Source organism: Elephas maximus, chromosome 4 (genome assembly GCF_024166365.1).
Source record: "Elephas maximus indicus isolate mEleMax1 chromosome 4, mEleMax1 primary haplotype, whole genome shotgun sequence".
NCBI lineage: Eukaryota > Metazoa > Chordata > Mammalia > Proboscidea > Elephantidae > Elephas > Elephas maximus.
In genome coordinates, this window is record NC_064822.1 from 117,984,935 (window position 1) to 118,057,023 (window position 72,089).

Sequence of the window (72,089 nt, forward strand, 5' to 3'; positions counted from 1 at the left end):
CTGTTTATCTGGAAATGCCCTAAGTTTGCCATGATATTTGAGAGACTGCTTTGCCGGATATATGACTGGCAATTTTTTTCCTTTAGGACTTTATATACGTCATCCCATTGCATTCTTGCCTGCATTATTTCTGCTGAGTAGTTAGAGTTTAGTCTTATTGACTATCCTTTGTAGGCAACTTTTTGTTTATCCTTAGCTGCTCTCAAGAGTCCATCTTTACCTTTGGTTTTGGCATGTTTGATTATAGTATGTCTTGGTGACTTTCTTTTGGGAGCTACCCTGTGTAGGGTTCTTTGAGCTTCTTGGATATATAGCTTCTTACCTTCATGATATCAAAGAAGTTTTCGGCCAACAAATCTGCAACAATTCTGTGTTTTCTGTTACTCCCCTCCCCCTGTTCTTGTACTCCAATCAATCGTAGGTTATTCCTCTTGATAGTGTCCCACATAATTCTTACAGTTTCTTCATTTTTTAAAATTCTTTTATCTGATTTTTCCTCAAATAAATTGGTGTCAAGGGATTTATCTTCAGTCTCACTAATTCTGATTTCCATTGCCTCAGTTCTGCTCCTATGACTTTCTATTGAGTTGTCTAATTCTGAAATTTTATTGTTAATCTTTTGGATTTCTAATTGCTGTCTCTCTATGGTTCCTAGCAGCCTGTTACATTTGTCATTAGGTTCTTGTACTGTTTTCCTGAATTCCTCTCTTGCTTTGTGTGTTCCTTGGCTAGGTCTGAGTTTTGCCTAATCTCCTTCCTGATCTCTTGAAGAACTCTGTATATTAATCTTTTGAATTCTAACTCTGGTTATTCAGAGAATTTATCTTCCTCCGGAAAGTTTCCTGGCTTTTTGTTTTGGTCTCTTGCTGGGATTATCTTGACCTGCTTCTTAATGTGATTTGATATTGACTGTCATCTCTGAGCCATCGATAAGTTATTATATGTATTCATTGTTTGTTTGCTTACTGTGTCCTAGCTTTTTGTTTTGTTTTGATATGTCCAAGTAGGCTGGTATGTGAGCTGCTTTGGTTATTGGCATCTTTGAAGCTTTCATGTCCTATCACCAGGTGGTTAGAGAAGCTACTAGATATGTGAACCCAGGAGTCTATTTGGTTTTCTTGTGCGAATTCAGCTCAGGTGTCCAGGTCATCTGTTACTGAGTGTGTGGTGCAAATTCTCACCTATAGTCCTAGACAGGCAGGGCTGCATAGGGATTTTTGGAGAGGCGCAGGTATCTGGTTACAGTAGAGGGCTATGTGCTGAACATGGCAAGGGGCTGACGGCTGCCCCTGAGTGCCTGGGTAGAAGGGGTGTCCCTGTCTCCTAGAGCATGTAGGTGGGTGGATTTTGCAGCTGGACTTTTGGCACCCAATGCTGTTTGCTGTAAGGACTGGGAGACACAACTTATTCTTGGACCTCTGTCATGGGTGGCTAGATGGAATGGGTGATACTGCCAGCTCTCAGGACCCTGCTTAATGGGCAAGGTGATGTCAAATGTCAGAAATCTGCAACTTCCCCTTGGCTGCTGCAGTTGAAAATAGGCTTCAGATATATGCCCTGTTGTTCTGGGCTAACTAGGGCCTACACTGTTGAATCATCCCACACAGGCGTAAGCCGGGGTGAAGGGTGCTAAAAGTCCATAGTTCATTTATGCCAGTGCCTGGGCAAAGAGGCAGTGCCTGCCCTGAGTTCCTGGTTTAGGGACGTGGTGATTTTTTAAAGCCAAGAGATTGGTGTGGCTGTGGATAGTTCTGAGTTCCCAGCTGAGGGTCTTGGCATTAATGAGGACTTGCGGTGTTGAATCAGGCAGCACAGGTTTAGGCAGGGGTGAAGGGTGTTACAAGTCCATAGATCCCTTACTTATGCCAGTGCCTAGGCAAAGGGGCAGTTCCTGCCCTGAGTTCCCAGCTTAGGGTCTTGGCAGTTTTTTTTTTTTTAAGCCACAAGACTAGTTTGGGCTTGGGTAGCCTTTAGTTCCGGCTTAGGGGGCCTGGCATTTGTTGAATACTGCCAGACTGGTGTCAGAGCAGAGTGGGGAGGAGGTGGATGAGAGGAAAGAGGCACTTCTCGGCTGTGAAAGCCCTGGAGGGGGAGTGGTTATTTTGACCCCACACGGTAGGTTAGACACTTGGACTTCCACAGGTCTGGCTCCACTCCTCCCACCCCCTCCACCCCTACTTCCCCCACCCCCCCTCTCTGGAGGCTTGTGTAGACTCTCCACCTCCTGGTTTTTCATGACATGGTAAAATGCGCCCCGAGTGCTACTGCTCACCTCAGCCTGAGTGTGTTGGCTGACCCAGCCTGCAGAGTGCTGGCTACCTCGGTTCACTGCTCCTGAACTGTCTCTCCTTCCCCCTGATGCTCAATCCAGCTCCTCAACTTTGTCTTTGATAATCAGGGCTCCTAGATTGTCATATATAATTGATGCGCTCGTCTTTTCAGGTCTGTGTTGTAAAAGCGGCCACAAAAAGGGTCTGACTATTCTGCCATTTTGGCTCCACCTCCCTCTGATTTTATTTTAATAGAAGTAAAATATCTTTTTCTGAATTAATTATATTACTCTGCCTTTCAAGTCACGCAAGCAAAACTCTGAAATCCTTACGGCTTCAAAAATACTGCTAGCAGGTTTATTTATTTGTTTTAAAAATCTGCTCTTCTTATCAGAGGCACCTAGACATATGTTGTCAATTATATTTTCCAAAGATGGCAGCAACAATCTCTCCTATCTCACATGCTCTTACAATGTGACCATGACATTCATCTCATCAAGTTGTGGGGTCTATGTTCTCTCTTCTTGAACCTGGGTGGAACTTTGTGACTACCTCCACTAATAGAGTTTGGTGGAAGTGACACTATGTAACTTCTGAAGCTGAATCATAAAAATGCCACACACTTCCTCTTCTGTTGGGAAATTTGTTCTTGGAACCCAGCTACCATGCCATGAGGAAGCTCAAATTAGCCCACATAGAGAGGCCAAATGAAAAAACCATGTAAAGGTGTTCTAGATAACAGATCTCAGCTGACAGCATCAATTGTCAGACATGTGAGTAGAGATACCGCCAGATGATTCTACTCCTCAGCTGTTGAGTAACCCTCAGTCTTCGAGTTTTCCCATTTGAGTACTCACACATCAAAGAGCAAAGAGATGCCCTCCCTGCTCTGCTCTGTTTACATTTCCTGACCCACAGAATCCATGACTATAATAAAATGGCTGTTTTATGCCATTAAGTTTTGGGACATTTGCTATGCATTAAGAGTAACTGGAACGGCATATAAGATCTATTTCCGGTTTATTGACAATTTTGTGAGTTTTGATAATCCCAAAATGTTTTATAAGTGAGTTGATCTGAAGACATTTTCTTTAGCTTATACTGTTGAGATCTTAATTTGAGAACCATCTCTTTGAAACACTTTACTTGCCTTCTGAGAAAGACCACTGAGCCGTTGGAGAACTCAACCTGACCAAAGAGAGTCTTTGCTCAGGAACTCGGTGAAACCACGGCTAGAGGACTTGGTCAATTTTGAGTATAGTTCAGTATCATCACTTGGCTTGCCTTCCAGCCCAGCTACCATGAACCCAAGCCTGAGTCCCAGAGAGAAGGGAGCTGCAATAAGAGTGAGTAAAAGGAAAGGAGCAGCTTCAGTTTTTTTCGAGTTTTGAGAACACAAGTCAACATGCTTAGCAGCACTGGTGCCAGCTGCCTTGGCCACATAAGGAGATTTCCAACCTTGTATGTTGGGCATTGGGTGCCCCATTGTTGACTTTTGTGGACTTGACAGAAAGCCAGAGAAGATGCTATGTGGAAGCTGGAAGACCATATTCATTTATTCACCTGTGGTGAGGACTGTTAACTGTCTATAAAATCTGTTTTCCCCTTCTTCTACAGTAACAGAAATGTAGTTGGGAACATGGTTACTAAGCTGCCCTACATTTATCAGCTTTCCTTGCAGTCAGGCATTGCTGTGTGGAATGGGAAAAGTGATGTGTGCACTTGCAGCTGTGGAATTTTAGACAACTAGATTTTCCTTCTCAAACATTTCTTTTTCCTTCCTACTGGCCCATCAACTCAGCCTCAATACACAGATAAGGACAATATTCTGGATCTCTGATTGTTTGTGTGGAGCAGAGTCATCCACTGACCAGGAATGCTCACCACTAATTTTTTTTTAAATAATTTTTATTGTGCTTTAAGTGAAAGTTTATAAATCAAGTCAGTCTCTCACACAAAAACCCATATACACCTTGCTACACCCTCCCAATGAGACAGCCTGCTGTCTCCCTCCACTCTTTTCGTGTCCTTTTCGCCAGCTTCTAACCCCCTCCACCCTCTCACCTCCCCTCCAGGCAGGAGATGCCAACATAGACTCAAGTGTCCACCTGATCCAAGAAGCTCACTCCTCACCGGCATCCCTCTCCAACCCATTGTCCAGTCCAATCCATGTCTGAAGAGTTGGCTTTGGGAATGGTTCCTGTCCTGGGCCAACAGAAGGCCTGGGGGCCATGACCACCGGGGTCCTTCCAGTCCATTAAGTCTGGCCTTATGAGAATTTGATCACCATGAATTTTTAGGTGGAAAAAAACTTCTATCTTTTTTTAATCATTAAATTATTCTTGAGTCTCTCTGTTTTAGCTCTTTAGCCTTACCACGATCAATATATTAATCCATCCAACAAATATTTATTCAGTTATATGTCGGGTTCTGTGTAAGATGGTGGGGATACAACGGTGATCTTAAAACTCAGTGGGGGATGTAGACAAATAAATATGTAATTACAATGGTGATACATGCTAAGGGCTTTGAGGAGAAGCACATGATACAATTACAGTATATAATCAGGGGGATTGCTCTAGTAGTACAGGCCCGTTTGAAGAAAAAAAAAAAAAAGATTAAGTTGTAGTCTTCAGGAAGCATGGGAATTAATCTGGGGGTGGGAGTTAATCAGTAGAGATCATTCTAAGCAGAAGAGAACATGTGCAAAGACCCTGAGGTGAGAGTTTGCGTGGTGCATTTGAGGACTGAAAGGAGGTTGGGAGGAAGAGAAGGAGCATGGTGCAAGGCTTGGCTACAGACGTAAGGTGAAGTCATGTCATATGGGGCCAGGATCTTGGTCTTTATCATAAGAGCAAAGGGATTATCATCAGCTGAACAATGACTAAAGTCACTGAAGAATTAAACCAGAGGGGTGACATCAGAGTTGTATTTTGGAAAGATTCCTTAGGCAGCTGTGTGGGAACAAGAAGGGTTGGAAAGAGGCTAGTGAGGAGGCTATTGTGGTGGTCCAGTTACTTGAGAACAGATGTAAATGAATAATTTCTTTTATAAGGATCAGCACCAAGCTGGTTCCTATGAGTTAGAGGTTAAAGATGTCCCAAATGCCCAACTTTCCAAGCTGCTGTACCGCTCCATTATCTCTAACATCAACTACTCCCTCTCCCCTCAGCAGTCTCCCTTCTGTCTTTGGGTTCCCTAATTTGCTGCAACGTCTCACAGAACTCTTGAACCATATAAAGGAAATGGCTCATGCAGTTGTGGAGGCTGGCAAGTCCCAAATTTGTGGGTTAGGCGTAGGTTTCTTCTGACCCACTTGGCTGCAGTAGCTGATGAACCCAAACTGGCAGTTCAGACCACAGGCTGCTGGCTCGCAAGGCTGCAGAAGCTGGCAAATCAGTTTATGTGATAGGCAGCTGGCCCAAGGGGCTTCGGAGACCTGTGAATCCCAGAATTGGCAGGTCAGACAGCAGGTCTCTGGGGGAGGTCAGTTGATCCAGAGGCAGAGAGAGCAAGCCGGCCAGGACACACACATATATCTTAGATGTAGGCCACACACTAGGGAAAGGCATAACTTTAGTAAGGGTGGGGTGTGAGTTGCTTTGTCCTGCAAGGCTGCAACCCAAGACACACCTTATACTAATCTTGCCTCATCAACATGTTGAGGTCAGGATCCACAACACATAAAATGAAGGACAACCACACAATACTGAGAATCATGGCTTAGCCAAGTTGACACATAACCCCAACCAACACAGGTTCCATATCTACTCAATCGTGGTATGTGAGTCACAAAGATCATGGTTAGAAGGGCCATATTAAGTAATTCATTGCACTGCAGGCCACCCCATGGCTCTTCTAGCCATTGACCCTTTCATACTTGAAGGGTTAACTTCCTCCTCCCAATTATTTTACCAGCCCCAAACGGTCATTAACAATTAATCCTTCAATAGGACAAAAGAGTCCTAAGGGTGAAGTTACTCAGATAATAGCCATTCAGGTCTGCTGCAGGTGTCCATCTGGTTTGGTCAGGCTCTCCAACAGTTCGTCTCATCTTCACTCTTTCTGGCTCTGACAAGATTCAACTGAGAGAAGATTATTCCCTCACTGAGTCTCTGTCAAGGTACCAGCATTTATCATTTATTTTTACCCAAAGTTTTCCACCTTGGGAAGGAACATCAAGTTCAGCTGCTGCGCTAGTCCAGATTGCTGGTAGCAAGACCAGTCTATCAAGTGCTTCCCCCTCAACATGTGATAGGCCCTCTGGACTCCCACGAATAGTTGGGGAGTGATCTTGGGTTGGGGCTAGAATTCCCAAAGTGGTGGGTAGGCTTGAGCCCTCCCCCACCCCCACATACTATTTTGTGTTTGCAACTGTAGTTTTGTATGCAGGCTGGTAGGCCAGGGAAGCTCAGGCCAGGAAAGTGTAACGACATTTCTATTTTGTGAATCCCAAATTGGGGGTCCTGGTCTGACAATGGGACAAATCATTGAAGTTCTAGGATGATCTTTGGAAAGTCTGGATTGTAATATTGACAGATTAACCTGAGTCATCTTTGGTGGCTCATGTCCTCTTAGTCTGGGTGGGGTAGAAGCAACTTTAGGTTATGCTCATACAAGCCTTGGATGAAGCATGAACATTTTGATGGAGGGTGAACACTTAATGCAATAAAAAAAAAAAATTTTTTATATCGAGGTCTATATTTGCATAATGCCAAAGTGCTGATGAGAATCAGGGTATTTGATGCTCAGGAGATTCTTTCATTCTTCATTTTTGTATTATTGTCACTGGTCGAGCTAGATTGCTCTAAGGACCCCATGCAGTTTAAAGTAAAGGCCTTGTGACCTCAGTCCTTTGAGACTTTAAGATATAAAGTAGTCTGTTGAACCACCGTTAGAGGTTTTATTCCTAGGTGGCAGTGCATGATGGGATCTGTCTTCTGCTGTGGCTGTTACATTAGCCCTTTAATTATAGCTTCTCTTAAATTTTTTCCTTTTGGGCAAGCTCACTGATGAAAGCGTAACACTGACAATTTAAATTTCAACTAGAGATGCACTCCTCACAGCGATGTAGAAATAAAAAAAAAAACTATTTTCAACTCAGTCAATTAGGCACAGTTGTGAGGATCATATGATGGTGACAAATCCTATGATGGATGACATGAGATTAGTACGTTAATGATTTTAAAAAAAAAATCTCTATTATGGTTCATATGAAGCCCTGGTGTCACAGTGGTTAATAGCTGGGCTGCTAACCAAAAGGTCGGCAGTTCAAATCTACCAGCTGCTCCTTGGAAATCCTCCGGGGCAGTTCTACTCTGTCCTATAGGGTCGTTATGAATTGGAACTGACTTGATGGCACATAAGAACAACAACAATTATGGTTCTTAGTTTACCTTCCCTAAAGTTATTTCTATTAGTCACAACTGATGCAATTTGTGTGAAATAGTGTACATGAGAATAAATACTGGAGTTGTTTGCTTTCCATTACCCCTAATATGTAAGGATACATAAGGTATTATTTGGCTGTTATGCTTTAAAGGACCATCTTTCAATAAAATTCTCATTTAAAAAATTACTTCTTTGATGGTAAGACTCGTAACTTATGGTTTTTAAAATTTTGCATTTTTTGGTTTATGAGTGACTTAATGTCTATCGCCAAGTCCTGTTGATTTCATTTCTAACTACCTTTTGGACTAGCCTACTTCTGGTCTCTGACTCCATAATTTTTTGCCTGGACTGCTGAAACAACCTCCCAACTTGTCTACCTACAGCTCACATCCACCCTGGCTTCTCTCCAACCACTGTTTACCTGGCACCCTGGAAGGTAGTTCTAAGGGGAGTGGAAAAAACATTACTAAGAACTGAAATCTTGGGACCCCAAGCTTGTGGGCCAAACCTGAGGTTAGCACATTTAAAGAGTGTCCCTCCTTGGAGAAGCATGGCTGCCTGTGTAGAAACCTGCCTTTCCAAAGATTTCACTGTAGCAGTGAGCCAGCACAAATGGTGAAACATTCAGCTACTAACTGAAAGGTTAGAGGTTTGAATTTACCCAGATGAGCCTCAGAAGAAAGGCCTGGCAATCTACATCTGAAAGATCATGTTGTTGTTGTTGTTAGGTGCCATCGAGTTGGTTCCGACTCATAGCGACCCTATGCACGACAGAACAAAACACTGCCTGGTCCTGAGCCATCCTCACAATCATTGTTATGCTTGAGCTAACAATGTGCAGCCACTGTGTCAATCCACCTCGTCGAGGGTCTTCCTCTTTTCCGCTGACTCTGTACTCTGCCAAGCATGATGTTCTTCTCCAGGGACTGATCCCTCCTGACAACATGTCCAAAGTATGTGAGATGCAGTCTCGCTATCCTTGCTTCCAAGGAGCATTCTGGTTGTACTTCTTCCAAGGCAGATTTGTTCGTTCTTTTGGCAGTCCATGGTATATTCAATATTCGGCGTTGGCAAAAAAAAAATTTTTTTTTTTTTTTTTTCTTGCCAACACCACAATTCAAAGGAGTCAATTCTTCTTTGGTCTTCCTTATTCATTGTCCAGCTTTCATATGCATATGATGTGATTGAAAATACCATGGCTCCGGTCAGGCGCACCTTAGTCTTCAAGTTGACGTCTTCACTCTTCAACACTTTAAAGAGGTCCTTTGCAGCAGATTTACCCAGTGCAATGCGTCTTTTGATTTCTTGACTGCTGCTTCCATGGCTGTTGATTGTGGATCCAAGTAAAATGAAATCCTTGACAACTTTTTCTCCGTTTATCATGATATTGGTCATTGGTCCACTTGTGAGGATTTTTGTTTCCACTACCAGGGTCATCCATGGAGGACAGATTTCAGCTGAGCCTCCAGACTAAGACAGACTAGGAAGAAGGACCCGGCAGTCTACTTCTGAAAAGCATTAGCCAGTGAAAACCTTAAGAATAGCAGCGGAACATTGTCTGATATAGTGCTGGAAGATGAGCCCCCCCAGTTTGGAATGCACTCAAAAGATGACTGGGGAAGAACTGCCTCCTCAAAGTAGAGTCGACCTTAATGACGTGGATGGAGTAAAGCTTTTGGGACCTTCATTTGCTGATGTGGCACGACTCAAAATGAGAAGAAACAGCTGTAAACATCCATTGATAATCGGAACTTGGAATGTACAAAGTATGAAAGATCACAGCCATCGAAAATCCTGTGGAGTGCAGTTGTACTCTGACACACATGGGGTTGCTGCGAATCAGAATCGGCTTGACAGCAGCTGGTATGGTTTTTTTTTTTTTTTTTAATAACTTTTATTAAGCTTCAAGTGAACGTTTACAAATCCAATCAGTCTGTCACATATAAGTTTACATACATCTCACTCCCTACTCCCACTTGCTCTCCCCCTCTTGAGTCAGCCCTTTCAGTCTCTCCTTTCTTGACAATTTTGCCGGCTTCCCTCTCTCTCTATCCTCCCATCCCCCCTCCAGACAAGAGTTGCCAACACAATCTCAAGTGTCCACCTGATATAATTAGCTCACTCTTCATCAGCATCTCTCTCCCACCCGCTGACCAGTCCCTTTCATTTCTGATGAGTTGTCTTCGGGGATGGTTCCTGTCCTGTGTCAACTGAAGGTCTGGGGAGCATGGCCGCTGGGATTCCTCCAGTCTTAGTCAGACCATTAAGTTTGGTCTTTTTATGAGAATTTGGGGTCTGCATCCCACTGATCTCCTGTTCCCTCAGGGGTCCTCTGCTGTGCTCCCTGTCAGGGCAGCCATCGATTGTGGCCGGGCACCAACTAGTTCTTCTGGTCTCAGGATGATGTAGGTCTCTGGTTCATGTGGCCCTTTCTGTCTCTTGGGCTCTTAGTTGTCGTGTGGCCTTGGTGTTCTTCATTTTCCTTTGCTCCAGGTGGGTTGAGACCAATTGATGCATCTTAGATGGCCGCTTGTTAGCATTTAAGACCCCAGACGCCACATTTCAAAGTGGGATGCAGAATGATTTCATAATAGAATTATTTTGCCAATTGATTTAGAAGTCCCCTCAAACCATGTTCCCCAGACCCCCGCACTTGCTCCGCTGACCTTTGAAGCATTCATTTTATCCCGGAAACTTCTTTGCTTTTGGTCCAGTCCAATTGAGCTGACCTTCCATGTATTGAGTGTTGTCTTTCCCTTCACCTAAAGCAGTTCTTATCTACTGATTAATCAATAAAAAACCCTCTCCCACCCTCCCTCCCTCCTCCCCTCGTAACCACAAAAGTATGTGTTCTTCTCAGGTTTACTATTTCTCAAGATCTTATAATAGTGGTCTTATACAATATTTGTCCTTTTGCCTCTGACTAATTTCGCTCAGCATAATGCCTTCCAGGTTCCTCCATGTTATGAAATGTTTCAGAGATTCGTCACTGTTCTTTATCAATGCGTAGTATTCCATTTTGTGAATATACCACAATTTATTTACCCATTCATCCGTTGATGGACACCTTGGTTGCTTCCAACTTTTTGCTATTGTAAACAGAGCTGCAATAAACATGGGTGTGCATGTATCTGTTTGTATGAAGGCTCTTGTATCTCTAGGGTATATTCCTAGGAGTGGGATTTCTGGGTTGTATGGTAGTTCTATTTCTAACTGTTTAAGATAACGCCAGATAGATTTCCAAAGTGGTTGTACCATTTTACATTCCCACCAGCAGTGTATGAGAGTTCCAATCTCTCCGCAGCCTCTCCAACATTTATTATTTTGTGTTTTTTGGGTTAATGCCAGCCTTGCTGGTGTGAGATGGAATCTCATCGTAGTTTTAATTTGCATTTCTCTAATGGCTAATGATCGAGAGCATTTTCTCATGTATCTGTTGGCTGCCTGAATATCTTCTTTAGTGAAATGTGTGTTCATATCCTTTGCCCACTTCTTGATTGGGTTGTTTGTCTTTTTGTGGTTGAGTTTTGACAGAATCATGTAGATTTTAGAGATCAGGCGCTGGTCGGAGATGTCATAGCTGAAAATTCTTTCCCAGTCTGTAGGTGGTCTTTTTACTCTTTTGGAGAAGTCTTTAGATGAGCATAGGTGTTTGATTTTTAGGAGCTCCCAGTTATCGGGTTTCTCTTCATCATTTTTGGTAATGTTTTGTATTCTGTTTATGCCTTGTATTAGGGCTCCTAGGGTTGTCCCAATTTTTTCTTCCATGATCTTTATCCTTTTAGTCTTTATGTTTAGGTCTTTGATCCACTTGGAGTTAGTTTTTGTGCATGGTGTGAGGTATGGGTCCTGTTTCATTTTTTTGCAAATGGATATCCAGTTATGCCAGCACCATTTGTTAAAAAGGCTATCTTTTCCCCAGTTAATTGACACTGGTCCTTTGTCAAATATCAGCTGCTCATACGTGGATGGATCTATGTCTGGGTTCTCAATTCTGTTCCATTGGTCTATGTGTCTGTTGTTGTACCAATACCAGGCTGTTTTGACTACTGTGGCTGTATAGTAGGTTCTGAAGTCAGGTAAGGTGAGGCCTCCCACTTTCTTCTTCTTTTTCAGTAGTGCTTTGCTTATCCGGGGCTTCTTTCCCTTCCATATGAAATTGGTGATTTGTTTCTCTATCCCCTTAAAATATGACATTGGAATTTGGATCGGAAGTGCGTTAAATGTATAGATGGCTTTTGGTAGAATAGACATTTTTACTATGTTAAGTCTTCCTATCCATGAGCAGGGTATGTTTTTCCACTTAAGTATGTCCTTTTGAATTTCTTGTAGGAGAGCTTTGTAGTTTTCTTTGTATAGGTCTTTTACATCCTTGGTAAGATTTATTCCTAAGTATCTTATCTTCTTGGGGGCTACTGTGAATGGTATTGATTTGGTGATTTCCTCTTCAGTGTTCTTTTTGTTGATGTAGAGGAGTCCAAGTGATTTTTGTATGTTTATTTTATAACCTGAGACTCTGCCAAACTCTTCTATTAGTTTCAGTAGTTTTCTGGAGGATTCCTTAGGGTTTTCTGTGTATATAATCATGTCATCTGCAAATAGTGATAACTTTACTTCTTCCTTGCCAATCCGGATACCTTTTATTTCTTTGTCTAGCCTAATTGCCCTGGCTAAGACTTCCAACACGATGTTGAATAAGAACGGTGATAAAGGGCATCCTTGTCTGGTTCCCGTTCTCAAGGGAAATGCTTTCAGGTTCTCTCCATTTAGAGTGATATTGGCTGTTGGCTTTGCATAGATGCCCTTTATTATGTTGAGGAATTTTCCTTCAATTCCTATTTTGGTAAGAGTTTTTATCATGAGTGGGTGTTGGACTTTGTCAAATGCCTTTTCTGCATCAATTGATAAGATCATGTGGTTTTTGTCTTTTGTTTTATTTATGTGATGGATTACATTAATGGTTTTTGTGATATTAAACCAGCCTTGCATACCTGGTATAAATCCCACTTGATCAGGGTGAATTCTTTTTTTGATGTGTTGTTGGATTCTATTGGCTAGAATTTTGTTGAGGATTTTTGCATCTATGTTCATGAGGGATATAGGTCTATAATTTTCTTTTTTTGTAATGTCTTTACCTGGTTTTGGTATCAGGGAGATGGTGGCTTCATAGAATGAGTTGGGTAGTATTCCGTCATTTTCTATGCTTTGGAATACCTTTAGTAGTAGTGGTGTTAACTCTTCTCTGAAAGTTTGGTAGAACTCTGCAGTGAAGCCGTCCGGGCCAGGGCTTTGTTTTGTTGGGAGTTTTTTGATTACCGTTTCAATCTCTTTTTTTGTTATGGGTCTATTTAGTTGTTCTACTTCTGAATGTGTTAGTTTAGGTAGGTAGTGTTTTTCCAGGAATTCATCCGTTTCTTCTAGGTTTTCAAATTTGTTAGAGTACAGTTTTTCATAATAATCTGAAATGATTCTTTTAATTTCATTTGGTTCTGTTGTGATGTGGTCCTTCTCATTTCTTATTCGGGTTATTTGTTTCCTTTCCTGTATTTCTTTAGTCAGTCTAGCCAATGGTTTATCAATTTTGTTAATTTTTTCAAAGAACCAGCTTTTGGCTTTGTTAATTCTTTCAATTGTTTTTCTGTTCTCTAATTCATTTAGTTCAGCTCTAATTTTTATTATTTGTTTTCTTCTGGTGCCTGATGGATTCTTTTGTTGCTCACTTTCTATTTGTTCAAGTTGTAGGGACAGTTCTCTGATTTTGGCTCTTTCTTCTTTTTGTATGTGTGCATTTATTGATATAAATTGGCCTCTGAGCACTGCTTTTGCTGTGTCCCAGAGGTTTTGATAGGAAGTATTTTCATTCTCGTTGCTTTCTAAGAATTTCCTTATTCCCTCCTTGATGTCTTCTATAACTCAGTCTTTTTTCAGGAGGGTATTGTTCATTTTCCAAGTATTTGATTTCTTTTCCCTAGTTTTTCTGTTATTGATCTCTAGTTTTATTGCCTTGTGGTCTGAGAAGATGCTTTGTAATATTTCGATGTTTTGGACTCTGCAAAGGTTTGTTTTATGACCTAATATGTGGTCTATTCTAGAGAATGTTCCATGTGCGCTAGGAAAAAAAGTATATTTTGCAGCACTTGGGTGGAGAGTTCTGTATAAGTCAATGAGGTCAAGCTGGTTGATTGTTGTAATTAGATCTTCCATGTCTCTGTTGAGCTTCTTACTGGATGTCCTGTCCTTCTCCAAAAGTGGTGTGTTGAAGTCTCCTACTATAATTGTGGAGGTATCTATCTCGCTTTTCAGTTCTGTTAAAATTTATGTATCTTGCAGCCCTGTCATTGGGTGCATAAATATTTAATATGGTTATGTCTTCCTGATCAATTGTCCCTTTTATCATTATATAGTGTCCTTCTTTATCCTTTGTGGTGGATTTAAGTCTAAAGTCTATTTTGTCAGAAATTAATATTGCTACTCCTCTTTTTTTTTGCTTATTGTTTGCTTGATATACTTTTTTCCATCCTTTGAGTTTTAGTTTGTTTGTGTCTCTAAGTCTAAGGTGTGTCTCTTGTAGGCAGCATATAGATGGATCGTGTTTCTTTATCCAGTCTGTGACTCTCTGTCTCTTTATTGGTGCATTTAGTCCATTTACATTCAGGGTAATTATAGATAAATAAGGTTTTAGTGCTGTCATTTTGATGCCTTTTTATGTGTGTTGTTGACAATTTCATTTTTCCACATACTTTTTTGTGCTGAGGCGTTTTTCTTAGTAAATTGTGAGATCCTCATTTTCATAGTGCTTGACTTTATGTTTGTTGAGTCGTTACGTTTTTCTTGGTTTTTATCTTGAGTTATAGAGTTGTTATACCTTTTTGTGGTTACCTTATTATTTACCCCCATTTTTCTAAGTAAAAACCTAACTTGTATTGTTCTATATCGCCTTGTATCACTCTCCATATGGCAGTTCAATGCCTCCTGTATTTAGTCCCTCTTTTTGATTATTGTGATCTTTTACCTACTGACTTCCATGATTCCCTGTTATGTGTATTTATTTTTTTTTTAATTAATCTTAATTTGTTTGTTTTTGTGATTTCCCTATTTGAGTTGATATCAGGACGTTCTGTTTTGTGACTTTGTGTTGTGCTGATATCTGATATTATTGGTTCTCTGACCAAACAATATCCTTTAGTATTTCTTGTAGCTTTGGTTTGGTTTTTGCTAATTCTCTAAACTTGTGTTTGTCTGTAAATATCTTAATTTCGCCTTCATATTTCAGAGAGAGTTTTGCTGGATATATGATCCTTGGCTGGCAGTTTTTCTCCTTCAGTGTTCTGTATATGTCGTCCCATTCCCTTCTTGCCTGGATGGTTTCTGCTGAGTAGTCAGAACATATTCTTATTGATTCTCCCTTGAAGGAAACCTTTCTTTTCTCCCTGGCTGCTTTTAAAATTTTCTGTTTATCCTTGGTTTTGGTGAGTTTGATGATAATATGTCTTGGTGTTTTTCTTTTTGGATCAATCTTAAATGGGGTTCGATGAGCATCTTGGATAGATATCCTTTCGTCTTTCATGATGTCAGGGAAGTTTTGTGTCAGGAGTTCTTCAACTATTTTCTCTGTGTTTTCTGTCCCCCTTCCCTGTTCTGGGACTCCAATCACCCGCAGGTTATCCTTCTTGATAGAGTCCCACATAATTCTTAGGGTTTCTTCATTTTTTTAAATTCTTTTATCTGATTTTTTTTCAGCTATGTTGGTGTTGATTCCCTGGTCCTCCAGATGTCCCAATCTGCATTCTAATTGCTCGAGTCTGCTCCTCTGACTTCCTATTGCGTTGTCTAATTCTGTAATTTTATTGTTAATCTTTTGGATTTCTACATGTTGTCTCTCTATGGATTCTTGCAACTTATTAATTTTTCCACTATGTTCTTGAATAATCTTTTTGAGTTCTTCAACAGTTTTATCAGTGTGTTCCTTGGCTTTTTCTTCAGTTATCCTAATTTCATTTTTGATATCATTAAAAAAAAAAAAGCATTCTGTAAATTAGTTTTTTATATTCTGTATCTGATAATTCCAAGATTGTATCTTCATTTGGGGAAGATTTTGATTCTTTTGTTTGGGGGGTTGGAGAAGCTGTCATGGTCTGCTTCTTTAAGTGGTTTGATATGGATTGTTGTCTCCGAGCCATCACTGGGAAACTAGTTTTTCCAGAAAATCCGCTAAAAAAAAAATGCAGTCAGATCCCTATCAGAGTTCTCCCTCTGGCTCAGGCTATTCAGATGTTAATGAAGCCGCCTTGGGAGGGTGGGGGAGGGAACAGAGAGATAGGAGAGTAGCACCTCAGAATATAGCCAGAGTTGCTTGTCTTGCTTGTAATGACTATTATATCTGAGATTTCCGCGGGCGCCTGGCCTATGTGTGCTGGCTGTGTGGAGATTGCCCCTGGGGGGTCTGGCCCGCTGGAGTCACGGTCAGATCCTCTGCTTCCAGCCCCACGCCCAGTGTCAAGGCTCCCCTACTGGGACGGTGCGCTCTCGACTCCAAAATCAGTCGCTGCCTCCCGGGGACTTCTCATCCCTCCAGCCACGTGGCCGTGCCGCCTCCGAGAACCAGTTGGGCCTCCTCCCGGGGTTAGTTCAGATGGGTGGAGCAGCTCCCCATGCTTGTGCCGTGACCGAGTGTCCTGGCTGGCACGCTGTTCTCCCCGCTCCAATACCAGTCGCTGCCTCCCGGGGACTTCTCCTACCGGCTGCGTCCCACGCCGCCCGCGCAATCCGGCTGGGCCCCTTCCCAGGGTTAGTTCAGGGGGGTGGAGCAACTCTCCGTGTTTATGCCGTACCTGCGTCCAGTCCAAATCCCTGCAGGACGGTTCCCCGGCTCGGACGCTGCTCTTTCTGCTCCAAGACCAGTCACTGCCTCCCGGGGACTTCTCCTACCGGCTGCGTCCCACGCCGCCCGTGGAACTGGCTGGTCCCCCTCCCGGTGTTAGTTCAGGGGGGTGGAGCAGCTCTCTGTGCTTGTGCCGTACCTGACTGGTACGCTGGCTCCAGGCTCTGGAAGCAATCGCTGCTTCCCCGTATTAGTTCGTTCTCCGTCTCTAAATCTGTGTTTGTTGTTCAGGGTTCGTAGATTGTTATGTATGTGATCGAGTCACTTGTTTTTCCGAGTCTTTGTTGTAAGAGGGATCCGAGGTAGCGTCTGCCTAGTCCGCCATCTTGGCTTCGCCTCCTTTTTTTTTTTTTTTAAATTAGGTTCTGAGGAATCCCTTGGTGGGGCAAAAGGTTAACACACTTGGCTGCTGATGAAAAGTTTGGAGGTTTGAGTTCACTCAGCGGTGCCTGGGAAGAAAGGCCTGGCAATTTACTTCTGCAAAGTCAGCTATTGAAAACCTTATGGAGCAGAATTCTACTCTGACACACATGCAGTCACCTTGAGTCAGAGTTGACTTGACAGCAACTGATCTGTTATTAGGTTCTAAAGATACAAAGATCAATAAGATGAAGGCTTTGCTCTTGCGGAATGGACATTCCTGGAATTTATTATAAACGGGGTGGTGGAGTCTTCCTTTCAGTCACAGAGATTCAACTACAGACTTTCAGTTAAAGAGAATATGACTTTTCCTTAACTTATTTTTTGATTCTGTGAGAGAATCTGGATGTACCTTTGCATATACTGCGTATAATTCTGGAATTTTAGCTCTAGAAGAGCTTTGAGAGCATCCAGTTCAAGTCCTTCTTTTCTTCTTTTGAGACCTTTTTAAGATGAGAAAATAGAACCCCAGATTGGTGAAGTCACTGGTTGCCAAGGTCATGTGGTTTCTAATGCCTGGTTCAGTCATCCATCCTCAGTATTGGCAGGGACCTGCCAAATTCTCTCTGAAGAATGAATACAGAACACCTTCCTGGCTCCTTACACACATAGACAAATGCGTGAGTGTGGTGTGTGCAAACCATGTAAACAGAGGAATCCAGGAATACCATAGTCTGTTAATAAGAAAGATTTGTGTACAAATGGCAATTTGATCCTGGCATAGAATGCTTTGACATTTGTCCCCATTTTTTCTTCTCTGCCTCCTTTCTTATTCCTACAAATCTTCTGATTGGATCATAGTGTGAGCCTTTAACGCTGTCGATTCTGCTGGCCTCTAAGGAAGCGTTTTTATTTTTAAAAAAAGGTGGGCTGAGAGCAGCTGTGGGTCTCTCTTGGTGGCAACTGAAAGAAACTGAACTTAAACTAGTTTAAGCAGAAAATAGGATTTATTGGTCAGTGTAACTGCGTGAAGGGGAGCGGTGGAGTTGGGATTAAGGACAGCTGGAAACAGGGACTTGAACATTGTGGGAACTTCCACTCCTCATCGCTTGTCTTGGCTTCTCTGAGCATCAGCTTATTGTCTCACACTGGCATTTCATGTGACTGAGGCCATGGTTACCTCAGATTCAGTTTCACATATTTACAACTCCAAGACTGCAGAGGAAAGGTTCTCTTTCCTCGGCTCCAGTTTGAAAAAAAGCTCAGGCTAGAATTTTGATTGGCTGGGCTTGGGTCACATGTCTTTTCCTGGCCAATCTCAGTGACTCAGGGATGAGCCTTTATGACTGGTCAATCTTAGATCATTGCCCACCTCTCAGCACATGACTGGAAAACAGATACCCACTAGAACCACATGATTTAAAAAACCATCTGCTTGAAGATGCTGTTATGGGTATCTGTTTTAATGCTTTTCTTTGAAGTTCTTCTTCCCTCGGTTTCCATTTATCTATCTATCCATCCATCCACCTACCCATCTAAGGAGAGAGCCTCTATTAGGTCCTAACCTCTCTTTACGACGTTGTAGCATCTGAATGTCCTCAACACAGGAAAGTTGCTAAGGTCTTTTTATCAAGGAGGAAGGTATGCTCAGGGGCTGAAGCTACAGGAGCCAGGAGGCTGGGTGGCATCTGGGAGCAGGACCATTGACTCTGTGATGGGTGGCAGTACACACAGTAAATGGGTATAGGGGAAATCCTGAATCTGTGATTCTGGAGGGGTTTCTGTATTCCTGGCTGCTGAAAGATAAGAGCCAGGAATTTCTGTGTGCTGAAAACTAGCACACAGAAAGCTTGGTGCTTGTATGAGGGGAGAGAGAGTAAAACTGTGCCTATCCTGTTTCTGACTAGTGCCCACAGCCTTCCTCTATTTGGGGCATGTCCTTCAACTCAGAGCTTGCTTAGGAACTTCCCCAGTCGGTTGGATGCTCCACAAGTCAGGAAAAAGTGCTTGTTAAATTTTTGGTCTCATTTTTAATAGGCTTGGAAATTTGTGTCTAAATTTCTAGGTCAAGTATGTATAATTGTTAAAAAAAAAAAAAATCTGTTAATTAGCTATCCACAAGCTTGCTTCCTCAAGGTAGGTTTAAACCCTGAGGAGAAGATGACATCCAGCTCTGTTCCAGACATACCTCCAGGTATGGAAACCATCACCTGGGATTAAATTATCAGTGAAGGTACCGTGTTAGAGAGATTTAGATTTTAGAGAAGAAAGGGGGTTTAGAGAAGAAAGAGAGCTCATTATTGGATTACTAGCCTGGTAAGAATTATAAAGAGCTCCTTTTTGTCTTTTGTTGTGTATGTGCATTGCATTTATTTTTCTGGTGTGACAACAGTGCCCATAAAGGGCCGCGCATTCACTCTACTAACAACAGTCACACTCGACACATCTAGTCATGTGAGAAACAAGGGTGCCTAATTTCCGGAGATGCCAGAGATGTGGTAACAATCAGCCCACTCTTTGGGGAGCTAAGCACTCAAAGTGGACAGAAGCTCAATTTAGCTCAGAAGTACATTTCAAATACGCACTAGAGATGACTTGTGTTTCATACTTAGCTTCCCTATGTGCCCACAGTCCTGCCCACTCCTTTGCTTCCTCTAACCCCACCAGAATTCAATCATGGTGGCCTCTTGCCTGTTGCCTCAGGAATGACTGTGCATTGCCAAGCAGCCTGCCTACTCTATGCTCATTCTCTCTTTCACTCTCTCATTTGGGCTAAACTGGCACTTCTCAATTTGTCTAAGGACTTTGCTAAAATGCAGATCCTGATTCAACAGGGCTGGGTGGAGACTGAGACTGCATTTTTAACAAGTTCCCAGGTTAGACCACCGATGTTGCCGGTCCCAGCATCACACTTTGAGTATCATGGGACTAAGTCAAAGAGACAGAGGAAGTAAGAGCCCAAACACCTTAATTGTTAAGCTGGCGTGAAGGTCTGTGAACTTGTGCTGCAGAGGGCACCAGACGAACCCTAGTTTTTTCCGCTGAGGCCTGTTCCTCATCCCTACCCAAGCTTTTTCATGGATTCCGTGAGATGTATCTTTAGGATGCAGCCCCTTTTCTTGAGCTAGTTTGAGGTGCTTCTGGTCCTTGTAGCCAGATGTGCTTTGGCTAGGTTGAGAAGCAGGTGGATCAGCATTTAGAGAAGAACTGACTGGTAGGTTTGTGTGAGGTACAAGCACCCAGGCTTTGTGTCCCCTTGAAACTTTGGTCTGGTACCTTCCCTTTTAGGTCATATCTCTTCACTTAGGCTGATGTTCCACGTCTGTGCCTCCAAGGGGAAACCTTCTTATGACCTGTTAACTTGCTCATTCCTCTGGCGCCAACTCCTGTAGTTAAGAGATACAGTTTTAAAGTGGAGGCACTTTGAATACTGTGAACTGAAGGAAGCACAACATGCAGCTGTTTGATATAAAAACAATCAGAGAATAAAGTAAATGAATTCAAGGTGGGACTGCTAAAGAGTAAATGTATTTGCTATGTGAGGGATACATCGGTTGTGCTATTACTGTGTCCCCAAACAATTTCCAGTTATATCTGCACTAAATAGAAAACAGCATGTATTCTATTATTAAAAATATTCAGTGTGGGGAGAAGACTTGGAAGAACTGAACATAAACATGTGACTTCTTTTTTTTTTTATTGCTTGGTCTTTTATGAGTTCGGTTCAGGCAGTGAAAATAAAATGGATAAATATACTTGGTGACATAAGTAAAACAAAGTATAATAGATATTAGTCAGCACTTGACATGTGGAAGCACCAAAACCAAACCCATTGCTGTTGAGTCAATTCCGACTCATAGAGGAATGCAAATACCTTGAGCAATATTCAGTTTCTCAAGAAATACCTACTGAGTACCCACTTTTGTGCAAGGCAGCATGCTAGGTGCAGTGGGCAAAAGTGAACAAAATAGTGTTTCTTCCCTCAAGGCTTTTACAATCTAGTGAAAAATGACAAGCATGGAGGCCAATGAGAGTTAAAAAAAAATTTTTTTTTAGAGCAGTTTTGTACTTTGCATGGAAAGTACAGTTAGTTGAGGCAGGCATTTTAAACAGGCCTCTTCAGTGCCGCTCACATACCACCATGCAGGGGATAGTCCACTCCCAAGGCCAACCCCGTGTCCATCCTTCCTGTTTGCCCCACCTCTTGCAGTCAGAGCCATCCTTTGCTCAGGGAATCACAGCCACCTCTTCCATACCCCATCAACCCTTAAAACCTCCCTAAGGAATTTCTGCCTTGGACTCTGCAAAGGCCACCTGGTGATGCTATTCCAGAGGGTACAAACAATACAGCCTGGAGAACTAGGTGAGCCCTGTCACACACAAGCTACTCTCCCCACACAGTTTCCTCAAGCCTTTTTTTTTGAGGGAGTGGTGTGTCATGGTGAATAAGAGCATGCTGGGGTTAGGGGCTGACTCACCGCCTGCTGCAGTGAATGGGAGACAAGATGAGATAGGACAGGAGGAGAAAAGAAAGCAAGGTGGCTGTGTGTGCCACATGTGCTGAGGACTGGTCACCGGGGAGCTCCCAGTAGAGATCAGCTTCATCCTTTCCTTCAAAGAGTTTAAAGTCTACCGCTGGGGACCATGATTTCACTTCTTATGGATGGATGGCAAGGATTCCTGGTGGCACAGTGGTTAGGAACTTGGCCACTAAACGAAAGGCCATTGGTTGAAACCCACCATCCACTCCGTGGGAGAAAGATGTTGCAGTCTGCTTTTCATAAAGATTACAGCCTTGGAAACCCAATAAGGCAGTTCTTCTCTGCTCTATAGGGACGCTATGAGTCAGAATTGACTCGACGGCCATGGGTTTGGTTTTTTGAATGGATAGGTAGCAAGACAAGCTGTCAGAAACAGATTAATATTAAATTTGGGAGTTCTGACAAGAGCATTATTTTATGTTAAACTATAAAGGAGTTCCACATATGACACATATAGTGAAGGAGTCACGTAAAAAGAAGCCTTTGACCTCAGAACCACAGTCTTAAGGAAGTAGATGTTTGAGTCCTGAATATTTGTTAATTTTTGACCGCTGTGATAAAACTGCACATGAAAACCACAGCGTCCCAAACTACTGATCTGATCATTAAGGTTTCTGTTTCTCAGGACTTATTAGGAGGAAAAACAACTATATCCAAGCTACCAAGAGATGCACAACCACTGATAATTAGAAAGAAGTAAAATCGATGACTAAATGAATGTGCAGTTTACACACAAAGGTAACCTATTCTTTCCAATTAGGCTGTTATTTCTCCTGTAGACTTGGAAGATGAGGCTGGGTTATAAATAGAAGTGATATTTTGTAGGGTTCTTCTAACTGAAATGTGCATGAGGTCAAATTCTAATCAAGGCAATACATATAAGTAATGAGCTAAGCCCACATTCCCAGGGATTTATCCGTTTAGTGGTAATAAATGAGCAAAGATGAAAAGATTGCTTCTGGACAAACACGGCAAAATAGTTACTTAAGCGATTGGAGCACAGAAACTTATCTCTCTGTAGTGAATGCTTGCCAGTGATAATTGACTTCATTTGTTAATTGTATTCATGATATTAATGATCTAATTAGCATAATAGTCACATTCTGTTCTTCTGTGGTTTAAGTCTGGGGAATCACAAGTTTTGCACACCTTGCTGCTATAGATGTCCTTGTGCATCCCAATTATGTATAAATTTGAATGCTATCTGTGTTGACTTTACACAAGAACCCTCTCAAGTCATTCCCTGTCTGAGAATTTGATAGAGATCATTTCTTCTCAGAGTAATGGGTTTGATATTTATGATAAAGCTGCAAATTTAGTTCACGTCATTGGTAAGATGATATTTTCTTACCTGAATACCGCTCACCAGTAAGATTTCATCATGAGCCTGGAATCTGGAAGAAAGGAAAAAGTGACTATGGACAACTCTCGGCAAGAGGAGAAGGGGAAGTAAGTGAAAGTCCCTGCCTTCTGGTTTGGGGGATTGTGGGAAGAACAAGAGAGAGGCTTGAGAGACAGGGGTGAAATGGGTGTGTTGAGTAAATTGAGGGGACCTTTTCAAAGGTAGGGTCCTTTGGCTTCGATTTAGGGTTGGGTCTCTGGAAGGAGATTATCCCCAGGTTACTCCTGCCCAAATTTATGTGGTGTGGACCAGAGCTAGACATGTCCACATATCTCTGCCCACCCCCAGGAGAATAGGGAGGGGGACAGAATGAGAGCCCGAGGGTGTGCTTTGGGTTCTGGCACGGCAAGAGGAAGGTGACCCTGTTGGATCACATAGGACAGTGGCCAGATGAAGGATGTGACAGAGCTTAAGAACAGCTTCAAGCTCAAATAAGTCAGCCAGGAAGAACCACCAGGCTGTTGTGGAGATGCAAGAGTTCAGTCCAGCCCAGACAACCTCTAGGAAACACTAGCAGCCCACCAGATGCTGGTTGCTCTTTAACAGTCACCAGTCCAGGAAGAATCCCAGTCTAGGCATTTTGCCACATGGAACACCACGTGGAATTCCAGACCCTATGAGTTGGAACTGACTCGATGGCATTGAGTTTGGTTTTGGCTCCTTCTTTAAATACCATCTTGGGGAAAATAAGAAGGAAAAAAGAATATCTGAAATATTGAATATTTATCCAGAGACATTAAAAGAGAAAAAAAAAGAGACATTAGATTAACCTAAAATCTTAGTTCGAATTTTGGGACTGGTCTGAGATTACAGGTTTGAACTCAGATTTCTAGTTCCCTCTCTCTGATCCCAAGGAGAGTGGGGAGCTTGTAAGAGAGATTAATTAATAAGAAAATAATGAAGTTTCATTTTCTCTGGATTTTTGAGGGTAGTGTAAGTAAATTTGCAACCAAGTTACATATAAAAGTGCTATCAGGAGGTAACTCCTTTTGGTCCAGGTCCCCACCCCCCCAGCCCGCCCTTTTTGTTTCTAATACTCACTGCTCAGTTTAACCATGAAAAGGCCAATGGGTTTGGGAGTGGTCATGACTATTGTGTCACAGTGAACCAAGCTCTCAGGCATAACTTGAGGTTCCTGAGATGTGGCCTCCCTGAGTACCCCTGTAGTGTCTCCTTACATGGACTCTTCTTCCTGGTTCTCTTTGGTACCTGCAATTCCTCTGTTTTTCACATGACTTTGACACATGCCATGCACTTCAGCTAATTGACAGGGCTCATATGCCTGCCTTTTCCTTGCTGGCCTTATCCCTATTTTATGGATGGGGCACAAGGAAGCTAGGGACTACCCAATGTCATGCAGTTAATTTTGGAAGTCAAGGTTTGAACATATGCAGTCCAGCTCCACGGTCTCTTTGCTTAACCCTACCATCTACTGTCTTCTGTAGCTCATGCAGGTCTCCAGGATTCTGTACCCAGCCAGGCCCAGCTTTTCATACCCCAATTGGCTGGAAGAGGAGATAGGATACTAGCAACTTTGCTCATCATTTCAACTTAGATGGACACATTTTACTTTGAAGTCAGTTTTGATTCCTAAATTGTTAAATTCTAAATTATATTATTCATTGTTTTCTATGAACCAAGTCTGAATTCAGTGTAGGCCTCTCAGACAGTGGATATAACTTCCCCAGGCTGTAGCTACCCCAAGGATAGGTGAGTCCCTTGTTCTGATCGCCTGAATCCATGTGGAAAGGGACAGGAAAAGGTTACTGTTTTTGCAATGTTGAGCAATTATGGTAAATAACTCCAAATGAAGTGTTGTTTGAGCTACAACTCTTCTTGCCTCTTGGGTCAGTAGTCCCAAATAAGGAGATGTTTATTTCAGAGTCCAAAACTAATCCTTCCTACAGCTGAGTGGAGATTTGATAATACTTTACAGCAGTTCTGAAGCCCAAGTTCAGCAGTGGATTCCCTGAGCCAAGGGGGCCATATTCCAACCTGAGGAATTCCTGACCAAATAATTGGGTCTTCACCTGTTGGGAAGGCTAATCCAGGCTTTGTGTGGTTTCTTCTCATACAAAACTCTGCCAAGCCATTTCATGTCTTGCTTACAGAAAGGCAGGCACTCAGAGATTAGATTTAGTAGGATAGGCTTGGGAGAATATGTAGGCAAGATAGATCCTCTTGTTCCCAATTTTTGGCTTTCTTTCACAAGATGTTGAGTGTGTTTAGTGGGTCTCTGAAGTCATTATGAGTTGAAATCGACTTGATGGAAATGGGTTTGGCCCTCACCATGGTGCCCTCCTAGACCCATTCCACTAGGCTACCCTATTTCCAAACATTTCTTAGTCCTCACATTAATATCATCTGTCCTGGGCTTTTTTGGCCAATGTTTTGAGGGATGGATACTGATAGCTTAAAGCAATGGTCTTAAAACAACTGCAGTTCAATGTAGTGGTTAAGAACATAGACTTTGAAATCAGATTCTTGTGCTCAGATGCCTCCTCTTCTATGAGTCTAGGATAAGATACTTAACTTCTCTCAGTTTCCTCCTCTGTGAAATGGGGGTGATAATAGTACTTACGTGATAGAATCCTTTGATGGTTAACTGAGATAATACATTCAAGACACTTAGCGCAGTACCTGGGAGGAAGTAATTGCTCAATAAATTACATGGCTGCTTAGGGGTGTAACTGGGATTTGAACCCAAGCCATCTGCTCCAGAGTATGTACTGTTATCACTATGTGATACTTCCTCTTTCTTATTATGATGTTATTATTCTTCCCTTGGGGACCTCTTGGTAACTTGAGCTGGCTGGGGTCCACCTTCTCCTCATTCCCTTGAACTGTAGTAGTTCTGCTTTAATTTGTTTTGGATTTCCTAAAATATTTCATTTAAATAAAGTTTCTGTGGCTAAAAATATTTGAAAAATGTTGGCAGAAAATACTACCCTCCTAGATGACATGTACATTTCTATTTTTTACCAGTTTTGCAAAGTTAGTGACTTCAGTTGCATCTACAAAATATAAGGGTCAATGAAGCAGGCTAAGAAAGATTTCAAGCTGGTCTTCCATGGGTTGTACCTTGAGGGCATTGCTATGGATGGGCCCTTAGCTTTGCAGGCTTACAGCACCTTTCCTATCCCTACCTCAATCAAAAAAAATGAAAGTATTATTATACAGTAATACATGTTCATTGTAGGAAAGCCAGAAAAGTAGAAACATTTGCAAAATGATAAAATGTCATAATTTTGCTAACTAGAGATAATCACTACTAACATTTTGGCAGTATCTTTCCAGACTTTTTAATAAAAAAAATGGAATTACCCTATACATGCTGTTTTGAGACCTACTTTTCCACTTAATAATATCTCACAACTGTGTTCCAACATCAGTAGACATAGGTCTTCATAATCATTTTAATGAATGCATGGTATTTGATTAAATGAATATACCATACTTTATTTATAAAATGCCTTTTTGTGACATTTAGATAAACATTTTATTTTTAAGTTCTTAATTATGACAACTTCATAATTTACACTGGCTGTTACTTTTCAGTCTCCTTTGATAGCTTTTCCATCTCTAACTAACCTTATTGGAGACCACCAATAGGCTCTTTTTTCTTCTCTAACTTCACTCCATCCCTTGGTGATCTCACGTGGTCTCATACTGTTTGAATATTGGTATTTGTTTACGCTTCTAGTCCTGACTGCTCTTTTCAGCTTCAGACCTATATATTTGTCTTCTTGACGACTCTTCTTTGGTATCTAATAGGCATCTCAAACTTAATATGACCAAATCAGAACTCATGGATCCTTGCCACTCCCAACTGATTTCCACTCTAGTCTTCCTCATCGAATTATATGGCATCATTATTCTTCCAGGTACTCAAACCAAAAATCTGGGCATCATCTTTGATTCCTCCTTTTCCCTTGCTCCCCACATCCAAACCAGCAACAAATTTTATCTCCAGAATACATGAATCCATTCACTTCTTTCCATCCTCACTGTCACCACTTGTCCAGGCTATCATCATCTCTATCTTGACTGCAACAAAAGCCTCCTCATGGGTCTTCCAGCTCCTGCTCTTGACCCCCTTCAACTCCTTCTCCGCTCTCCACGCTGAGTGATCTGTTTATACCTGTTCTGAAACAAGACCATGCCACCCTCCTACTAAACACCTCCAGTGGCCTCCCAGTGCCTTTAGAATACAATTGAGACCCCTTACTATGACCACTGGGGCCTCACATGGTCTTATTTCTGCCCATCTCTACCTCTCATCAAATCCCTCCAGTCACGCTGGCCTTATTTAAGTGCTTTCTCACCTTGAGGCCTTTGTGCTTGGTGTTCCCTCTGCTGGGATAAGCTCTTACCTCAGTTTTCCTGTGGCTGGACCTTTCTCCTCATTAAGATCTCTGCTCAAATGTTATCTGCTCAGAGGGCCTTTCCTGAACACCACATAAAAAGTGCTCCCCAGCCCAGTCACCAGAGGCATAACTGAGGTATGGTAGATAGGGCATGTGCCCTGGGCACCACTTGAAGACGGGCGCTAATCAGCAGTTTCTGTTGGCCATAGCAGTTTCCATCGGCAACTGTGAGAGATCATTCAGCAATTTAAAACTAATTGCCATAGGTGTTATTTTCTGTAGCTAGGCCCCTGCCAGTCACGCTGTTTTATATCCTCCATTACATCATCTTTTAGAATTTCGTTTGTGGTATTTCATAAAGTAAAACCAAACCTTCAAGTCCATTCTGACTCACAGTAACCTTATAGGACAGAGTAGAACTGCCCCATAGTGTTTCCAAGGAGAAGCTGGTGGATTTAAACTGCTGATCTTTTGGTTAGCAGTTGAACTCTTAACCACTGTGCCACCAAGCGTCCTTCATACTACCTGAAATTATTCAGTTTACTTATTTATGCATTTTGATACCTTTTGGCTCCCACCTCCCCTCAAAAGTAAGCTCCACGATGGCAGGAACATTGTCTTGCTTTCCACTGCATCCCCAGTATCTGAACAGTGCTTGGTCCTGAAGGCTATGTGCAGTGATTGTAAAGGTGAAAACAGGCAAGTTGCTGGTTCTGGGAAAGAATTAATCTAGCCATGGAGACAGACTGGTGGGGAGAGACAGAAGTCAGCTGTAGAGGTAAGCATGTTTTCCTCAGGAGGTTCTTGTATATATAACATGAGTAATAGTTTGAAAAAATATTAATATTCTTTTTTCTCTTGCATTTCCATGAACCTGAACTTCTCATTAGAATCAGTCATTTTCCTTTGTGGTATGGTGGGGATGGGGGAGAATAGAACTATTAGAATAGGAAAATGATGAAATAACCAGTTAAAATTATGCTTCTGATGTTAAAAAGCTAGGCTTTGTAGAGAAAGAGAGGATTCTTTTTTTTTTTTTTTTATTTCCTTTAACATTATCAGGAGTCTCTGGGTGGTGCAAATCTTTAACTCGCTCAACTGCTAACCGAAAAGTTGGCGGTTCAAGTCCACCCAGAATTGCCTTGGGAGAAAGGTTTGGTGATCTGCTTCTGAAAAATCAGCCATTGAAAACCCTATGGAGCATAGTTCTACTCTGACACACATGGGATATCCATGAGTAGGAGTCAACTTGATAGCAACTGCTTATGTTTTTACAGTTAACATTATTAAGAATCAAGTCTGGCAGGATCAGATTAGCTCATCACCTCTGCCTGTGATGGCTGGGCCATGAGGCTTGCTACAGAGAGAGGAAGTTATAACATACAGAAAGGAAAAACTCAAAGCCTGTGCCTTCTGATCCCATGGGGCTGACAGAAGAAAAGAGATAGAGGGAGATTAAGGATGTTCAGAGAGCAGGGGCCTTCTTCATCCATCCCTTGGGGCCCAACCTTGCTGTAATGGGCAGTGTATAAATATTCAGATGTGTAAGAGGGAGCCTGTGAGGACAGTGACCTGCTTCCAAAAGTGTAATAGGGGGAGATGGCAAGCCTCCAGGAGAAGCCCTGCCTGTGGGCTATAATATTTGGCCTTTGATGCAAAATGGAATTGTTTCTCAATCATTCATTTATTCATTCAACCAACATTTACTGCATGCCAAGAAAACCAGGGAAAAGTGGTGAACAGAAACCAAAGGCAAAAAGAATTTCTGAAAAAGGAGTTATTAGCCATGTCTAATTTAGCAAAGAAGTTGAATTAGTTGGCTGAAAAATGTTTATTGATTCAGTGATTAGTAGGTTATTAATGATAATTGGTTGGAGTGGAGGCAGACCCAGTAAGCTGAAAAGAGAATTGGAGATTAGAAAGTGGAGAAAGGCTGTGAGACTACACTTGCAAGAAGTTTGGTTATGAAGGGAAGCAAAGGGCAGTAGTATGAGAGGGAGCAAGATTTTCTCCCATGGGTGAAAGTGCAAATGATGTTTCTAGGCTGAGGGGAATCAGCAAGTTGGAAGAATCATAGAGGTTGGGTTATTGGTCTCATTAAGAGAGGGTTATACTTTATGATTTTAGTAGCTTGTCTTTTTCTAGACATTTTCTCCAGTTGTTGGTGTCCATCTTATTTTGGCCCTGTGGCCCTCTGATATTAACTGAAGAAAAGGTACCTCATTTATTCATATCCATATTTATATTTATTTTGTTTTCTCTGATATGAAGTTAACTCAGTTCTCTTCACTAATGGGCTAGGTCATATAAAACATATGTTACCTGAAAATGGGTAATAAAATCATTTTGATATTGTCTTGTGATTCAAAGTGTGATTATGTCCTGTAAGAGGGAGGGTGTGGTATACCGAAAAGAACATGAATTTTAGAGTCAAACTGACCTGGAATGAAATCCAGGCTCAACAGGTTATGAGCTGTGTGACCTTACGTAAGTCACTTAATTTCTCAGAGTCTTCGTATTTCCATCTACACGTGCGGACCTCACAGGATGGTTATAATAGCTAAATGAAATACCATATGTGTGGTAGATACTATTGATGTCTATACAACATCCATTATCCCCTTCTTAGTTGTTCCTAGAGCCCAATTTTGCTTGGGTGTTGATCACTCTTTTATATGTCTTGAAGTAAATCCTGTGTACTTGACTCCAATTGTGGAAGTACCCTTTGCCAATGATTGGTTTAACAAGAGACATTTGACCCAATTCTGGCCAATGAGATGTGACAAGTCTTTTAAAGGGATTCTGAGAAATGTTTTTTCTTTTCCGCTGGATCTTTCATGTCTGGAACTGAATCTTGAAACTTAGAGTGGAGCTAGTCTGAGGACAAACAGACGTATCAAAGATGTCAAAGGAAAAATATGGAAAGAACTTTGTCATCTTTGATGACTTCAGTGAGCGGTTAAATTAATCAGATCTGGAGCTACTTTACCTTGGGACTTTTGTTATGTGAGATAATGTCTTTTTCCCATTGTTTAAGGCCCTTTTAAGTGAGTTTTTTGTTAAATTACTTGTAGCCAAAGACTGCATCCTAATTGACGCAATATCTTAAATTGTGAATTTTTGCAGGGGGAGTTGTAGGGGGAAGATCTGGGGGATAGAGAAGCTAATTTAGATGACAGGATGTATTAATTTCATATTGCTGCTGTAACAAAGTAAACATAGTGGCTTAAAACAACACAAATTTATTATTTTATAGTTCTGGAGGTCAGAATTTCAAAATGGATTTCACTGGACTAAAATCAAGGTGTTGGCAGGGCCGCATTCCTTCTGGAGTCTCCAGGGAAGAATCTGTTTTCTTGTTTTTTCCAACTTTTAGAGGCCACTTGCATTTCTTCACTGATGGTCCTTCATCTTCAAATCAGGAGCATAGTATTTTAACTTTTCTCTCTGCTTTCATTGTCACATCAGCTTCTCTTATTTTTGATTATCCTGCTTCCCTTTTATAAAGACCCTTGTGATTACATTGGGGCCACCTGGACAAACAGGAAACTCTTCTGTCTCAAGATCCTTAACATAACCATTTCAGCAAAGTCTCTTTTGCCATGTAAGTTAACATATTCACAGATTTTGGGGATTAGACGCAGATATCTTTGGGAGCCATTATTTACCCCACTACACAGCAATTATGCTTGTTGTTGTTGTTAGGTGCCCTCAAGTCGGTTCCGAATCATAGCGACCCCATATACCACAGAACGAAACACCACTCAATCCTGCATTATGCTCACAATCATTGCTATGCTTGAGCCCATTGTTACAGCTACTGTGTCAGTCCATTTCGCGAGAGTCTTCCTCTTTTCTGCTGACCCTATACTTTACCAAGCATGATGTCCTTCTCCAGGGACTGATCCCTCCTGAAAACATGTCTAAAGTATGTAAGACGCAGTCTCGCTATCCTTGCTTCTAAGGAGCATTCTGGTTGTACTGTTATGCTAAACCAAAACCCATTGCTGTCAAGTTGATTCCAACTCACAGAGACTCTACAGGACAGAGTTGAACTGCCTTATAGAGTTTCCAAGACGTACCTGGTGGATTCGAACTGCTGACTTTTTGGTTAGCAGCCATAGCACTTAATCACTACACCACCAGGGTTTCCACTATTATGCTAAAAAACCCAGTGCCCTCGAGTATGCTAGGGGCTGAATAATAAAGAGGGAGAAAGAAAGAATCATGCTGGGGTCAAAGGAGATGATAAGCAAGCCCACGAAGTCACAAGTAGAAAACAGTGACTGTATAAAGGAGTCCAACCCAGTTAAGCCTGGAGGCTTTCTGTCTCTTTCACCTCCCATCTCCCATTTCTAATAATTTGCAGTATTTATGGGTATGACTTCTAAGTTTGCCAAAAATTATTTGTATGAAGTTTGAGGTAGTGTTAATGGATTTGCTCAAAGCCATACAGCTTGTTAATAGGATTATAACATAAAGGTAATGGGTGTTAAGCTTTTGCTTAGCTTATAAGTCTCATGGCCTATGTCCATGCTGCTCATAGCATCATTATTAATGTATACACACACACACACACACACCTGTTGCCATCTAGTTGATTCCGACTCATAGCGACCATATCGGACAGAGTATAACTGCCCCATAGAATTTCCAAGCAGTGCCTGGTGGATTCGAACTGCCAACCATTTGGTTAGCAGCCATAGCACTACACCACCAAGGTTCCCATTAATGTACCTACAGCATGAATAAAACATTCTGAACAACTAAATACATGTCAGTACAACATGCTTCATCCATCTCTTTTGCTGTATGGGTATTCTCAATAATATATTTTGAAAATATTCTGTGTTTTCTTCTTTATTTCTTCCTTTCTTTCTCTTTCTGTGGATTTCTCCCTCACCCCAGGATTCAGACATGGGTGGGACACTGTTCAGTCCTGGGGACAGGGTTGTGTCTGATTTTATCTCTATTGTCAGCACAGTGCCTGATGCTTAGAAAGCCCTCAAATTAGTGAATGGCCCTATTTTCAGCAGGGACTGTGGAGCCTCCTGAGAAAGAACTTTACCCAAGGGAACAAGCAGTCAGGCACACAGTTTAGCTCAATTAAAAAAACAAAAACAAACAAAAAACACCTAGTCCTGGGGAAAATGGGGTCACTCAGAATCTGTCAGATTGTACTCTGTCCCTAACCCTGTGGTCTGAGTCCTTGTAACAAGAATCTGTGATTACAATTTGTTAAAGCTTTAGAAGACATCAGGAGCACTTGGGAACACTGCTTTGGGGACTCATATCAGAGCCTTAGCCAAAAGTGATCTCACCTGAATGTGCTGCTGAGTTGGGGGCACTGGTAAGTTAGTGTTGTCAGCAGAATCTGCAACAGTGTTGGCCCAGCAGGCTAGCTTCAGGGCACTGTCCTGCTGGCTAAGTGGCTTTGAGTAGTATGACATCAGCAACAACCACGGGGCGCTTTTAGGGTCTCTGTGACCCCTGGAAACCTCACCAGCAGTCATTGCCACATGGTCACCGAGAGGGCTGTGCTCCTGAGCACACGCATATGTGCCTCCTGGCTCCTGGAAATAACGGGAGAGTGAGGGGAGATGGAGGAGCAGCAATAGCGTAGAAGGAAAAAAATCAGAGAAATCCTGTTCATTGTTGACGTGATCTCATTTTTACCTCCCAGACTGGTGTGGCTTGGAGAAGCACAGATAACTCATAAAAAAGATATATATATACCAACAATAATAAACTAAAAGCTAACATTCTTAATGGCCCTAAATGTTTCCCTGAATCTGGAAAGAAATACATGATTATTTTCACTTAAGGGGTTGTCTAACAGTGTTATTTGGTTTTCTTATGAAGAAACAAAATTTTATAGCACTGTTAATATCAAGAAATGTAGAATACCAAGAATGGTATTTCCCTTGTTAACTCAGGAAAAAAAAAATGTGGCAGATTTTTAAATCAAGTTTTTGTTTCTTAATTTCCAGGAGAAGAGTTAATAGTTTTAGTTTTTAGGTGTGTTTTGGAGGGAGGAGATTTTGCCTGGCAGAGAGGGGGAGACCACTCTGTCACCAGCTTTTAAGTATGGAAAGTTGGTATGTGTGTGTGTTTTGTGTGTTTGTAATTAGTTGTGACTGTACGGTAGTAGGGGCCTTTATCCCTCAAGGGTAGGAGAATAGCTTTACCACCAGAGGTGTGGTTTGATCTTCCAAGACTGGGAAGAGGAATGGATGGTTGGAATTCTGAAGGTGACAGAGACTACTAGAGCCTATTTGGAACTGCCACCCCAGGGGTGATGAAACCCCATATAGTATGTTAGTTTTCTATTGCTGCCACAACAAATTACCACAAACTTAGTGGCTTAAAAAACTATGAATTCATTATCTTATAGTTCCATAGGACAGAAGTTCAGCAGGCTCAGCTGTGTTTCTGCTTAGATTCTCACCGGGCTGAAATGAAGGTATTGGCAGGGCAGTGGTTCTTCTATGAGAAAATTCATTTCTTTGTTCATTCAGGTTATTGGTAGAATTCAGTTCCCTCCCCTTATAGGACTAAGGTCCTTGTTTCCTTGCTGGCTGTCAGCCGAGGGCTGTTTCCAGCTTCTAGAGGCTGCCCACATTCCTTGGTTCATGGTTTCCTTCCTTCATCTTCAAAGCCAGCAATGTTGGGTCGAGTTCCTCTCAAACTTCATGTTTCTCCTGCCTCTACTTTTGCCTGGTCACTTTAAGTAATTGCTCTGCCTTCCTTCTTAGTTATCTAGTGCTACTAGAACAGAAATACCACAAGTGGATGGCTTTAACGAAGAGAAATTTATTCTCTCACAGTCTAGGAGTCTAGAAGTCCAAATTCAGGGTGGATGCTAGCTCTAGGAGAAGGCTTTCTCTCTCTATTGGCTCTGGGGGAAGGTCCTTGTTGTAAGTCTTCCCTGGTAGAGGAACCTCTCAGTACAGGGACCCTGGGTCAAAAGGACCCACTATTCTCCTGGCTCTTGTTTCTTGGTAGTATAAGGTCCCCCTGTTTCTTTGCTTGATTCTCTCTTTTATATCTCAAAAAGAGATTGATTTAAGATACAACCTAATCTTGCAGATTGAGTCTTGCCTTATTAACATAACTGCCTCTAATCCTGCCTCATTAACATCAAAGAGGTAGGATATACAACACACAGGAAAATCACATTCGATTACAAAATGGTGAACAATCACACAATACTGGGAATCATGGCCTAGCCAAGTTGACACACATTTTTTGGGGACACAATTCAATCCATGACACTTCCCCTTCCACTTTTAAAGGCCCATGTCACTACATTGGGCCTGCCAGATAACCTAGGACAATCTTCCTATTTTAATATCCATAACAGGTCTTGATGAAAGTGAAGATGACTTTAAGCACTTACTGATGAGGGTCAAAGACTACAGCTTTCAATATGGGTTACACCTCAACATAAAGAAAACAAAAATCCTCACAACTGAACCAATAAACAACATCATGATCAACAGAGAAAAGATTGAAGTTGTCAAGGGTTTCATTTTACTTGGATTCACAATCAACAACCATGGAAGTAGTAGTCAAGAAATCAAATGATGTATTGGGCAAATCTGCTGCAAAAGGCCTCTTTAAAGTGTTGAAAAGCAAAGATGTCACCTTGAAGACTAAGGTGTGCCTGACCCAAGCCATGGTATTTTCAATTGCATCATATGCATACCAAAGCTGGACAATTAATAAGGAAGACCGAAGAAGAACTGATGCCTTTGAATTATGGTGTTGGTGAAGAATATTGAGTATACCATGGACTGTCAGAAGAAAGAGCGAGTTTGTCTTGGAAGAAGTACAGCCAGAATGTTCCTTGAAAGCCAGGATGTCGAGACTTTGTTTCATGTACTTTGGACATATTATCAGGAAAGACCAGTCCCTGGAGAAAGACATCATGCTTGGTAAAGTAGAGGGTCAGTGAAAAAGAGGAAGACCCTCAGTGAGATGGATTGACACAGTGGTTGCAACAATGGGCTCAAACATATCAATTGTGAGGATGGCACAGGACTGGTTGGTGTTTTGTTCTGTTGTACATAGGGTTGCCATAAGTTGGAACCGACTCAACGACACCTAACAGCAACCATAATTCCATCTGCAAAGTTCTTTTTTGCCATGTAAGGTAACATATACAGGTATAACACCAGGTGGCAAAGATCAAGGGAGCCGCCCAAATTTTCCCTGCCCCACAAGGGGATGTCTGTTTGGGTTCCTTTGTACATTGAGGCCTTGAGGACCTCAGCAATGGTCCCTTTGGCCAAACTTGGCACAGAGGTGAAACTCTTAGTGAAACTGGGCACTCCTGAGTGAATCTCAAGGGCCTGGGGAAGGAGTAAGAAGTGGTGAACTCTTAAATTAAGAACCAGGCTTTCTTAGTTTACCTGGTTCATAGGCCCAGGGTTCTTGTATGATCCGGGGGATTCTGACAAATGACTAGTATTGGACTTCCGGCCAAACTTGAAATGCTGGAGTATGTAGCAGTTATGATGCTTTTAGCTACAAAAAACAAAACAAAAAAAAACTTGGGCCCAGCTGTCTAATTAATAAGGCACTTTATTATTGTTGACAATATGCACTGCAAAATAGGGTGGCTGCAGGGTTGGTCAACCCTGATACTCAACAACACCATCCAGAACTCAGATTCTTCTCATTTTTCTTTCCTTCCATCTTCAGCTCATTGGCCCTCTCCTCAGGCTTGTGTTCCCTCATGGTTGTAAACTGCTTCCCCAGTTTCAGACACCACATCTAGACATGCCTATACCCAATGGAGAAGAGATCATCTTTTTCTGTGTCCCTTTTAAAGACAGAGGAAATGTTTCTCAGAAGCTTCCCGGCTTCCCTGTGTATCTCAAACAAGATTTGCACCCCATTCCTCTTCCCAGCCCAGTTACTGGCAAGGTGCTCTGTTAGGAGGACTCAGTATTCACTCATCTAGGCTGGGGCTGGGAGGGAGAAAGAAGAGTGGATAAATCAGCATTCTGTTAGGAAGGGAGGCCACTGGAGTGAATATTGATTGGGCCACCAATGGTGTCCATTACAGCAACAGGAGCAGATTGAATGTAATTTTGGAAAATGAAGAATTTCAGGTTTATTACATTCCATTTCCACACAGGATCAATGATCACATTAATCCCTTCACTGCCATGAGCAGGGAGACCTGCTCAGAGAGTTTAAGAAACTTGCCCAGAGCACACAGCAGGTAAATGGAGGGTACAGACTTGGACCAAGATCTTCTGAATCAGATAGACTTCTCTTTCTACTATGCTACAGTTATATTAAGGAACCCTGGTGGTGCAATAGTTAAGCACTTGGCTGCTAACCAAAAATGACTCTGGGGTAGAAAGACCTGGTGATTTGCTCCTGTAAAGATTATAGCCTAGAAAACCCTATGGGACAGTTTTTCTCTGTCACATGGGGTTGCTATGAGTTGAAATCAACTCAATGGCACACCACCGCCACCACCACCACCACCACCACCACCAGCACCACCGCCACCACCACTACCACCACCAGCACCACCATTACCACCACCACCACAATGGTCGTATTACAGTAGTTGAGTAAATCATTACTTATACCAAGATTGCACCATTATTCTTCAAATGAATGTGTTGATTTATGGCATGAAACATGTCTATTTCTAAAGCACCTATGATAGCTTCACCTCAACAGAGATACCGGATTAATACATTAGAAAGAAAGTAAGTTTCTCCCTGTCTTATACACTGTACATTCACATCAGGAGAATGACTGCAGGAAGGGAGAGAGAGTCAAGGTACTCATGGATCTTTGGCTTAGCATTCAGCGGGATGTTGATTTTAAATTCCCCATTTTAATCTCAAGAACTTTCTTTTTTTTTTTTTTTTAACAAGAAAAAGTAAAAATACTAAATTAAAAATTGCATTTAAGTTCTGACAGGGAACACAACAGAGAACTTCCTGAGGCAGCAGGAGAACAGTGGGATGCCAATCCCAAATTCTCATAAAAAGACCAGACTTAATGGTCTGACTGAGACTAGAAGGACCCCAGTGGTCATGATCCCCAGACCTTCTGTTAGCCCAAGACAGGAACCAGTCACAAAGCCAGCTCTTCAGATGAGGTTAAGACTGGACAATGGGATAGAAAATGACACTGGTGAAGAGTGAGCTTCTTGGATCAAGCAGACACATGAGACTATGTTGGCATTTTCTGTGTGAAGGGGAGATGAGAGGGCAGAGGGGGTCAGAAGCTGGCTGAATGGACACGAAAATAGACAGTGGAGGGAAGGAGTGTGCTGTCTCATTAGGGGGAGAGCAATTAAGAGTATATAGCAAGATGTGTATAAATTTTTGTATGATAGGCTGACTTGATTTGTAAACTTTCACTCAAAAAAAAAAGCACAATAAAAATTAAAAAATTGCATTTAAGAATATCATCCTCAAATAAATAAAAACAAAATTGTAGGTCAAAGGGGTTTTCTAAACTCTGCCTCAGATCACATCTGGCTGAGATGACATGGGTGAAGTTTTAGCACAAAATATAATTGTCTCAGAGATGATAAGACACTGAGAACAGAGGCTGGGTAAGAAAGGCCATTTTCAGCCAGAACAATAATAAACAGATGTAGTAAGTCAGTGTACTTTGGCAAAGGCAGATAATTTTGTATGGAATTTTTGTATGGACTGTGTAATGCATAAAAGTATTCAAATCGCTGAACTTTAGTGAGGAATCCATTGGACCTGGAAATTGAAACAGGCTATCTCTGCATATATAAGTAAAGAAAGTACTAAATGGACTAAAGAAAATTACCCCTCTCCCCTGGCCACTTGCCTTCTGTTAGTCTTATAAGAAGCTTTTAAGAAATAGTTAACAGCACAAAAGCAACATCTGCTTGACAGATTTCCTTTTGTCCTGGAGCCCACCGTTCCATTCTATCCCACTGAGTGTGTTTATTTGAAAGTATGAGCAGATTTCAGAGGAAGCACGGACACATTTATTTAACTAGTTGCCTGCTTCTTTGGAATTGCCTGTCCAAATGAAGGCAACAGCTTTGGGCCTGGACACAATGGGTGGCAATGTCCACTTGTGGAAAGTGTTGAATGATGGATAGATAATGTAACAGCTGCAATGAGTTTTTGGTGGAATGGGAAATGTTCCAGACTTAAGTTCCTGGCATGCATGGCCAGGCCATGATCAGCATTTTGGCATGATGAAGTCAGAAAGTCATTTATCAGTCAAAATACTCACCAAGGTCAGGAAGCTAATTTTTGGCCATCTGTTGAATTTTTAAGAGCTAGTATAGATCTTTGGTTTTTCCTTTTGAAGGTCGCTTTCTGAAATAATGGGTTTCTAACTATGTATCCAGCCCGGATTTCAGTGAAAATCAAGAAATTTGCATTTTTTTTAAAAAAAGACATTTACTAACTAGCAATGTATATCGACTTTTAAGACTCCTTTCTTCCTGCAAAGTGGTAGCATCTATTAGGTTGAACGTATGAAATTGCCTATATTAGACAATTTTGACCTAAAAAAATGGCAATTTTATATGGTTCAGCTGAATATATACTAGATTTCAATTCAATTCTATTTATCAACAAATACATGTTTATTAAGTTCCTATTGAGGCACTATACTAAGTGCTGAAGTTACAAGGATGAGTCAAATAGTCATGGAGCTTGTCCTCACAAAGCTTAGAGTCAAGTGGTAGGTGGTACACAATTACACCACTGCTCTGTAGGGGAAAAACTGTACCACAGGAATTCTGAGCAAGGGAACCTAATCCATTCTGGAGAGGTCAGAGAAATCTCCTGGAGGAATGACAGCTAAGCCAAACCTGAAGGATAAGTAAGAATTAGACAGGTGAGTGGGGAAGGGGTGAAGAGGTTCCAGGCAAGAACAGCAGTGTGAAGCTATGGAGGTAAGCAAGCATGTGAAATGACAGAGGAGCTGAGCGTGGTTTAGTCTGAATAGAGCAAAGAGTGGAGGGGAGCCCATAGAGAGTGGAGCCACCCTGAGGTAGGAGGCTGTTAAGATGTTGGGCTCAGTCCAGAGTTGGTGCTTAAAAGCAAGGATTTGAGCAGTGCACAGTTTGGGGCCACTTATATGGTTCTTCTAGACAGCATCAGGGAACCTATTCTGAGGTCCTAGAAAGAGGGAACTTTTTTTTTTTATTGTGTTTTAAGTGAAAGTTTACAAATCAAGTCCATCTCTCTCACAAAAACTTATACACACCCTGCTATGTACCCCTAGCTGTTCTCCCCTTAATGAGACAGCACACTCCTCCTCTCCACCCTGTATTCCCCATGTCCATTCAACCAGATCCTTTCCCCCTCTGCCTTCTCATCTCACCTCCAGACAGGAGTTGCCCACATACTGAAAGAGGGAACTTTTAAGAATTGTAAGAGAAAATTACATAAAGAACTTACAGTTTCTATATTAAAACTGAACTGCCCTCTCATTTACAGCCAATTGATTTTTCTAAACAGCTTTATTGAGATATACAATTCACCCACTTAAAAGTGTACAATTCAGTAGTTTTTAGTATATTTACATATATGTGCAACTATCATCATAGTAGTCAATTTTAGAACATTTTCATCATCACAAAGTGAAACCCTATACCTTTTAGCTGTCACTCCTTTATTTCCCCATCCCCACCAGCCCTAAGTAACGATTAATCTATTCTAGACATTTTTTATAAATGGAATCATTTAGTATGTGACCTTTTGTGCCTGTCTTATTTCACTTAGCATAATGATTTCAAGGTTTATCCACGTTGTAGTATGTATCAGTACGTCAATTCTTTATACCACTTTTTGCTTTTCTATTCATATGTTGGTGGACATTTTGGTTGTTTTCACCTACTGGCTATTGTGAACAGTGCTGTTGTGAATATTTGTGTACAAGTTTTTGTTTGAACACCTATTTTCATTATGGTTTTGATTCACATTTCCCTAATGACTAATGATGTTGATCATCTTTTCATATGCTTATTGGCCATTTGTATATTTTCTTTGGAAAAGTGTTTTCTAAAGTCCTTTGCCCATATTTAATTGAGTTGTTTATCTTTTTCTTGTAGAGTTTCAAGAGTTTTTTGTGTACTCTAGACCCTTATCAGATACATGATTTGCAAATATTTTTTCCCATTCTGTGGGTTGTCTTTTCACTTTCTTGACTGTGTCCTTTGACACACAAAAGGTTTTTAATTTTAATTTTGATGAAGTCCAAATTTTCTATAAATGGAACAGAAAACAAAAGATACCATAGAAAGGATCAAAAAAGACAAAAGTTGTGCTTTTGAAAAGATTAATAAAACCAACAAACCTCTGGGAAGGTTTGAAAAAAAGGAGAGATGGCACAAACACAAATTATTTGGAATGAAAAAGGAGATCATAACCATAGATGATGTGGAGATAAACAATAAAATTTAAGAATATAATGAATAACACTTGACCTATACATTTTAGAACTTAGCCAAAATGGAAACATTTTTTTGAAAAACACAAATTCTCAAGAGTCTCACAAAGGGAAAATCTAAATGATCTTATTATAATGATTCAAGAAATTAAATCAGTAGTTAAAACTCTTTCCCTTAAAGAAAACACCATCCCAGATGGCTTCATTGTAAGTTCTACTAGACAATCAAGTAAAAGATAATTAATAGTGTCAGGCTTTTCTGAGAAGAGAAAAAGAAGGAGTATTGCCATCTTATTTTATGAGGCTTGTATACTTTAATACCTTTATGGGAGGCCGCCTTAGGGGGACCACACAGCTGGTGATTGCTGAAGAGGTGCTGCAGAATTAGTGCTGTGCCCACCAAGATGGGACCCTAGGATTGGTAATTGGCATGTCAAAAATATTAGGGAGCTGAAGCTGTTTGCTGCTGCAGGAGGAATGCCAACAGGAGCTAGAACACAAGAAGCAAATTCCTTCTCCCTCCTCCTGCCTTCCAATCTCCCAGTTAGACTCATCGGCAGAGTCTTATAAGAACCCAACACATGGGAAATTTAGTGTGTAGATTCTCAGCCCCGATATCACAGACCACAGTATGAAAGGGTGGGCCTGGGGTGAGGGACAGGAAAACTGTTAAAAGCATTCTATTTAAAAGACAAGGATGTACACTAGCACCACTTCTATTTAACTCTGTACTAGATCTCTTTGCCAGTGTAACAAGCCAAGAAAAAGAAACGAAAGATATAAAGATTTGAAAGGATGTAAGAAAATTGTAATTATTTTCAAATTACATGATTGCCTAACCCCAAATAATCTACAGACAAATTATTAGAATTACTAAGCATTTTACAAGGTTGCTGAATATAAGAATAAAAAAAATTGGAAACCCTGGTGGTATAGTGGTTAAGTGCTACGGCTGCTAACCAAAAGGTTGGCAGTTCGAATCTACCAGGTGTTCCTTGGAAACTCTATGGGGCAGTTCTACTCTGTCCTATAGGGTCTCTATGAGTCAGAATCGACTCGATGGCAATGGGTTTGGTTTGGTTTTTGGTATACTAAAATCAAATGCATTTCTGTACATCAACAACAAAAAATTAAAAAATCAAAATTTAAGCTCTAACATTTACAACAGTTTCCAAAATAAAAGGTTGTTGTTAGTTGCCGTCATAGGTCAGTGGTGGAAAATAAAGTATTCAGTAAAAAGTGCTGGGACAATTGACTAGTCTTATGGGTGAAAAAAGTGGATTCCTACTCACATAAAAGTCAGTTCTAGAATGATTGAGTTTAATTGAAAGTTTAAAACTTTTAGAAGAAAATGTTGGAGAATATCTTTATGTTCCCAGGGCTGGAATGGCTTCTTAAACAAGAAAAAAAGACCATGAACCATAAAGAAAAAGACTGATAAAACTCAACTACCTGAAAAATGATTCCTGAAACAAGAACCATGCCTCACGCCATGCACAAACACTAACTCAAAATGGATCAAAGACCTAAATATAAAATCTAAAATGATAAAGACCATGGAAGAAAAAATAGGGACAATGCTAGGAGCCCTAATACATGGCATAAACAATATACAAAACATTACTAACAATGAAGAAGAGAAACTAGATAACTGGGTGCTCCTAAAAATCAAACACCTACGTTCATCCAAAGACTTCACCAAAAGAGTAAAAAGATTATCTACAGACTGGGAAAAAGTTTTTAGCTATGACATTTCTGATCAGCATCTGATCTCTAAAATCTGCATGATACTGGAAAAACTCAACTACAAAAAGACAAATAGCCCAATTAAAAAATGGGCAAAGGATATGAACAGGCACTTCACTAAAGAAGACATTCAGGTAGCTAACAGATACATGAGGAAATGCTCACGATCATTAGCCATTAGAAAAATGCAAATCAAAACTACAGTGAGATTCTATCTCACTTCAACAAGGCTGGCATTAATCCAAAAAATACAAAATAATGAATGTTGGAGAGGTTGTGGAGAGGCTGGAACACTTATACACTGCTGCTGGGAATGTAAAATGGTACAACTTTGGAAATAGATTTGGTGCTTCCTTAAAAAGCTAGAAATAGAACTACCATATGATCCAGCAATCCCACTCCTTGGAACATATCCTAGAGAAATAAGAGCCTTTACGCAAACAGATATATACACACCAATGTTCATTGCAGCACCATTTACAACAGCAAAACGATGGAAGCAACCAAGGTGCCCATCAATGGATGAATGGACAAATAAATTATGGTATATTCACACAATGGAATACTATGCATCAATAAAGAACAATGATGAATCCGTGAAACATTTCATAACATGGAGGAATCTGGAAGGCATTATGTTGAGTGAAATTAGTCAGTTGCAAAAGGACAAATATTGTATGAGACCACTATTATAAGAACTTGAGAAATAGTTTAAACAGAGAAGAAAATATTCTTTGATGATTATGAGAGTGGGAAGGGAGGGAGGGAGAGGGGTTTTCACTAATTAGATAGCAGATAAGAACTACTTTAGGTGAAGGGAAAGACAGTACACAATACAGGAGAGGTTAGCACAACTGGACTAAACCAAAAGCAAAGACATTTCCTGAACAAACTGAGCACTTTGAAGGCCAGCATAGCAGGGGCGGGGGCTTGGGGACCACGGTTTCAGGGGATGTCTAAGTCATTTGGCATATAAAATCTATTAAAAAACATTCTGCATCCCACTTTGGAGAGTGGCTTCTGGGGTCTTAAATGCTAGCAAGCAGCCATCTAAGATCCATCAACTGGTCTCCACTCACCTGGAGCAAAGGAGAATGAAGAACACCAAAGACATAAAGTAATTATGAGCCCAAGAGACAGAAAGGGCCACATAAACCAGAGACTACATCAGCCTGAGACCAGAAGAACTAGATGTTGCCCGGCTACAACTGATGACTGCCCTGACAGGGAACACAACAGAGAACCCCTGAGGGAGCAGGAGAGCAGTGGGATGCAGATCTCAAGTTCTCATAAAAAAGACCAGACTTAATGGTCTGACTGAGACTAGAAGGACACCGGAAGTCATGGTCCCCAGACCTTCTGTTAGCCCGAGATAGGAACAATTCCTAAAGCCAACTCTTCAAACAGGGATTGGACTGGACTATGGGATAGAAAATGATACTGGTGAAGAGTGAGCTTCTTAGATCAAGTAGACATACGAGACTATGTAGGCAGCTCCTGTCTGGAGGGGAGATAAGAGGGCAGAGGGGGTCAGAAGCTGGCCGAATGGACACTAAAAGAGACAGTGGAGGCAAGGAGTGTGCTGTCTCATTAGGGGGAGAGCAATTAGGAGTATATAGCAAAGTATATATAAATTTTTGTATGAAAGACTGACTTGATTTATAAACTTTCACTTAAAGCACAATAAAAATAATAATAAAAAAAAAAGACTCCTGTTCATCACAAAGCACTATAAATAATGTGGAAAGATAAGCCACAACCTGGGAAAAGGTAATTTTAACTCTACATAGCTGACAAAGGCTTAATTTCCAGACTATGTATAGCATCAATAAGAAAAAGACGAACATATGACCCATGTAATCCAATGGTTCTGGAAGTGTCTATGGCAGATCCGCATAGGTGAGTCATAGTGCAGACCATGAGGGCTTTGAAGCAAAACTCTGCCATTCTCTCCAAATAACTATTCTCCTTTTGAAAAACACCTTTTGGCTTGCTAGTGGACCTTAACAGAGAGTGAATGTTGACCAGGGGCTACCAAGTTACCATGTGACCTGAGGTATCCGTCATGGACACTGTGAGGAAAAGGCCACACTTTTCTGTTTCTGCTATTTTTTTCCCTGGTAAGCATGACCTGTGGGTGTTGTATTCCTCGTCATGGCAAATGTGGAGTCCCTGGGTTGTGCAAACAGTTAAGTTCTTGGCCACTAACCAAAATGTTGGTGGTTTAAGCCCTCCCCAGAGGTGCCTTGGAAGAAAGACCTGGTGATCTGCTTCTGAAAGGTCACAGTCATGAAAACCCTATGGAGTGCAGTTTTACTCTGACACATGTGGGGTTCTCATGAGTCATAATTGACTCAGTGGCAACTGGTTTAGTTTTTTGGTTTATGGTGGCTGTGGTAGAGGCTTCTGCGTCTCTTCTCAAATTTTGTGGGTGTCCAGAAGCAGGATGTGGTGGCCCAGGTAGCATCAGAGGTGGTATGTTCCTTGACATCAGTATCTGAGGCTCTCTGATTCCCCAGCATACTGATCATGTTGTTGTTGTTGTTGTTAGGTGCCGTCGAGTTGGTTCCGACTCATAGCGACCCTATGCACAACAGAACGAAACACTGCCCGGTCCTGTGCCATCCTTACAATCGTTGTTATGCTTGAGCTCATTGTTGCAGCCACTGTGTCAATCCACCTCGTTGAGGGTCTTCCTCTTTTCCGCTGACCCTGTACTCTGCCAAGCATGATGTCCTTCTCCAGGGACTGATCTCTCCTGACAACATGTCCAAAGTATGTAAGACGCAGTCTCGCCATCCTTGCCTCTAAGGAGCATTCTGGCCGCACTTCCTCCAAGACAGATTTGTTTGTTCTTTTGGCAGTCCATGGTATATTCAATATTCTTCGCCAACACCACAATTCAAAGGCGTCAACTCTTCTTCAGTCTTCCTTATTCATTGTCCAGCTTTCACATGCATATGATGTGATTGAAAATACCATGGCTTGGGTCAGGCCCACCTTAGTTTTCAGGTGACATCTTTGCTCTTCAACACTTTGAAGAGGTCCTTTGCAGCAGATTTGCCCGATGCAATGCGTCTTTTGATTTCTTGACTGCTGCTTCCATGGCTGTTGATTGTGGATCGAAGTAAAATGAAATCCTTGACAACTTCAATCTTTTCTCCGTTTATCATGATGTTGCTCATTGGTCCAGTTGTGAAGATTTTTGTTTTCTTTATGTTGATGTGCAATCCATACTGAAGGCGGTGGTCTTTGATCTTCATTAGTAAGTGCTTCAAGTCCTCTTCACTTTCAGCAAGCAAGGTTGTGTCATCTGCATGATGCAGATTGTTAATGAGTCTTCCTCCAATCCTGATGTCCCGTTCTTCTTCATATAGTCCAGCTTCTCGGATTATTTGTTCAGTATACAGATTAAATAGGTATGATGAAAGAATACAACCCTGACGCACACCTTTCCTGACTTTAAACCAATCAGTATTCCCTTGTTCTGTCTGAACAACTGCCTCTTGATCTATGTAAAGGTTCCTCATGAGCACAATTAAGTGTTCTGGAATTCCCATTCTTTGCAGTGTTATCCATAGTTTGTTATGATCCACACAGTCGAATACCTTTGCATAGTCAATAAAACACAGGTAAATATCCTTCTGGTATTCTTTGCTTTCAGCCAGGATTCATCTGACATCAGCAATGATATCCCTGGTTCCACGTCCTCTTCTGAAACCAGTCTGAATTTCTGGCTGTTCCCTGTCAATATACTGCTGCAGCCATTTTTGAATCATCTTCAGCAAAATTTTGCTTGCGTGTGATATTAATGATAGAAAAAAAATGATATTGTTCTATAATTTCCACATTCGGTTGGACCACCTTTCTTGAAAATAGGCATAAATATGGATCTCTTCGGGTCACTTGGCCAGGAAGCTGTCTTCCATTTTTCTTGGCCTAGATGAGTGAGCACCTCCAGCCCTGCATCTGTTTGTTGAAACATCTTAATTGATATTCCATCAATTCCTGGAGCCTTGTTTTTTGCCAATGCCTTCAGAGCAGCTTGGACTTCTTCCTTCAGTACCATTCGTTCCTGATCATATGCCACCTCTTGAAATGGTTGAATATCGACTAATTCTTTTTGGTATAATGACTCCGTGTATTCCTTCTATCTTCTTTTGATGCTTCCTGCGTCGTTTAATATTTTCCCCACGGAATCCTTCACTATTGAAACTCGAGGCTTGAATGTTTTCTTCAGTTCTTTCAGCTTGAGAAATGCTGAGCATGTTCTTCCCTTTTGGTTTTCCATCTCCAGCTCTTTGGACATGTCATTATAATACTTTACTTTGTCTTCTCGAGAGGCCCTTTGAAATCTTCAGTTCTTTTACTCCATCAATACTGATCATGTCAGGCTGTAATTCCTTTGGTGGACCGGTTTTGCGCCATAGCTCTGGGAATTGTTCCTGGAAACTCAGTGTGCCAGTTCAGGCCTGCTGGGAAGTAGACATCAAAATGGAATTAGGTGTGGAAGAGATTTATTGTGGGGAGATGTCTGTGTATAATCAGGGACAGATTATCCAATGGGCAAGGTAAGTTTACCTTGCTCACCAAATCACCTGTAGTGAACAATTTCACATTTTTTCACCACATTAAAGATCCCGCTTCTAGGTATAGTTGGCATCTGTCTCAGTCCCAATTCCACATAATCTTCCTACAGAACCAAAGCCTCTTTTTCAATTTACAATTCCTGAAGGGGCAGATGACCCAGTAAGGAAGATAAGCACAGGCTTACTTGTGCTTACTTACTAATCTGTAGTGGAGTTGTTCGCTATAGATGACCTGGTAAGCAAGGTAGGCGCTGTGTTTACCTTACCTATGGGATAATCTGCCCCTGTGTACGATAAAGGGGAGGGAGCAGAGGTGCACATGGAGAGCTGCAGACTGTGATTCAGGCCTGACACCTGTGAAAGGAGAGAGGAAAGGAAAGAGGATTGGGAAGGAAGAGCCTCAGACTGCAGTGCAGCTCTGAGAAAGCCTTGGCCAGGCTGATAGGGGTCTAAGTATGCCCATTAGAGGAGCCTGCATTGGGCAGACTAGCCCTGCTGTGCTCAGCCCGTTTAGGAGCAGCCTGGAGAGTGCATGGCCTGGTGTGTACACTGCATTGAATCCTGAAAGCGTGGCAGCTGCAGGCTATCAGCCAACTCTACTCTTGGAACACACTCTTTCTCGAAGAGACACCTGAGCAGCACACTCCTATGGCTGCCTTACTTAGCTCAGAAGCAGTTTCTCCTGACTTTCCAACAATTCTTTTAGAGCATCTAAATTCTGTTTTATATCACTTTCTGCTTAAACTAACTGGAATACTTTCTGTTACCGGCAGTTCAACCCTGGCCGGTAGAACCCCCAGGCCCAGGAGAGCATCTGGCATATTGTAGATGATCAGTATATATTTTTTGTATGAATGAATTTAAGTGGAATAGCCAAACATCATTTAAGAAGAGAATGTTTAATTGCTGATTTTTTTGTGTTCTTGCAAACAATCCCTTTAGCAGAATCTGATAGACTCATAGAGCTGTGTTTAGGGGTGATGTGAGGGAATAAAGGGATGGGCAGCAAAGAGGAGGTCCCTTCCCCCCAGTCATCTCTCTGCTGATGCTTGTGTTGAGGCAGCAGTAGGGATAGTGGTCCAGGGGTTCCAGGCTGTAGCTGCATGAATGACAGCCAATCCTGGTGCAGAGAAGCAGCTACAGCTTGAATTCCACTCAGGAGCTGATGAAAGAAAAAATATACTAGAGGGAGGTCACCTTAGAATGGGTAGTGGGCAGCAGGCAGAAGCAGGTATTTGACTTTATATGCAAACCAATAAATTCCATATGTATATCTATATAACAACGATGTGCTTTTAGAGATTTTAGAAACCAGCCATAGGAGCCGCCTCCTTTTATTTCTCTTGCAACCATCCCAAGTAGACCCCTTAAACTGAAGGATTAGGGCAATCACCTCAGTTCAGTCTACCCTTGGGAAAGCTTGATGAGTTTATAAAAATCTCAACTATTTCCTGAGAACTACATTTATAACACTTTGAACTCCACTTTCAAATTCCCAAAGGACATTGAATACCCCCACTGCTGTTGAGTCGATTCTGACCCTATAGGACAGAGTGGAACTGCCCCATACAGTTTCCAAGGAGTGCCTGGTGGATTTGAACTGCCGACCTCTTGGTTAGCAGCCATAGCACTTAACCACTAAGCCACCAGGGTTTCCAGGACATTGAATATTATAATAAAAAATATTTTGGAAAGAGGTGGATGTTGACAAGATTTGCTGAGAAATTTATTAATTTTTAACTTTTTATTTTGAAATAATTAAAATTCACAGGAAGTTGCAAAAATAGTACAGACATCCTTGTGAATTAATGTTCATTGCAGAATTATTCACTATAGCCAAAAGGTGGAAACAACCCAAGTGTCCAGATGAATGGATACACAAAATGTGGTATTTTCATGTGATGGAATATTATTCAGCCATAAAGAGAAACGAAGTTCTGATGGATATACATGGATGAACCTTGAAAACATTGTGTTGAGTGAAATAAGCCAGACACAAAAGGTCACATATCACATGATCTCACTTATATGAAATACCTAGGATAGGCAAATGCATACAGACAACTTATTAGTGGTTACCAGGGGCTGAGGGGAGGCAATAACGGGGAATTATCACTTGAGGGGTATTGAGTTTCTGTTTGGTGTGATGAAAAGGTTTTGGAAATAGATAGTGATGATGGTTACACAAAATACTGAATGTAAGTAATGTCACTGACTTGTACATGTAAAAATGGTTAAAATAGCAAATGTTTTGTTATACATATTTTACCATAATGAAAACGAACAAACAAAAGGCATACCTTTCTGTCCTCGAAAGAGTTTATAACCCAGAGAAGAAGACAGACAGTAAATAAGTAAATAACATAAACAAATAGAACATTAATATACATAATTATAACTTGCAATAAACAAGTGAATCAATAAGACGCAATGATAGGAAATAATGGTGTGTGGGCAAAGTGGGGTAGGGGAACCTAATATGAGACTTGCAGGATAAGAATGAACACGTGAAGAGCAAAGTGTTAAGTATTCTGTGTAGGAAATGAAGCATTCCCTGTAAAGGGAACAGTATGAGAAAAGGCCCTGAGGTGAAAATGAGTTCATCACGTTTAAGGAACAACAGGGAGGACAGTGTGCATGGAGCATCAGAAGGCGAGTTGGTGTGAGTTAGGAGATGAATTTATAGAGGTAGATAGAGATCTGATCATACAGGTCCTTACCAGCCAATAATAAGGAATTTGGATCTTACTAACAATCCAAGAGTGTCTTAGGCTGGGTTTTCTAGAGAAGCCAAACCAGTGAAGTGTATAAATAGAAAGGTTTGTGTCAAGGAAACAGCTCAGGCGATTGTAGAGGTTGGAATTTCCCAAGTCTGTGGATCAGGATAGCCGCCTCTCCCAACTCACACAGCTGCAGAAACTGGTGAACCCAAGATCAGGAGGTCAGAGAGCAGGGCTTCCACTCACAGGCTGTGAAGGTCGAGGAGTTCCAAGATCGGCAGGTAAGCTGCCAGCTGAAGTCCCAAGAACCAGAGCTCAGACAAGACGCAGCTAGAAGATCCAGAACAAGCCAAAAGCCTTTGCAAAGTGAGCAGGAAAGTGGAGGGCAGACAGATGAAGGCTGAGGGGGCAGTGAGCTGCAGCAGGCCCCACCCCTGCTGGTACCACTCAGCAGCTTCCATCATGGGGGTGATTACATATCACATTTCAACAGTGAAGTGATCAAACATTATATAACTGCCAAAACACTGAGAATCATGGCCCAGCCAAGCTGACACACAATCTTAACCGTCACAAAGAGAAAGCCATCAATGAGTTTTAATCTGGGAAGTAATATGGCCTGGCTAGTATTTTTAAAAGGTTACTTTTTCCGCCATGCAGTGGAAAGAGACAAGAGTAAAAATGGGGAGACTAGTAAAGAGGTTACTACTTAGCAATGGCAAGGAGACAAAGAGCTGATTTCAGATGTGTGTAGGAGGTAATGCCAACAGGATCCGGGAGGGGGCGTGGGGGAAAACAGAGGCACATGTACTATTTACCCAGCTTCCCACCTTATGTAAGTAACACCTTATACAATTCTAGTGCAACATAAAAACCAGGAAATTGCCATTGGTACAATAATAATACACTTTTAAATGTGTTCTGAGAACACATTTTTCCTTTAAAAGTACAGTGAAAGAATAAAAATTAAAACTGTTCATGGTTTTGTTAATTTTATATGAGTTTCACCATTTTGTTCCACCTCAAAATGAAGCTTTTTCTCCGAAAGTTAATTTTTGAAGCTAAGTTAAAAAATACATCAAAGCTGGCTTTATTTTGGGCTGAAGACAGGATTGGTGCTGTCTGATCCTGTTCCTGGAGATTTATTTGTAATTCCATGGTGTAAATTTAGATTCTGGGTGTCCAGGAAAAAATTGCCAAAGGCCCACTTTCCTTTTGTTAGATGTAAAAGAAACAGCCCTTTTAGAGATGAGGTCACCTTCCTTTCTCTTGGAATGCAGAGCATGTATTTATATAATGACTTCACGGAAAAACAGCGTACAGCACAGTTAACAGGAATGACAAAAGCCTGTCTAGTGTTTTCTCATTTACAAAGTCCTTTAGTTCAATAAACTACATCATAATAGGATGTCTGAGCTTAAGAGCTGGCAGAGAGCATATCTGGTTTGGAATATGAATTCTCTCTTCTGCAATAGCAGAAGAAAACTTGGCAATTTTGACGCGTTAACAATGCTGCTCGTAGTACTTTAAACATCATTTCTTGTTGGCACATTTTTGAGAACTCTTTCTTGTATAATTTTGAAATTTAAAGTTATGACTTTAGAGTCATAACTTATAAGAGCTGGAAGGAATTTGAGAGATCATTTGGGCTACCTAGTCATGTTACAGGAGCCCTGGTAGTGCAGTGGTTAAGTGCTTGACTGCTAACTAAAAGGCCGGTGGGTTGAACCTACCAGCAGCTCTGCAGGAGCAAAGACCTGGTGGTCTTCTCCCATAAAGATTAAAGCCTAGGAAACCCTATGATCCATATAGGGTCGCTATGATTTGGAGCCCTGGTGACTGCTAACCAAAAAGTTGGCAGTTTGAATCCACCACCTGCTCCTTGGAAACTACGGGGCAGCACTACTCTGTCCTATTGGGTCACTATGAGCTGGAACTGACTTGACAGCAATTTTTTTTTTTAATAGGTCAGAATAGACTCAAAGGCATACAACAACAGTCATGTTACAGACCCCCTGGGTGGTGGAAATGATTAATGCTCTTGGTTAAAAATGTTGGAGGCTTGAGTCCATCCAGAGGTGCCTTGAGAGAAAGGCCTGGCGATTTTCTTCTGAAAGGTCACAGCCTTGAAAACCTCATGGAGCCTAGGGAGCACAGTTTTACTCAGCCTCCATGGGGTCATCATGAGCTGGAATCGATAGCAACTATTATGTTTTTTTTTTCGGTTTGGTAGTCATGTTACAGTCAAGGAACTGAAGCCCAGAGGAACGAAGTAATGTGCTCAGGGTCACCCAGCTAGCTATTGGCCAGGCCAGAGAAGTTATACCTCTTAACCACCAAGCCAGGATATGGGGCACGTGGAGCAGCTTGTGGGAAGCACAGAGGCCTGAGAGAGTGTGATATTCCCAAGGACCTGCAAGGAGACTCTAAGTTACACGAGTGCTGCACCATGTCTTTTTTTTTTGTTGTTGTTGTTCAAAGAGTTTTTTTTTTAATTTAAATTAATTTTGTTGCTGTTGTTGAGAATATACACAGCAAAACATACAATTCAACAATTTCTACATGTACAATTCAGTGACACTGATTGCATTCTTTGAGTTGTGCAACCATTCTCACCCTCCTTTTTTGAGTTGTTCCACCTCCATTAACATATAAACTCACTGCCCCCTAAATTTCCTAGCTAATCTTTTGAGTTGTTGTTGTCACTTTGATCCCATATGGACGGTTCTTAAAATAGCATAATGCTCAAGGGAGACATTTTTTACTAGTTACGCTAGACTATTGTTTGGTTTTAAGAAGACTTCAGGGGATATTTTTGGTTTAAGGTTTAAAGATTATCTCAGGGCAATAGTTTCATATAGTTTCTCAGGGGTTTATCCAGCTTCCATGTCTCCAGAAAGTCTGGGGTCCATGAGAATTTGAAATTCTGTTTCACATTTTCCTCTTTTCGATCAAGATTCTTCTATGAATCTTTGATTAAAATGTTTGGTAATGGTAGCCTAGCCACCATCAAGTTCTTCTGGTCTCATGGCAAAGGAGGCAATTAGCCACATATTCCATATCCTTTTCTTATTCTTGACTCTCCTTCCTCTGTTGCTCCAGGTGAATTGAGACCAGTTGTGCCTTGGATGTCCACTTGCAAGCTTTTAAGACGCCAGGTGCTATGCAACGAACTAGGAGGTAGAACAGAAACACTAAACACACCATTAGGCCAATTAACTGGGATGTCCCATGAAACTATGACCCTAACCCCCCAAACCAAGGAACTTAAATCCCACGAGGTTTTTGGTTGTACCTAAGCAGCCCGAGCAGCTACTCTTTTTTTTTTTTCCTTCCCTTTGTCATTATTGTAAATATATCTATCACACAATGTTTGCCAGGTGTACAACTTATTGACAGCAATTACAATTGTTGACTGTGCAACCCTACCCTTATTACCCATCACCGGTAACCCCCCCTTCCCCTTTGTCTACAATATAAACCTCAGTGTATTTCTCTCAGGGAGTCCTGGTGTGGTGCAAACAGTTCATGTGTTCAGCTGCCAACTGAAAGTTTGAAGGTTCAAGGCCAGCCAGAGATGCCTTGGAAGAAAGGTCTGGCTATCTACTTTTGAGAAATCAGCCATTGAAAACCTTATGGAGCACAGTTCTACTTTGACACACATGGGGTTGCCATGAGTCAGAATTGACTCAATGGCAACCTGTTTGGTGTTTTTGGCATTAAGAAAGTCACTCAGTTTGCTGTCTTTTTGCAGCAATGATTAAAACTTCTAATGGTTCCAAAATCTAAAACACGTTAAACTCTCTGTAAGTTTTGTCCACACTTGTTTAGAGGAGAGGCTGAGCTTGGGGAAGGAGAGTGAGAAGCAGGACCACCAGGGCAATGCCTCATCTTGCATGCACCCTCAGCAAGACTGAAGCCCTGCAGTTATGGTTATCAGCAGTTTGGCAACTACTGTTGCTACTCAGAAGGAGCCGTGCTGGTGCAGTGGTAAGTGCCTGGCTGCTACTCAGATAGTTGCTGGTTTGAACCCACCAGCTGCTCCTCGGGAGAGAGATGTGGTAATCTGTTTCTGTAAATATTATAACCTTGGAAACCCTGTGGGTCAGTTCTACTCTGTCCTATAGTGTTGCTTTGAGTCGGAATCAGCTCTACGGCATTGGGCTTGGTTTTGGTTCCTAGGCAAGTGCATTCCTTCGGCCTCTCATCTCCCTGCTTCCCCATCCCTGTTCCTTTCTTCAAAGCAGCTTAGCCAACTATTTCTTCCAAGCTCGTATATTCTCTCTGAGAGGAGTTCTAGGAAATACAATATTCTCTGTCTCATACATTTCCAGTGATATTACATCACCTTTTTAAGCTGGTTACTCATTTTATTGAATCAGTCTATTTTTATGTCTACACCTCTTACTAAATTCTAACTGTTTGAGGGGAGGGAATGCAGCTTATTATTTACTTTTGGAGCCCAGCTACCGGTTCAGTTCTTAGTATAGATGAAGGTCGTAATACATTGAATTTAAATAAAAAATTTAAAATACTTTTAGCTTTGTAAAAATTTTTATAACAAAATAAAGAGATTTTCATAAGAATCAGTATAAGAACTTTTATAAAGGAAGCAGGTGCCCTACTCTTTCTCATTTGGTTCGTTCAGAAATCTTTCTTACATTAAAAATAGTACTGAGAATATAGAAATATATTCTATCAAAACAGTTTTTTAAACCTTATCTTTTCAGTGATCCTAATTTAGCATTTGGGTTTTGTAACATTTCTGATTCTGTGCACGTGGCTTTCAAAGTAAAGAATGATTTTACACTTCAGTTAGGCCGAATTTATACAAAAGTGTTTACATCATCCATAGGTGGTGGCAAAGGTGAGTATAAAATAATGCATTTGGGACAAATAATTCAATAGTAGATAAGCTGGCTTTTGAGCTGGTCAGTTAGAACTGGCTGTAATTAGATGTAATGCTGAGTCAGTGAATATTTTTAATAAAACTGTTAGGAGTATGGAAGTTAAGAGAGATAGGACTTTATAGGAAATTTCTGTTTTAAAGAGATGGCAGACAGTAAACAAAAGCATCATGTCTGGGTGATCCCCAGAAATTGACTGGATTCTAGAGAAATCTTTTTTTAACCCTTTGAATTAAAAATCTAAAGACCTTTTTCTAGCACATATTGTCTCTCAGTGTTCAATTCTCTCACCTATATAGCTTTAATTTTTAAAGAGAAAGTACTTTTTAAAAGAAGCAATTAATAAATTATAGTATGCGCTCAAGTTCAAACAACACGGAAATATATGAACAGTGACAGTCCTTTTAGACACAGCCTCCTCTCACAGCACCTCCTCAGTGATCATGACTGTAAGCTTGATGTGTATTTTTCAGACCCTTGTGTATGTATTGACATCCCTGTATACACACCCATACAAACCTGTATTCTTATTTTTTTTAGCATAAGTGAGATAATATCATTGTTTTGTAATTTGCTACTTTTTTGTAAATAAAAATAAAATAAATCTTTGAGTTTTTTCATGTAACTACATATAAATTTCCTTTATTCTATTTAATTTTTGCCCAGTGTTATGTAACATGTACGGTAGACATCCCAGTGATACATGCTTTGCCAGTTTTGTTGCTTGATTTTGATACCCCTTGGTCTCAGGGAAGCTAAGCCCCTTCTCCAGCTCCTGGGGATGACTCATGAGCTGACTAAGCCAGTCATGGTCCTCTTTGCAGCATATTTACTTCCCGACTCTGTAAGCTACAGCGACCATGTGATACAGGTCTGGTCTATGAAATGAAAGGGAAAGTTGACTAAGAGGCTTCTGGGATATAGGTTTCTTTCCTGTTAAAAAAGCAAAAGTATCTAGAGGAGAAGGCTTTTCTCTGCCCTGGCTACCCTCTTCACATCCCTAGTGACCTGCATTTGAATAGGGTTGTGATATCCGGAGCTTGAAACCGTCTTGAGATCACAGGGTCCCTGGCCTAAGTATAGGAAGTCAATATACAAAGTCAACCTCAAAATCTCTGTGGTTTACAGCAATAAATATTTATTTTCTGGCAGTGGTGATGCAGCTGCGGGGTCACTGGAGCCCTCCATCTGCTGCGCTGGGAGCAGAGGAGTGGGGACAACCTGAACAGTGTGTCCATGAGTTAACTTTGGCTCTGCTGGGTTTATCCGGGCTTGCCTGGGCTTGGCTCCAAGCTGTGAGTTGGGTTCAGGTCTGTTCCATGTATGTCCTCATTCTTTTTGTGTCAGTGATTCCTCAGGGTATATTCTTCTTATGAAGGATCACAGGAGTGTAAGAATGGGTAGAAACATCTGATACCTCTTAAGACTTTGCCTTAGAACTCACCCACATTCAGTTAGCCAATGCATGTTGCAAGGTCAATTTCAGCATCAGTCTACTTTAGTACACTGCAAGGAAGAAGGTGAAGAGCTGAGAACAATAATCCAACCACCAAACAAGGATGAAGCAACAGAAGGATGAAGGAGCCTGGGTCCTTGACGACAATGTGGAATAGCTGGCAATATTCTTTCATGCTTGGCTGCTAACCATGCTTAGTTAGAGTCTATCCAGAGGCACCTCGGAAGAAGGTCTCCGTTAACTACCTCTGAAAAATCAGTCATTGAAAACCCTATGGAGCACAGTTCTACTCAGACACGCATGGGGTTGTCAGGAGTTGGAACTGCCTCCATGGCAACTGGTGGTGGTGGTGATTTACTTAAGACTCAATTCCTACTTGCAGCTGAAAATATTCCTTAATGGTAAAATTCGGTTATAATTTAGCCACTTGTTTATTGATGCACTTTTGTTTGCAGTTTTCCATTATTACAAATAATGCTACAATGAACATTTCGTATATAACTTGACCAAATGCACGTGTATTTCTATTAGACAGATTTCTAGAAGTAGAAATGCTGAGTTGAAGAGTATTAAGAGGTTAAATTTTGGTAGACAGTATCATATTGCCCTCCACAAGACTTTGTCAGTTCATTCTTCACATTCTTACCAATCCCGATATTATCAAACTTTAAAGATTGTTTCCAGTCTGATGGGTGAAAAACAGTTCTGTTTAATTTGTGTTACTATGATTAGTGAAGTCGAACATCTTTTCATGTATTTATTGGCCATTAGCATTTCTTATTTTGTGATCTACATGTTCATATCTTTTCCTCATTTTTCTATTGTGTTGTTTTTCTTTTTTTCTTAGCAAATGGTAGGGAATCACTTTATTTTAGCCTTTTAATCTTTTGTCTGTTCTCACACATGATAACTATTTTCTCTGTCATTTGTCTTCTTTTTAAAAAAAATTCCATTAAACATTGCAGAATACAAAAAGAGTACTATAAAATATGTTTAAACTCTAAAGAATGATAATACAATAAATTTTCAGGAATTTGCGACGGAGCTAAAAAACCTGTACATGCTCATGATTTGTAAAGTCCCCTTCTCTCCACATCCAGAGGAATCACAACCCTGAATTTTGTCTTTATCATTCCCTTGTTTTTATTTACAGTTTTACCACACACACTAGTGTCCGTAATAAATATATTATAATATATAATATTATAATTATATATATTTTTATATCTATATAAATGGAATCACAGTATAAGTATTCTTTGGGTACTTACTTTTTTTGCTCAACATGTTTCTGAGATTCATTCACTTTGTTTTCTATAGCTGTAGTTCTTGATGACAAAGAATCCCATTATACGAAGTAGCACAATTAATTTATCTATTCCTCTGTTAATGGCCATTTGGGTTGGTTCTAGTTTTACCCCCCCACCCCCCAGCAACAGTGGTGCTTTGAACATTCCCATACATGTTACTTGGTGCCCACATGGAAGTTCTTCTAGAATATGTATCTAGAATGTGTATCTAGGAGTGGAATTACTAGGTCCTAGGTTATGCACTCTATGGGGCAGTTCTACTCTGTCCTATTATTTTTTTTAAAGGAGGCAAATGACAGAGAAAATAGTTACTATGAGTCAGAATTGACTCGATGGCAATGGGTTTGTTTTTTTTTGGTTTAGGTTATGCACATCTACAGCCTAACCAGAAAATGCCAAAGTGATTTTACCAATTTACACCACCACCAGCAGATAAAAGTGTTTCTGTTATTCCATGTCCTTGCTGACACTTGATAATGTGATTTTTAAACTTTTTCAAATTTGGCAGGAGTGAAAACATATCTTATTATGGTTTTACTTTGCATTTTCCTAATTACTAAGGAGGATGATATCTTTTACTTTGTTTTTAAACCTTCGTATTTTCCTCTTCCATGAAAAAGCTGTTGATATCTTCTGTCCATTTTCCTGTTGGATTGTTTGTCTTTTTCTTATTCATTTGTAGTAGTTCTTTATATAGCCTGGTATGAGCATTTCGTCAGTTCCCCACTCTGTGCCTTGTCTTTTCATTCTCTTAATGGCAGCTTTTAGTGAACAAAAGTTCTTAATTTTAATGTAGTCAAAATTATCAATTTTTTACTTTAGGGATAGATTTTGTGTGTATGTGCCTAAGAAATCCTTCCCTGAGGCTGTAAAGATAATCTTCCAGATTTTCGCCTCAACATTTACTGGTTTTATCTTTTACATTTAAGCTGTTAATCCATATAGAATCGATTAGTGTATGTGTGTTTGGTGAGATAATATATAATTCTCCCCCCCTTTTTAATATGAATAACTAATTGTCCCAGCATAACCAATTGGAACTCCCGCTTTCCCCCAATGCTTTGTAATTACAGCTTTACCATATATCATACTCCGTATACACATGGGCCGTTTCTGGGCTGTTTATTCTGTTTTAGTGGTATATTTGTCTATTCTAATGCAAATGCCACAATATATTAATTAATTAACTATATAAAAACTTTCCGTTGTCTGGTAAAGCAACTTTCCTCAGTTAGTCCTTCTTCTTTAGACATGTCTTAGACTTTATTGGCCCTTTTACAGTCAGCATGTCAAGACACACAAAACTGTAAGGTTTTTGATTGGAATTAATCTAAATCTATAAATTTAGTTGGGGAGAATTGATATCTTTATAATAATGATTTTTAAAACATATTAACACAGTGTATCTAAATTTACCTAGGTATTTTTAATATCTATTAACAAAGTCTTATAATTTTTTTTCTCATGGTCTTTCGGTATATTTATTCCTAGGTTCTTCACACTTTTGAAATGATGATAAGTAATACAGATTTTTTAAAATACTATTTTTATTGTGTTTAAGGTGAAAGTTTACTTTGCAAATTAGGTTCCCATTTAGCAATTTCTACACAAATTATTCAGTGATGTTGGTTACATTTTTCACAATGTGTCATCATTCTCATTCATTCCATTTTGGTTGTACCATTTCCAGTATTCTAGTTTCCTGCCCCCCCTGCTTTAATTTTTGACCATTTGGTTTCATATAGATGACTTTTTTAAAGGAGCTCTGTTATTTATCTAAAAAGTGACCTGAAAAGGTAATTTAGGTTTAAGGTGTAAAGAGTTTCTCTGGGCAATAGTCTCCAGGAGACTTCTAGTCTCAACTGGTCCAGTAAGTTTGGACTTTTTGAGAATTTGAGTTTTGTTTCACATTTTCTCACATTCTATCAGGATCCATCTATCATGGCTCTGATCAGAACAGTTGGTAGTGGTAGCTGGGCACCATCTAGTTCTCCTGGTCTCAGGGTAGTGAAGACTGTGGTTCATGTAGACTATTAGTCCTGTAGACTATTTTCTTCTCTGAGTCTTTGGTTTCCTTCTTTGTCTTTTGTTCTGGATGAGTAGAGACTGATAGTTGTATCATAGATGGCTGCCTACAAGCTTTTAAGACCCCAGACACATTCAACACATTGGGATGTAGAACATATACTTTATGAACTATATTATGCCAGTTAACTGAGTTGTCCCATGAGACTATGGTCCTAAACCTTCAAATGAAGAAAACCAATCTTTCAAGGTGTTTGGTTATGTCTAAGAAGTATCTGTAATGGTGTCCCCTATGTGGTTTTATATATATATAGATATATATATATACACACACATACCTGTATGTACATATGCCTATAGATACATCTATCTGTGTACACATATGTGCCCACATATTCATACCCATACACATATATGCCTATATCCATATTTGTGTAACCACATGAGTATTTTTTTGTTGTAGTTAAACCCAAAACCTAGTGCTGTTGAGTCGATTCCGACTCATAGCAACCCTATAGACCCTATAGGACAGAGTAGAACTGCCCCACAGAGCTTCCAAGGAGCACCTGGCAGATTTGAACTGCCGACCCTTTGGTTAGCAGCCATAGCACTTAACCACTACGCCACCAGGGTTTCCGTTGTTGTAGTTAAAAAAAAAAACATTGTAGTTAGTGATATCTTTTTCAAAAAAGTACCTTTTAAATGCTTTGCTGTCAGTTTAGAAGGGCAACTGATTTTATATTCAAATCCCTTGTTAAACTCTATTATTAATTTAAAAAGTCTATTAATCTTTTTTTGGAGCTGTTTCTTTATAGATCTTATATCAGATGCTAATTAAGTTTTGTCTCTTCTTTTCTAACCCTATTTCTTTTTCTTGCTTTACTTCACTGGGATGGATCTCTGGTCCTGCTCACTTTATTCTCTTTGTTCTTAACATCTGCTTTGTATTTTCCATCTTTTTTTCTCTCAGTTCTACATTCTGGCTAATTTCTTCAGCATTATGTTCCATTCAATGAAGTCTCTTTTCAATGAGGCTAATCATATGACATATTAGTTCATTGAGTTTTAAATTTCAATTATTATATTTTTTCATTTCTAAGACTTCTATTTGTTTTTTAACTATTGTTTTCTTTTAAAGTCTTTTTCTCCTTATTTATAGGTTCAAAATCCCCTTTACTTCTTAAACACAGGAAACATACTTGTATTTATTCCAATATCTGAAGTTTGTAGGTTAGTTTGTGTTGCCTAGTTTTTCTACTGACTCTCATACACGGTGCCTATATCCTTCTGTGTTTGGGGATTTTTAACTCTGAGTTTATATTTCTTGGAACTTTATTCATGGGAATTTTTGAGGCCTATATTGAAAGTGGATTCTTTTAGAGAGGGCTTGCATTTGTTTCTGCTAGGTGTCCAGGACATAATTAACATGGGATCATTTTATCCTAAAGTATCTATCTAGGATTTTTCGGACTACCAGTGTATCGTGTATTTGTGCTACAAACCTTTGTGAGGATAGTTTGTGTTAAGAATATTCAAAGGAGATATCTTTTCCTTACATCTTGTGACATCATTTAGGACAGGCAATTTTATTTGTTGCCTTCTTGGGATACAGCCCAGTTGCTGTGGAATCCGTTCCAACTCATGGCGACCCCATGTGTAGAAGTAGGCTTCACAGGGTTTTCAATGGCTGATTTCTCAGAAGTAGAGCACCAGGGCTTTTTTCTCAGGCACCCCCCAGGTAAACTTGAACCTCTAACCTTTCAGTTAGCAGCCAAGTGTATTAATCATTTGTCTAGAAACATTCCCTTGGGATAGTGCAGTCTTATTTCTAGTTCACCCTGACATTGTGGGTGTAGAATTTTGAGGTTCTGTCTTTCTGGAGGAAGGGGATTGCCTATTAGACTTCTCACTTTGGATGGCTTTTTCCCTTGTCCTTTGTACCTTATAAGGCCAGAAAATGAAGTTTGAGGACTCTGGATTTTGGTAAATGACCTCAGAGTGAAAATCAGCTTTGGTGTTCTGTTTACCTATGTTCCCCCTTTCTCTTAATTTTTGGGCTTTGAGGATTCTTTTTCTTAGTGAGTTCATAAATGTGTTAAAAAAAGATGTTTTCAATATTCCATCTAGCATTTTTAGTTGCTGTGGGAAAAATATTCTCAGCAGAGGCAAGGTGGGTTGGTTGCTCTTACTTTGATCAGCCTCAGGAAACAAGAATTTCTTCTTTCTGGCCCTGACTTATTCTCCTTGACAAGCTTGACAAGTCTCAGTGCAACACACACATCCCTCCTCTGAAGGTACACGTGATCTCCTCTGAACTATGAACTCTTTTTGATGACTTTTAAATGTTTTGTTTTAGCAGTATGCCTCAGTGGACCGGACCTCAGTTGGAGCCATTGCAGCCTGTGTAGATGGCTTCTTTTTGGGCTATTTTTAATATGTAAATATACTAACCTAAGTGAAAAATTCCCAGTGAAGCTTACTTATGAACAGAAATCAGTGTTGCCAAATGGTGGCACATGAAACAAATTTTAGGGAAATTTCATGCATATATCTACTATGGGGAACAGTATCCTTAATTACGTAACAGGTTACTCTTTTCTACTTACCATCTTCCTTAGGATGGATGCACTAGTCTGTGTAGAAAGAGGTAATCTCCCCTCATTTCAATCTTTTTTTTTTTTATTGCGATTTAAGTGAAAGTTTACAAATCAAGTCAGTCTCTCATACAAAAACTTATACACAACTTGCTATGTACTCCTAGCGGCTCTCACCCTAATAAGGCAGCACACTCCTCCTCTCCACCCTGTATTCCCTGTGTCCATTCAACCAGCTCCTGTCCCCCTCTGCCTTCTCATCTTGCCTCCAGACAGGAGCTGCCCACATAGTCTCATGTGTCTACTTGAGCCAAGAAGCTCATTCCCGACCAGTATCATTTTCTGTCTTGTAGTCCAGTCCAATCCCTATCTGAAGAGTTGGCTTCGGGAATGGTTCCAGTCTTGGGCTAACAGAGGGTCCGGGGACCATGACCTCTGGGGTTCTTCTAGTCTCTGTCAGACCATTAAGTCTGGTCTTTTTATGAGAATTTGAGGTCTGCATCCCACTGCTCTCCTGTTCTATCAGGGATTCTCTGTTGTTTTCCCTGTCAGGCCAGTCATTAATGGTAGCCAGGCATCATCTAGTTCTTCTGGTTTCAGGCTGTCGTAGTTTCTGGACAGAACAATTTATGGCTGACCACGGCAGGACTGAGAAGAGAGAGGGTTTGAGGGACTTTCAAATGGCTTGAAAGATCTTAGGAATAATAAAGTCACGGGGAGGACAGAGCTTAGCACTTAGAGCTAGTGATGAGAAATGATGATGAGACATGGTTATCCTCGATTTGAATTAGGTGAGTGGAAATACAGAAGTTCTGATCTCAGTAGACCTCTTAGAAACTTCCTTTCTTTTTCAGTTTTAGGCCAACTTTACCATAGTTTGTAGCCTTCAGGATGCTTCTAACTCATAGCATAAATGCAAAACTATATAAACACTTTGGGGGCCATTTCCTTCCTCTAGAATGATTAAAATATTCTAAATGGTGGGTTCTGATCCAAGGCAATTTGTTCAATATTGCCGCTATCTCTATAAATTGCTGATCTTTTTTCTATGGTTGAAGTTTCTGTTACTTTTGAATGTTAATTGTTGAGTTTGCTTCAGGTTGTATACGTGAATGTATGTATTGTGTGTGTGTGTGTGTGTATTACTTCGGAATGATATCCATTCTGACCTGCACGTTTCTTTCTTTCTTAATCTTGACTACAACCTGGAAGATAGATCACTTGGAACCAATTTCTTGTTCATTCATGGCTCTGGGTCATTCATTCAAAAAATGTCTGAGTGCACTCATGAGCTCAGTGCTGTGCTATGTACTCATTCAGGTTTTTCAGGTGAATAAGTATTTATTGCACACTCAATATTTGTTAGATACATCCTGGGTGAATAATGCACGGTCCCTGGACCCAAGTTATGGAAGTAAACATGTAAATTTTAGGATGAATCATTTTGTAGTTTCGCATGGACACAGAATACAGATACAATTGCTTTGATTCACTGCTTGTGAAAACCACATTTTGTCTAGTTATTAACATCCCCTAATGCAAGCGAAAGAGTGAAATATTAGTTTTTACCATTCTTCTATTTTATCTCTTTCTGAAACAAAATGGAGTCTAATGTCTCCTTTTCTTTTAGCATTTAACAAACAAGACATAAATATGATTTCTAATATGCTTAATGACCCATGCCCAACACAAAGGAATTTTACTGCCTTCTCACGTTGGGTCATGTTGCAGGAGCTGATATTTTCCTATAAAGCAATGGGTTTGACTGTACACAAAGGAGTAAAGCTTAGGTACTGGCTGGACAGCCCAAGTTTACTTTAAATATAGAAAAATGCACCAGTATAACTAAAGAAAACTATTTGAATTATAGAGTTTTTTTTTTTTTTTTTAAGGAATGCAGTTTTCCACCGTTAAAAGCTACTTAGTAATGTGAATGAGGCAACACAATACTGCACCACTAGAGATTTTAAGGAAATCTGCTGGAGCGACTAAATAAGATACAACTGTGATTAGTTCATCAATTATTTGCTTAAAAAAATGGACGCTTCCAGATATTAGTAATAGCTTGCCCTGCTGAGTATTTATTGTGTGCCAGGAATTTCCTAAGTGTGTTGTTTGTTAACTATAAACCTCATGACAATCTGCTATAAAGTATATAGTATTATGATCTCCATTTCACAGATAAGAAAACTGAGGCACAGTGAGGTTAAGGAACTTGCCCAAAGTCACACTGGTGGTAGAGGCAAGATTCTAGCCCAGGCAAACTGGCTTTAGAGCCCCTGCTCTTAAGCTTTACTGCCTTGAGTTTGCCTTTTAATAACAACATTATGAACATTTGAAATTTTCACCTTGTTTTCCATGGTATTTTTACTCTATTAATTCTCTTAGCAAATCTTTTCCCCATAGCTAGTGAAAATGTCACACCATGCACTGTCCAATTTATCAGAAGATTAAAACCCACTGCTTGATTGAGTTGATTCCGACTGATAGCAACCCTGTAAGACAGAGTAGAATTGCCCTGTAGGGTTTCCAAGGCTGTAAATCTTTACAGAAGCAGGCTGCCATATCTTTCTCCAGCGGAGTGGCTGGTGGGCTCAAACCATAGACATTTTGGTTAGCAGCCAAGCCCTTTAACCACTGTGCACCAGGGCTCATCAGAAGAATTAGCAGAGTAAAAATTTACACATTGCAAAATGGGATTATTTTCATTGATAGTGGTTTACATACTCAAATAGTTATGTGTATGCATGTATCTAAAAAGTAGTACTAAAAAGCAAAAGGATGAAAAAAACAAGAAGCTTCATACACACATTCACAACTACACAGTGACAAATTGGATAATTCACACCAGTGTCTAGTCCTTTAAAAAAAATGGATTATTTCCTTCCATTCTTTGGGTGTTCATAGTGATATTTAAAGTAGCGTATCCTCATTAACCCCTTCCATTAGAGGTGATCTACAATTACGCTTCCCTTGTGCTTCTGTCCTCCCTTGGGAGCAGAGAGATGATGGATTCAGCATAAAGCTGGACCTCACTGTATAAATAAGTAGCCTGACTGCTGTGCACATCAGGATAACGTTCATGATACATAAAGGTAACACAATGGAAATCACAGTTTAGAAATCCAACTTATCTTGCTGTGAATGGAATTGCCTCCAATACAGATGACAATTAGTTTTGTTCCATAACACTCTTATAGAAATGTGACATTGAATAACTACTTGCAAACTACTAAAGCATTCATCTACCATGAATTCATGCCATGGAGGGAAAAATGTTGATTCCACTTACGTGGAAAAACATAAGAGGGATTTTTTTTTTTTTTAGCAAAGAACAGCCACAAGGTCAGGATACAGCTGCTGAGGTAATGAAGGCTTCCCTGAAACTTTTAGTTGCTTATACATTCTGTCAGAGCTGCAAAATTCTGCTGATTCTTTTTTCTCAAAACCACTGGGGTTGCAGCTCAGTAACATTATGGATTAAGTGGAGAACGATGCCAGCCTTTAATGTTCCCTCTCTAACTGCATCACAGCCTGCTGCTGATGCTGTTGGCTGGCCTTGGTTCTTTGGCTCCAGCAACATCCTCCTCTTCTTCTTCCTGACATCACAGGTCAAGTCAGTTCACTATTTACACCATTATTTGACTAAGGCCCAAACTGTACCTTCACATAAAATGGCCCCTCCTCTAGGTCCTTGGTGGTGCAAATGTTTTGTGCAATGCTACTAACGGGAAAGTTGGCAGATAGAATCCACCCAGCAGCACCACAGAAGAAAAGCCTAGAACTCTACTTTTGGTAAGATTACATCCACTGAAAACTCTGTGGAGGGCAGTTCTAGTCTGAAACACGTGGGGTCGCCATGAGCTAGAATTGACTTGATGGCAATGGGTTTGGTCTTTGGTTGTGGAGCATTCTAGAAATAAAAAAAAACTGGAACATGGAGAGCTTATTTTTTCCACTCATATGTAGGCAAGTGTACAGCAAAAGGAAATGTCCATAGCTTAACAAGATTGGACTCAGGCATCTTGCAACTCAACTGTACATGTGTTTATTGACCACCTATGAGGAGCAAAATATTGTCTGGGGAGAGCTTGATATAATGGAAAGAACATGAGATCTGGAGCAGGGCAGGCTTGGGTGGGAATCTGAGCTCCACCGCTTACCAACTGTGTGGTCCTGGGGAAATACTTAATATTTCTGAATTTCAGTTTCCTCACTGGTAAATGGAGATAAGTGCTATTATCATTAGGCTATGGGGGCTAAATAAAGATGAGGCCTGGTTTCCACCCTTAAGGAGCTTGTTTCTACAAGGAGAGAGAAAACATGTGCATAAATATCTATGTTCCAAGGCAGAAGAGATAAAGGCTATGAAGAAGCTTCAAAGTGTGTGGTGAGAGTGCTATGGAGAGAATCTATAGGCTGGGATATTGTAAAAACCTCCTCACTGGTCTCCTTGACTCCTGTCTGGCCTTCTCCAATCTCTACTCTTCAAACAACAGCCAATGAGTTCTTTTTTTTCCTAACCCCAAATATATACTTCATGTGCTAGCTTCACTAAACCTTTTCCGGTTCCAAGAACATATCGTGTTCTTTTTTACTTCTGTTTCTATGCCTGAACTACCCTTGATCTGCTGATCCCTGGCTAACTCCTACCAACTATTCCGGTCTCAGTGTACAAATCACTCTTTTGAGACTGGGCCAGGTCCCAGTGGTACCATGTATGCTTCTTTGTGCACTGTCATTTCCTATTTACTTTTCTGTCATATAGACTGTTAACTGAGAGAGAGCCAAGATCTTGTCTTTGTTGCTTCCATAACATCTCCTATGTCTAGCATAGGATCTAGCACGTTGAGGTCACCCAGTAGTCATCTGTTAAGTGAGTGAGTGAATGAACTTAGTGGAGGAGGCGGCAGTAGGGTCTTAGAGAAGGGAACATTTCAGAAGAAATCTAATACCCAATTTTGAAAAATCAACAACAAAGAACAACAAATTATTCACCATGGAATTACGACTTCAGACATTTGTATAGTGATCCTGAAAGCCAATAGTCATTTCCCTCTAACAAAAATAATTGTTATAAGGCAGTGCCCAGGAGACAAGGGGTTTTGTTTTGCATCTTATTTGGACAATCTTTTCGTTTTAACTTTTAATGACGAGAAACATTCCAACATATATACAAGTTGAAAAATAGTCCAATGAGGCTCCACATACTCATAGATTTAATAATTATTAACATGTTGTCATATTTGATTCCTTTTTTTTTTGTTGAAAAATTTTAAAGCAAACCTTGGATGATCTGATATTTTTACCCCTAAGTAGTTTAATATATACCTTTAAAAATAAGGACATGTTTCTTGTAACCACTCTACTATTATAACACCCAACAAAAGTAGAAATATTTCTTAATATCATATAATACCCAGTACATATTTGAATTTCCCCAAAGTGTCTTTTTTTTTTTGAACAGTTGGCTTGTTAGAATCAGAATACAAATGAGGTACTTACTTTTGACTGTTATGTTTCTTGAGTCTTTTTTAATCTAGAACAACAGTCCCTTCACATCTTTTTTTTTTTTTCTCATGCCATTGTTGAAAAGACCAGGTCAGTTGTCCTATAAAAAAACTAACACTCTGGATTTGGCTGATTTGTTCTGCATGATGGTATTTAATCTGTTACTTTTTTTTTTTTTTTTGTACTTCTCATAAACTGAAAGTTAGAGCTAAAGTCTTAAGTTCAGGTTCAACTTTTTGCCCAAGAATACTTCATAGTTGGTGCTGAGTACAGTACTTTATATTGTATCACATCAGGAGGCACATTCTGTCTTCTACTTTTTTTCTTTTAATTGTGTTTAAGTGAAAGTTTACAAATCAAGTCAGTGTCTCATACAAAAACTTATATACACCTTGCTGTGTACTCCTAGCTGCTTTCCCCCCTAATGGGACAGCACATTCCTCCTCTCTACCCTGTATTCCCCGTGTCCATTCAGCCAGCTCCTGTCTCCCTCTACCTTCTCATCTCGCCTCCAGACAGGAGCTGCCCACATAGTCTCATGCATCTGCTTGAGCCAAGAAGCTCGCTCCTTACCAGTAACATCGTCTATCATATAGCCTGGTCCAATCCCTTTCTGAAGAGTTGGCTTTCTGAATGGTTCCAGTGTTGGGCTGACAAAGGGTCTGGAGACCATGACCTCCAGGGTTCCTCTCAGTCAGACCATTAAGTCTGGTCTTTTTACGAGAATTTGAGATCTGCATCCCACTGTTCTCCTGCTCTATCAGGGATTCTATGTTGTGTTCCCTGTCAGGGCAGTCATTGGTGGTAGCCCAGCACCATCTAGTTCTTTCAGTCCCATGCTGACGTAGTCTCTGGTTTATGTGGCCCTTTCTGTCTGTTGGGCTCATCTTCACCATATGTCTTTGGTGTTCTTCATTCTCCTTTGCTCCAGGTGGATTGAGATCAGTTGATGCATCCCAGATGGGTGTTTGCTAGCGTTTAAGACCCCATATGCTACTCATGAAAGCAGGATGCAGAATGTTTTCTTAATACATTTTGTTATGCCAATTGACCTAGATGTTCTCTGAAACCATGGTCCCCAAACCCTCATCCCTGCTACTCTGGTCTTCGAAGTGTTTGGTTGTATTCAGGAAACTTCTTTGCTTTTGGTTTAGTCCAGTTGTGCTGACCTCTCCTGTATTGTGTGTTGTCTTTCCCTTCACTTAAAATAGTTCTTGTCTACTATCTAATTAGTGAATACCCCTCTATCTCCCTCCCCACCTTTGAAGTCATCAAAGAATATTTTCTTCTGTGTTTAAACTTTTTCTTGAGTTCTTATAATAGTGGTCTCATACAATATTTGTCTTTTTGGAACTGACTAATTTCACTCAGCATAATGCCTTCTAGATTTTTCCATGTTATGTTTCACTGATTCATCCATATTCTTAATTGTTGTGTAGTATTCCATTATGTGAATATACCATAATTTATTTATCCATTCATCCATTGATGGGCATCTTGGTTCCTTCTATCTTTTTGCTATTGTAAACAGTGCTGCAATGAACATGGGTGTGTATATATCTGTTCATGTGAAGGCTCTTATTTCTCTAGGGTATATTCCAAGGAGAGGAATTGCTGAATTGTGTGGTAGTTCTATTTCTAGCTTTTTAAGGAAGTGCCAAATTGAAGTAGTTGTACCATTTTACATTCCCACCAGCAGTGTAGAAGTGTTCCAGTCTCTCCACAACCTCTCCAACATTTATTATGTTGTGTATTTTGGATAATACCAGCCTTGTTGGAGTGAGATGGTATCTCATTGTAGTTTTTATTTGTATTTCTCTAAGGGCTAATCTTCTACTTTAAGTGTGATCATCTAATCCCTCCTTTGTAAAGTTGCATTATGCCCGGCCGTTAATCACTCAGAAGAAGGGCTGCTACTTTGGTACCCTGTTGCCATCATTTTTTCACCTATTGCTTTAGCAGCTATTGATGGTTTCCTGAACAATCACTCCATTAAGGGTTGCAAAGTGGTAGTTTTCTAATATTGTAATTCCTGCTGTATTTATTAGCTGGAATTCTTCTGTAAAGAAGAGCTTTCTTTCATTTTCTCATCAACCAGAGATATTTGGTATTCTGAAATAGGTTTTTTTTTTTTTTTTTTTTAAGAAAGGCAAGATAAATGAAATGCCTAATTTTTTTCTTCAAAGGTTATTTTTTCTCTTTTAAAAAAGTTTCATCATGAATTTTTATATATTTCACTGTATTTCAACCAATTGCAATCATTTTTCTTTTTGTTGCTCACACTGTCCCTCCTCTGGTCAGTGCGAGCCCCCTTACATTGGTTTTTGTGACCTTTGACAAGTTCCATTAAACTTTGATAGCTTCCTTGCTTTCTGAAGCAGCATAATGCTCCAGGCTCACTCATCTTGTACATTTTCTGCTCCAGACCTGGAATTGGCTTTTTCTCCAAGGATATCTGGTTCCCTTTAGTGTTATTTGACATTTGAATACCAAATCTGGGCAGAAGTGCTCATCATCACTGGGATGTTATTGTTTCCAAGCCTTTTCAGTAGGTAAGATCCAGGGAATGTGTATTAAAAAAGTTAGGAGTTCAGTTTGAAATTTCCGATTCCAATTTAACTTGTAGGGTTTTTACTTAATAAATTTATACATTTGCCTCTTTTCTCTTAGAGTGAAAATCTTGATTCCTAATAACAACATCATTTTTTATAACTATCCTACTATATACATTACAAAGTTAAAAGCAACAATTCCAATGTTATAACCAATTAGACTACTGAATAAAGTTTAAAGTTTTGGATTTTTTTTTTCTCCTCAGAATACAGCTCATTAAATATGCATAGCCAAATACTATGTTTTAAAGTAATTGGTATTATATCTTTTCTCTTTGTGGTAAATTATCTTTTCTAATGATTTATGCACTTCCACTTATGAATCCTCATTATACTTGAAAAATCAAGTTACCCAAGGTTTTCATCCTAATAGGCCCCATTCCTATGGAGAAGTGTTGCTAGAGATTAGAGTGCATTCTAAATTAATTAGTTGAGGCAACAAAAATAACAGAGGAAAATGTGTTATGTAAATACATGGTCACAATGGATTCCATCTTGAAGAACCTTGTTGGAGAGTGGAAGAGAACAACAGATGCAGAATTTTTCTGCCCATGTGAGTTACTGGGCCTTCTTGTTAATATCAGGCTTCTGAAGTTTCTTAATATGATACTTTCCAGACTATGGAAAATACTAGATTTCCTAGCACTTACTTGCTTTTCAGGTCCTTTTGGCATAAACATACACTGAGCAGAGAGTAGGAACAAGGCCTAGATTAGAGCCAGAGAAGGCTGTTGTCTTTCAGCAGTGCTGAAAGTTGGGATGAAGATGCCAGCTGATTCTGCTGCTTCACAGTTTATCTTCCGAAGGAAAGAAAGGAGGGATAGGAAAATAGAGACTATAATAGCTGTCCTCTACTATGCCTGGTGTGGTGTTGGCTCTTTAATTTAAATAGCTCTCAGAACTCAAATCACTGTCACACTATCTGTTTAGAATGAACTGCTATTGTTGTTGTGTACTGTTGAACTGATTCCAATTCATAGTGACCCCTATGTGACAGAGTTGAACACCCCATAGGGATTTCTTGGCTGTAATCTTTATGGAGGCAGATGACCAGGTCTTTCTCTTGCAAACTCTCTGGGTGTGTTCAAACTTCCAACCTCTCAGTTAGCAGCTGAGCTCTTAATCATTGCGCCACCAGGGCTCCTTGGAATGAACTAAAATCCAAACCAAACTCCTGCCATCTAGTTGATTCTGACTCTTAGCGACCCCATAGGGTTTCCAAAGGCTGTAAATCTTTACAGAAGCAGACTGCCACATCTTTCTCTTTCGGAGCTGCTGGTGGTTTCCAATCACTGACCTTTTGGTTAGCAGTTGAGTGCTTTAGCCACTGCACCACCAGGGCTCCTTAGGAATGAATTGTTGTTGTTGTTGTTAGGTGCCGTTGGGTCAGTTCTGACTCATAGTGACCCTATGCACAACAGAACGAAACACTGCCCAGTCCTGCGCCATCTGTACAATTGTTGTTATGCTTGAGCTTATTGTTGCAGCCACTGTGTCAATCCACCTTGTTGAGGGTCTTCCTCTTTTCCGCTGACCCTGTACTCTGCCAAGCATGATGTTCTCCAGGGACTGATCCCTCCTGACAACATGTCCAAAGTATGTAAGACACAGTCTCGCCATCCTTGCCTCTAAGGAGCATTCTGGTTGTACTTCTTCCAAGACAGATTTGTTTGCTCTTTTGGCAGTCCATGGTATATTCAATATTCTTCGCCAACACCACAATTCAAAGGCGTCAACTCTTCTTCGGTCTTCCTTATTCATTGTCCAGCTTTCACATGCATATGATGTGATTGAAAATACCATGGCTTGGGTCAGGCCCACCTTAGTTTTCAGGTGACATCTTTGCTCTTCAACACTTTGAAAAGGTCCTTTGCAGCAGATTTGCCCAATGCAACGCGTCTTTTGATTTCTTGACTGCTGCTTCCGTGGCTGTTGATTGTGGATCGAAGTAAAATGAAATCCTTGACAACTTCAATCTT